Source organism: Pyrgilauda ruficollis, unplaced genomic scaffold (assembly GCF_017590135.1).
Source record: "Pyrgilauda ruficollis isolate IOZ18807 unplaced genomic scaffold, ASM1759013v1 scaffold68, whole genome shotgun sequence".
Classification (NCBI taxonomy): Eukaryota; Metazoa; Chordata; class Aves; order Passeriformes; family Passeridae; genus Pyrgilauda; species Pyrgilauda ruficollis.
This window is the reverse complement of record NW_024528599.1, coordinates 2109190-2181278: the sequence shown is the minus strand read 5'-3', so window position 1 is coordinate 2181278 and position 72089 is coordinate 2109190. Positions and strand designations below refer to the sequence as shown.

Sequence of the window (72089 nt, the reverse complement as noted above, 5' to 3'; positions counted from 1 at the left end):
AGAAGCGACTCATAGCTGTTGTTTGAAGTGTGCCTGTTGTTTGAAGCCCAGGGAAAATCCATCACTGCAAAGGGGAGCATATTTAACCAACAGCAGCAGAAATTGAAGGGTATCTGTCAGGCCAGAGAGAAAGTGCTGAAGTGTAATTTTCACTTCGCCTGTCCTACATTGATGATTAATTTTGTGACAACTGCAGTAATTGCTGCTCAGCTCCTCATATCTTCATTACAGCTGGAGTAGAAAAAATTCAGAATTAAACATTCACATTAAACAATCAAAACCTCAGATTTCTATTGCGTACACAACAGTTACTAATTCAACTGCACTTTAGTTAGAACATATACCTTGAACTAAACTTTAGGCTTGCAGCCATTCCATACATACATTTTCAAAATATGACAACCCCACACTTTTTAAAATATTTATCATAATAAAAAAAATCCCCTTTGCTTCATTTTTAGAAGTTCAACTTTCAAATATCTAAAGTTTCCAAAACTGGAAATTAAAAGCCAACCTTGCACTTTAGGACACATACCTGTGTTTCACAAAGCCTTCATCAGAAAACAAAAAAAAGCCTCTAGTCTAAAACATTATAGTTTCTTAAGACATCATGCTCCCTTAAAGCATAAAAACAAGGTAACTGGAATAATATTCATTTAAAGTTCTTTATTATATGACCATTTTGTGGCATTTTGAAACACACAAGGGTAATTTTTACAGCTATAACTCAGTACAGAAACACTTGAGACTCAAACAAGGACAGGCATAGTATCTCACCTCTAATAAACACTTAAATAAAAATATTTAAGTACTTCTTTGATGCAGCAGCCTTCCCATAGTCCAAAGAAAAGCAGAATTCCTGCAGTAATGTACCATGATTTGTCCCCTGGTCTCTCACTGAAGTACTAGCAGCTTAATAGCCTTTGGGAAAGTCAAACACACTGATTGAGGGCAAGTCTCTCCCTCCAAATACAGCTTTTTTTTAGCATTTAGAGAACTTCCATAAAAGCACTGGTACAAGGGCCAGCAGAAGTGTGGTATCTCACACTTTCTCCAAGAGGGCCTTTGAACTCAATAGCGAATAACTTGGAACTATTTTTACAGAATCTGAAATTTATTGCAAGAAATGAAGAAGGGGACAGCTTAAAAAAAAAAAGGAAAAAAAAGGAAAAAAGAACATTCATCTTCTGTTTCTGATCCTCTTAAGTGACATGAAAAGTATTACAAGCTCACTGTTCCCTGAACCTTCAGTGCCAATTGCAGGCACTCATGTGGGGGGCTGCTCCTTCAGCTTCCTGCTTAAAAACCAAGTACAAGCAAAATCCCATGGGAGCAGTCAGACAAATGTAGAACAATGCTAGTTTAATATAGCATATCCACTCTTCCTTCTGCATGAATTTATTATTCAACAGTACAGATCAGAAGCAAAGCTGCTGCACATCCCACTGCAGAGGGAGTCCCTGAACCCACCCAGACACAAACAACCTGCAGGCACTAAGGCTCATGCTCTGTCTCCTTACATATCCAAAAACATTGTGCTTTACTAGATAAGGGCCATGAGGACCAAGTGCTCCAGCAGTACACAGCTGACCAGAAGAGTGGCCTGTTTCTCAGAAGGAAATTCTGAAGTTTATAAAGTATTCAAAACTTGATCTGCCCGGTGAAACTTCCAACACCAACTGCACTGCCCCTGGCACGCAGCTGCGTGGCAAGAACCAGGCCAACAAGTGTGTCAGGGTTAGAAGCTGAGAGGCAGCAACAGAAATATGTTTTCAGTCTTTTCCAGCTAAGGATCTTGTTTCCATTGGAAAGAAAAACCAAATTGTTCAGTGGTGAACAACAGAGCTGATTAGCAGGCATATAATTCTGCAATGCACTGTGTTACTTGCCAATAACATATTGGATCAATAGCTGAATGACTTAGTCATAAATCAATACAACTAACCCAGTTGTTTTTACTGATACATAAACATTCCAGATGATTCAAAATATGGCACAAGATTTACTTTATCAGGGCAGTGTTTTGGGAACAGCTGAAGTCAGGGCAGCACTCAAGCTCTGAGCAATACCTGCAAATGTGGAAAGGAGAACATTATGTAACCTACACCAAAACCATCAGGGTACCCCTAGAGGAAATACAGCAGCATTTTTCCATCCAAAGCTGGTTATCTAGAGGTCTTTGTAAGCTTCAGTACAAGAGATTTAGATTTCCCTCACCTTATTTATCAAGAAAACTGCTATCATCTTCGAAATTGAAGGTCATCATTGCCCTGTCCAAATGTGCAGGTTAAAAAGAAAAAGTTCATCAAGGACCAGAAGTTGCTCCACATTTTTCCACAATTACAGAAGTTATTCAAGGACATGCTTAACATGTCAGCAGTCCTAAGAAAGTGAAGAAACTCATATGCCTGCCAAATTCAGCAAGGTACATATTCATGTTTATGTTTCGACCAAAAATATCTTCAGACAACTAATTAAAACATCAAGGTAGCTGAGCAATCAGTGTGATAGCAAACTCCTGCAAAATATTGATTTTAGATATTGAGTCTAACATTTAAACTACAGTCTCATCAGGCTTTAGCTAAGGGGAAAAATATATATTATGCAAGACTCTTTGCACATTCAAATCAGAATAGTGTTCACATTTAAACCATGAAGCCAAAATGCACTCATAGATTTCCAAATTCCTTTTGGGGATTAAGTCTGTAAAGCACCTTGATTACACAAAGGTCGGGTTCATTTTTCATTGACTTTTTAATAGTCTCATTATATTATCGACTCTTTGTCCTCAAAAGCCTTTATGTTACACTTACCAAATACAAGTCTCAAATATTAAAGCTAAAATTATTGAATATGTGACTAAACTCTTTCATTTTCAGGGCAGTCTACACAGAGCAGAAGAAAGAGGCCCAGACAGATCTTCAGCATTTTGCCAACAGTGTTTGGATCTTCAGCTCTTCAGTTTCATGGTTGCTCCAGTTTTGAATTCTTTAGCAATATGTTGTAGCTTAATGAAGACACTAACTCAATGGTAAATCAACCTTACTGCATGTGACATTTTTCAAGTTCCAGTACATAAAAACCAGAGTATCATAATCTGGTCACTGGAGTCCTTTTCCCCAAACTAAGCACAGGATATATGTGACTGCCTATGTGAGGGTGCACAGATTTCTTACCATGACTAAAAACACAAACTCACTCTAAAACCCAACTAGATTTATAAAAGAAATGATGTGTGAACTGCCCTGTGAATCCCTTTGGAAACAATACTCACCTCTGTACATTAGACAGAGTACGAGAACACTTACCACTTAAAAAACACAATTTAGAGACTGCCACAAGGAGTGGAAAAACTCCGAAAAAATTCTTTTGACAAAACAGAAAGATGTGGTGCAAGTTATATGAAAAAAGCCATATTTCATAAGTCTGCTTCAGATTTTTCACGAGTATCAAATAACTAACTCTATTGTCAAACAAGCAATTAGCAACTAAACCTCTGCAAGATGAGATCCAAGAACACATCCCAAGGCCAAGTCAAACTACTGAGGATGTCAAGAAACAGGTCTGCAAAAACTGATGCTGTACTGTAGAGAAATAGATTTGAATATATAGAAAATTATTCACCAGTGAAATGAGGTACCATCTTTTGGAGATAACTGAATCAGCATTCTATTACACTAACTTTGCTGTGAGGAAACACATGAACTTTTATTACATCCCCTGGCTCACTGGCTGGTGTAACCCAAAAAATCCAAGGTGAATTCATCAGTATGTGCGGAGCAGCAGCAAATTTTATTTGTAATGTATAAGGTAAACATACGTTCTTTCTGAAATCTCTATTACTCTGAAATAAATTTGAATTTATACTTGAGAAGAGCTGTGGGAGGACTGGATATGATTGAAGGAACCTGATATGCCCATCCTATAATCTCTTACTTTGAATGCCCTACATAGCTTCTACAAATTGAGCTGAAACATCACAAGCTCTAAAATTAGAGCTTTAGGCAGAGGCCTAAAGCCAGACTGGCAGAATCTGTCTGTACTGAAGTTTTATTTTGGATAGAACTGTCACATCTCTAATATTTAAATGGAATTGTCTAAATAATTTATGACATGCTAAACGTGTGAAGTGTGTGATCAAGGCACTGTTCCCAGAACAAGGAATATAGGTTTCACTTACTGAAAAATCAAAATCTTGTATTTGGGATGGTGAAATCCCTGCATCCGCAGATTCAGATATTATTTGATCAAAATTAATTTGTATGTTCTACAATTATGGTTAAAAAATGTGAAAGACCAATTAGTAACCAAATGATAACTGCAGAGAGCTGTATGCTGAACTAGCTTCCCCAGACTTCTACAAGCATAGTCCTCCTATAATCCTTCTTCTAAAACAGAAAAGTGGAACACTTCTAAGGTATGAAAAGAGACCAGCATATCCACTGAGTTTGTGAATTTGTGAACAGAAAAGACATGGCATCAGAAAGACCAACATTACTTTCCCTGACAATTTTGCATAGGACTGAGAATGTAACAACAAGCATAGAGCAGTTGGTGGCATTATTCCCCAGAGTCCATGAGATGACACGGCACATTTGATCCACACACAAAGATAAGATCAGCCAAGTACATGTCAACCACTCCTGACTCTCTTGAGATTACCAAGGCAGAGCTGTGATAAATTGCAGCTACTCCAATTTCTAAGCAGAATGCACCAAAGCGGTGCAGCCTGCTTCCCTGCTGGGCTGTCCTCAGGGAGAAGCCTTTGTTCCTCACACGCAGTCTGGAGCCTCTATTTCAGCTTCTGCAAGTTGCCTTTCACATCCTGCCCATGCATGGCTGATCCTTTCCCCCAGTAACCTCTCCACCAGCATGCAGGGCTGCTGCTGTGAACCCCAAAGTACATCCCTGCTCCAAGCCCTGGTCCCTTAACCTCTGCCTACAGGACAAGGGGTCCCACCCTGATGGCCTCTGTTCAATGTCTGTCTTGCACTGGGAAGGGGCTTGTCCAAAGCTGCATGCATAGCCTAGATATGGCCTAACAAGTGACAAGAGAGTTAATCAATTGCCGTTTTTGTAAGTGATTCAGCTTGACTGTAGATTTTGCAAGCACAACCAGAGTGATTGTTCCTCCCATTTGTTTTCCACGCCCCATGCATTCATATACATACATTTTATAGAGGTGTATTTTGCTCTGTTTTATTGTTTCTGAGCCTTGTCTTGTCAGTTGACAGTTTGCATCTTCACGTATGATGTCCTTACTTCCCAAGTTGTCCCTTCCCTCTCCCCATCAGGCCTGCCAGCTTTTTGGCAAAGGTGCTGTTGCCCCGTTTAGTCAGATAGATTCTCCTCTCCACAACAATCCTCCATTTTTAAAAAGGGTGTTGTAGCTGTAAAAGCCAGTTTTCCACCTTAAACACCAGCTGTAGCCAGGTCTCTACAAAGAAATATCAATCTCTTTTCCATCTATCCTGATTCTACACAGATTACTCCCCTCCTACAGGCAGGTCACTGCATCCTCCTCCCCTGCCCCAGCCCAAGCTCCAACATTCTGCTGAAGGTCTGTGATGTACCAGGGAAGCTCCTGGAGGAGACACCCTGCCCTGCAGAGCAGTACCCACCAATGATAGACACCTCTTGTATCCTCAGCTGAATATGGCCAATTTCTAGTTGCTTCAAGATTAACACTATTTCCTTAACACAGATTCCTCCTCCAAACATGACTGATATCTATCCCCTCATTAAAAAGCCCTAGGAAGAAATGGGACAGATCCTGATCCAACAGAGCAACCCCCAAGTGGCATTTTGCTTATAGGAGGACTAATAAATAAATCAGGAAGGTCCCTTCCCTTTATACACTTGTCTCTTCAAGAAATTCTCACTCACCAGTTTCTTCTCTACACTTAGCTGTAACACAGGCCCCACAATTTCTGAATTTTTCAGTCCAATAGTAACAAATGGAAAGGGAAGGCCAAACAGCTTGCAGGAGGTTAAGAAGAGCACTGTGAGTGGAGGGACACATACAGGCCATGGGCATAGAACAGGTACATTTGTCATAGCCACTGAGAGTAACTATTGCACAAAATTAGACAAGAGTATCAAGCAAAAAGTAGACTTCTCATGAAGAGAGGTTTTTCACTCCCTGTGGTGACAGTCAGTGCTGTTTTGAGTTGTAACAGCCCTCAAGAGATGGCAAATGTATAGATGCACATTTAATCACTTCAAAATGCTGACAGCTGGTTCTTTCCCAAATCCTACTGGAAGGCATTTTTCATATATTGACTCTAACAGTCACTCTCTCAATTATCTTAGACACAAACTGTTATTATATATCAATGTTAATATAATTATGTTAGCTATCAAAAGGGCTTTTTTCAGAAACAGCTTCCTGCAAAATATTTCCAATTGAACTTGAATAAGCACTTCTCAGCAGAAACGTGCTCTATTGGGACTCTAAAAGCAACTCTGAATTTAATTCCTCTCATAACAAACTGGTGTTCTCTACTACCTGACTTGGCTCAACTCACTTGCAGACGTGGTTATTGTCACTCCTGCACCGTTCTCAAGCCCTACCAAAGACCATTCAAAATATCAAAGTATTGGGCAGAACTTGTAACAGAAAAATTGCCAGCATTTTGCAGTTGTCAATGCAATAGAAAAGAGGCTGCAACTTTACTTCAAAGGAGTTTATTTTCTAGGTAAATCCTTTGGTTGATAAATGTTGCTGAAGAGTCTCCCCATGATGCAAAGTAGAGGCTCTCTCTGAGCTGCCCTCGGGATTTCCTGGGAAGTTGGAAAGCCAGGCTAGGGGCCAATAAACGTGCTCAATGGGACTTAAGTACATTAATTATTCCTTGAGTTTTTCTGCTCAAAAATTCCAAGGTAAAACCAAGCTTATATGGCTTTGGTATGAAAACAGACCCTAGAAGTCTTCAAAGACAAAACTGAATTAATCAAAATTATTTGTGATGATGTGGAGAACTTTGCTTTATGTGGCTTAAGATAACATACTATGAGAGAAGGGGGGCTTCTGCTGTGAGTGAGCAGAACAATAAAAGGCATTTGAAGAGCCCTGCCAGGATACTGAGGGAATAGATCCTTCCCCTTTATTCAGCACTGACTTTTACCTCTCCAGCAAGAGCTGATCTCTCCTGTGCCGCACAGTAACACGAGTTACTGACTGCCACAGTATTTATTACACTTCCCCAAACTCATGCATATGTGCTAAACATTCCTACTTTTTTTTCATATATAAAGCACTTCTCAAAGATTATTGATTATTAATCTCAAAGATTAATGAATACATGAGACTCTTGCATCTCAGGTATTCATTATGGCAATAACATTTTGAAAAGTGTAAAAAGGTAGTCAGAATGTAGGCAGTCTCCCTTAAATTGTAAGTATTATTTAATTTTTTCCTTAAACATTGAATTCCTGCTGCTCTCTCAACACAGAAAACAAGCTGGCAGTTTGCAAGGGCAGGAACCAATCTGAATAAAAATGGGTGGGTGGCAAACAAATCTATTTACCAACTAATAACTGATTCTTTCTAGACAGTGAAAATTTGGTACTTCCAAATCACATTAGATTTTTTCCCTAGTATTAAATTCATATTTACACCTGACACCACCACTAAACACTTGTATAATAAAAAATAGTCAATCCAATGAGATATGGAAAGCATTTCATTTATGCTGGATGAAAAGGCAAATGTAAAGATTTTGAAACAGTGAGTGTTTAAATTTTTACTCTGAAACAAAGAATAGTAGACAGAAGCTGTGAATACATAATTAAAGAAACAGTATGCTATCCTACTAGTCTGGAAATTAACTTCCCGCCCATCAAATATTATCACTTGTTTAAAAAGAATGAAAAAAACCCCACAGGAGTTAATTTATTTCAAAAAACATCAAACAAAGAAAGCCAATAACATACTAGTTTTTAAATTTATACACTCAGCTCAGCTTTGTAGCTGCAGAGTAGTATATGAATAAAAATCAGTTTTGCCCATTCCACACAGGCATTAGTGGCAAGGCTGTCAAAATACGTGAGAAAATCATACACATATCTGATGATACAGACCACAGATAAGAGTCAGGAAAACCTGATCTTCTAAAGACCTGAATTCCTAAAGCATTTTCCCAATTTAATAGAAAATGAAGCAAAAATGCAAGTTGATGTCAATCAGTTTTAGAACCACATAAGATAAGGACGCTAATTCAAAGTTGACATGCTACAGTCAAAGAAAATTAAAGCAATAAAAGAGTCAGTTATAAGCTAGAGATTAAACTCATTTGAGCTGAGACTCTCAGTCATATATACTTGTGCAACCACTGCATGCAGGTGTTGCTTTACTGCCACAGTGCTATGCAAGAGTAATAAACGCATCTGCTGGGAACTCTTAATTATAGATGACAAACTATAAATCACCAGCTTGCTGCAACATCAGAAGGCTCAAGATGTGATCCATCATGTCTGCATCCCAAGAAATAAATTAACCCCTCTGCTTTGTTTAGTAGACAAAATAGATTTATTATATTTATTTATGAGCATGATAGTACTGCAAGAAACAATTAGGGCCATGCTTGTCTTGAGTTCTGCTTTTGTCCGCTCTTCTACCATTACCTGGACTGGTTTGCACTGATACTATTTGATAGCCCCTCCTATGTAAGCATAAAACACTGTAAGGTTCAAGGCAGTGGAGAAGCAAGTACTGTATCTCAAGACACGTGGAACCCTCTAGGATATTCACCCTCATTAAGAACAGTCCTAGTCATTAACTTCCATGAACTAAAAAAAAAAAACCAAAACAATATAATCCAGGCAAATAAATAAATTTTCCTTTAGAAAGCACCAAGTACCTATATGTGTGTGCAAGTATCTGTATATATTCACAAACACATTTTATCCAAGTGACTCCTATTGTAATTTAGGCAAGTGGCTTTTCAGATGTTCACTCTTAGATACTACTAACAAGCCTGAAACATACTTGGAACTTTATCTGCTTTAAATGAACAGTGACAATCTCTCCTCTATAACAGTAAGAAGAAAATCAATTTGACAGGTGGAGGGGGGAAATATTGACAGCTGAAATCAGTTTAAATCCTGGGGTACTCTATAAGGACTTCTCTCAATTATTGTATTTCACTACTCTCTAAGTGCACCCATGTTGTTTTACATTATAATGGTAATAAAAGTCAGGCATATAGGCAGGAACTTTTTAACAAAAGGAAAAACCTGGATGTGCTACAGGAACACCCTGTCAGGAGGAACAGCAGGTGAACATATAAGTCTTTTTTGTGTCATAGGGTACTATAACCACAGCAGGACTAAATTACTGTGATCACCAACATGAAGGTACATACTATTTAATGATACAAACACAGACCTTCATAGTCCATCTGAGCAGAAAAAGTCAAAATTCTAGAATAAATCTATGCAAATTAAATAGGCAACCAAAAAATGCTTTGTTTTTTCTCATAAGAAACACATTTATTATTGTTGGGACAGTCTTTAATTGTAACAAATTGTGTTTAAGTATTAGGAATGCCTTCAGCTTAAGGTAACAGTGCTTAGTCCTGTATTAATATGTGCAAATGGTTATCTTAGCCTTTAAGACTGCGGGCCTGAGAAACACTTCCAAGGTATTTATAGGCCAGACCACATCCCTGGGATGGAAACTAAGAGAAGAAACTTTTTTTGGAAGCCTACAACCAAAAAAGAGTAATTTGAGGAATGGCATGTTTCCCAACCAACCACCAAAAACCCACAAAAGACCCCTACTCTGATGTAAATAAGCTTTAAGAAGTGCTTAAAATATGAAAAACAAAAAAAAAAAAACCAGCAATGTTTAGCATATATGCATGAGTTTGGGGCAATGTAATGAATATGTATAAGTTATAAAGATTTATGTCTAAGTTATATAGATTTCTATGTAACTTATATAGATTATAACTATCTGTTAGGCAGCTTCTCCATGTGGGTTAGGGGCAGATACTCCCCTCACACCCAGTGCTGAAAATAAAAGTGATGCTGCTCTCCAATACTGAGATTACAGTGTTAGAGAGTCTCATTCCCAACTCTCAGTGACAGTATGAAGAGTATGTTTTATCTCTCCTTTTTAAGAGGATTTTAATTGCCAGTTATATGTAGTGTCAGCCTAAATAGCACAGAGCTGTGGGTTCATGATAAACCAAAAGCCCTACAAACACAAGTATACATAGATATATTCTGGTGTTCTAGCATTTTGACCAAAAAACTCCTCCTGCTGGACATAACCACACAGTTATTACATATGAGAACAAAGCTGCCACAGCATGAGACTACTGTGAAAAGCAAACAGCAATAACCCAACAGCTGCTTAAAAACAACCAAAAAAACCAACCAAACAAAAATGCTCTCTCTCAAGAAACCTGATACTGCTCTAGGTAGCAGAGAATTCTCATTGAAAAGGATCAGGAGGAACATGCAATTTAGGAAATTAATCCTTCATAAGGATCCATGTAGGGGTTTTGGTTTCTCATACGTCTTGTGAAGAAATAAGCTCCTGATTACATGAGTTTATAATCACACACAAATTAAATTATAACATACAAATTAACCTTTACTGCTTAATAGACTAGGTATTTCTAATACAAGGCCCAAGTCACTGCTGTCTTAAATCCAAGGCCAACAAAGAAAAAAAAAAACCAAAATCAATTACAACAGCAGGAACACTTACCTTTTCTCCCAGCCTCTCAGAGAACCAGTCTCCTGGCTAACTCACAGAATAAATACCCCCAGTGCTACATCCCATTGCACCTGCTCTGCATTCCCAATTAAGGTTTGCCCCAGCCTGTGGAGGCAGCAGTTGATCACTGATCCCCTGTGTTCATTGCACACACCCTGCCACAGTTTTGAGATGAGGGCTACGGAAGAGGCAAACACCATTTTAGTCCTTGCACTAAGGCCAAGGAGATTGGAATGGATACAGGGCCTAATGCAATTGTAAAAGGCATCAACAGCTTATCCACTGCATTAAGCTCATGCAAACAGCCAGAGTACTAAAAGCTGTTTTAACTTTCCTCAAATTGTTTGCACTATTGATCCACAATCATCTGAGTGCTCACTGAAGCTTAGCATCCTACTTTTTTTCCATTGATTGCAAATGGCCTGTTTGGTTCTCTAACATGAGGTACAGTGAACATTGTGCTGAGTAGAGATGGCAGCTTGTTGGCAGTGTCTAGCTGTCCTAGAAACTGTAATAAAATCACACAGAACATGCTGGTTCTGTGTTTTCTTCCAAACCCTGGGGGAATATATAAATGAAGAGTTTAAACTGAGCCCATGCCAGGCATCTATGAGATAGCAGGAGAACTTGAAACAAGATATGAAACAATAATGATGAACTTCCTACAATTAAATCTCAAACTTGGAAACAATTGTCAAATCAGCTAGAAAACCTGATAAAGAAGCCATGAATGTAAAGGCCAAAGAGACAAGTTCTCCTCCAAACAGTGGCAAGGCCAGGGGCAGAGAATAGTCATTATGGAGAAATATATGTCTGCCATCACCACAAATGCCTCTGCTTCATTTACCAGTTTCAAATAGTTTTCCAATACTTTAGCAAAATCCTTTTTCTTTAGAATGCAAGAAAAATATTAGGTGCAAGTTAGTAATTCACCTCCTGATGAGGAGCATATCCAGGTAGATAAAAGCCAAAAAGTCCTTTGAATTTGTATTTAATTGCAATTAATTTGCAAGGAAAAAACAGGTCTGTATGATTCTGTTAGTGGTGATCAGGGGAAGAAACAAAGTAAATATCAAATCTGTCTGAACTGAAATATTTTTTAAAACCTTTAAACTATGTCCAAAACAGAAATATAGATTTTAAAAAAAACTCTGTAAACTGCAGCCAGAGTTTCAACACCTATTTTAATACCCCTTCCAATGACATTACCTCCCCAAAATCATTAAGCAAGTAAGCTGCTGTGTAGTGTTTGTGGTAAGGTTTTTATTTGTTTTAAACAAAAAAGATTCAGTAACCATTAATTCCTCTGAAATAAGTTTTTTTTTTTATAGATAAGCCTAAGCAACAAGTAGCTAGAATTCACTGCAATCAATGCTCTTGGAAATATTTGAACTCAAACTAATTCAGGTAAAATTCACATATTACTTCAAATAAATAGACATAGCACCCTAGTTATGACACTAATAATGAAAATTTTTAAAAAGCATGGTATAAATTATTGATTCAGAGGGGTTTGGGTTAGTTGGAAAGTGCATTGTTACTTTGCCTATTCACTACCAACTGCAGTGATCTGCAGGATAATGAATCCAAGTGAAAAATATTTCATTTATTTCTTGACTAGCAAATGCAGTTTTCTTGAGCTCATGCAAAAACTTTTTCAAAGAAAATCCCAATAAAGTGGAACATATGTTAGTCATTCTTATTTCTAGCAGAACAACCTGAAATTCTGAGTTTAAGTAAGCTTAAAAACACAATGCTTTAAAACAATCTACCTGTACTTCTCATTCTTCCTTCCTCCATCTCTCACAGATTGTTTTGTAAGGCTGAGAAAACCCTACACTCAGAGCAGACAGAAAACTTGTAAATTATTGCTAACATTTAAGTGAGGCTATCTACAACTGCTTTCAAAAGATGCTAAATCAAGTGTCTTCCTTTTGCAAGGAAGATTTCCATTTCATTGTTTATTCCTAATGATACATAGGGCCTACATCTGGCACTATAAAGATGCCAGACTGCATCCACAACACCTTCCTGGAACCACTGAGCACAAAGATTTAGGTTCCAGCCTAATATTTAGCCAGCCCTTGAGTGAAGAACATGCATGTAACTTCAGAAAATGAGCAGTGCATTAACACTTTAACAAATAGCTTGGGTGCTTAGACATGGTGGGTACATGTTGTAAAATCAGATCACCAGTTTACTACTATCATTTATAAGTAGTAAACTCTTTATATATATGCGTATAAGCATCCTTGCAGGGCAAAGACAAAAAAAAAATCACCGCCGTTGTGATATATTTATGGTACTTACTATTTAGAGTAGGCAACTTTGGAAGACTTCAATTCCAAAGAAATTCAAGTTCCTGTTCACTTTCCTAAATTAAAGTATTTTTGCAATTCTTTTTTTCCTCCAGAAACAGAATTAAATTCACTAACTCAACACAGTGTTCATTCTTCTTGAAACTGGGTTTCAGGACACTGGGTACGCTTGTATTTCAACCTTGCTCTACTTGCATATGGCACACAATTATCTACTGCAATGAGAATGACAGAACACAAGCACAATATTCCACTGTGTGCAAACACTGAATAATACATTGTTTCACTGTTCATCCACTGTAATGATGCTTTTGAGGATGTTTATTCTTGTCTCTTTTCATCCATTCAGTGGTGTATGTATTGGTATCAGAGGACTTACAGGGGAGGCTTCAAATATCAGAGGAAATCAGGTCAGTGTCTTTCTCCTCAGAGCAGCCCTGAAATCAGAGGAGTTGAGAAATGTTGCTTGAGAGACTCAAAAAGAAATCTGCAACAGAAGGCACAATGACAGTAGATCCTCCACAGACAGCTCCCTGACAACAAAACGAGCTATTAAATGAATAGAAACCAAATTCAGCTTTAGAAGTCCTACAGTGAAAATGGTTAGCGGGAGGGAGAATATTCTGTCAAATAATCATTACAGGCTTGCTCTAGCCTTCTGCTCTCCCTAAAGCTCACTCTTTTAGCCAATGTCAAGGGAGAAAAGTAGAAGAAAAAAAGACTTCTCAAAGACAGCCTGCTGAAAAAGACTTGGACTGTAGTCAAACAATTAATTCCATGACCACGACCCTAATGTCTGAACGCACATCATCTCATTTTCATTTTCTTATTACCAGAAATTATTACTTTTGGAATAAATGTTGTACAGGAATACAAATTCTGCGTTTGGCTGATGCATTCTAAGGCATAGACTTGTGCCTTAAATATCATAACACAGCTTTATTAAAATGGTAACTTAGCTCAAAGAGTTCATTACAATTTAATAGGTATTATAGCAAAAGCTGAATAAACAAGCAACATTAGTACAGGCTACATTAGTACTGCATGATAAAATACTGTATTGTATGAACAAGATACTACTAATAAGATCAAGAAGTCTAGATATGGGATAAAGGGGTTTTGCCTTAAGCTGTTTAATGAAATATAAAACCCATGCTATACTCTTTAGCTCAAGTCTACATAAGCTGATGGAAAAAAACTCAAACAAGCCAAACAGGAAAGGAATAAAATCAGGCAGCAGCAATGCAGTTTATGAAGGTCTGAGAGAAATGAGGAGAAAGTAAGTATTTACAGGCTCCAAGTACTATAGGCTCTAAAATAAAAATTTGTGGGCTCTATGATCAGACTTTGACTAAAATCCAGCCCAAACAAGGTCTTGCAGGCAAGTCCTGCACTTCAGCTTTTATTGGTGAGAACAGCTGAGTCTCACTTAAAACTTTAAAAGTCAATTCTGCAGTCCTTTTCCACCTCAGAAGGCAGTTCTGCCATTCTGTCAAAGAAACCTCAGAGCTACCTGTGTGTCTGCTTACATATCCCTTTCACTCCAATGGTTCTCCTGCATTTGAGCAGCACTGGAGGACTCCAAACTCAGTAGAAGTGCTGCCACCACAGTGACTACTTTGCAAGGGCTGCAGGAGGTAACAATTTAGGATAAGCAAGGCCATCAATTGATCGTTTTACATTTAGCTCCAGTAGGCCATTGTAGCTACATGCTGAGTCACAGCAGTTACTTTCCAAGCAAGTACTTTCTTAACATTGCTACACTTCCAAAAGTAATAATCTCCTTTTTTAATAATCTCATAAAAGAAAAAGTGGTTTCTTCTTCCAAAAACTACTTCCAACTGTGAGGACGTGTCATGAATTATAAATTCACTAGGGTACTGTAGCAGACAAACCAGCCCATGCATATTCTTTCCATTCTTGTTTGAAAATGTATTACCAGCTTCTCTGTAGGTACCTTCCAACTTACTACCTGCTCTCCTGTTTCCCATAACTAAACTAAATTCACAAGACAGATATTTTGTGCTATGGAAAAAACTTCACCTTGTATGTAAGTCGAAGTAGAGCCTTCTCTTTGCAGCTCTGTAAGGGCTCATTGCAGTGGGCCAGGATTTTTCTAATTCCTTTTAACTTATCTAAAGTGTAATATTCCATTCCAATTATAAAAATCTTAGTAGATCAATATAGACCAAGCATTTGTAAAAAAAAATCCCACATCCTGGAAGCTATTATTTTGACTTTAATTTTTTTAATACAATCTTAATAATTTTAGAAATATCTCCCCAAAGCATTCCACAAATGACCTCTCATGAAGGCCTGTGAGAAATTTGCATGTTGTGACTTTGGAATTAACAATGGATATAAATAGTACATTTCCATCACCTCTACATCTGCAGCATCTTGGCGTGCCCAACTTGTCACTCACAATGCCTTCACTTCTAATTAATTTTACTCTGACACAAAGCAAGCCAAGCCAACAGAAACTCAACTGGTCAAGTTCATAGAAGAAAAATACATGCATTTCTAGACAGCCACCATATTGATGGGCATGTAGAATATTTCTGAGTTTTAGAAATTTCAAATGAACTCCTATAACATGGGCTTCCACCTAATACAGAAAATAACAGAATACAGATGTTTAATGGAATTAAACCAGGGAATTTTGTCAGAGAGAGATTCTGAAAGTTCTGTCATGTCCTAATGATGAAAAATGGGGATCTTCTCCTCTCATTAGCCATTCAGGTGCTGGGGGGAGCTTCCTCCAGCCATCCAAGGTGGGATTAAAAGAAGGCTCTAGGGAACAGGCAAACAGGAGCAGGCAAACAGGGGCATGGCATTGTAGTTTTCACAGGCAGGGCAAGCACTCATCCTCCTGCTACTGGGATATTTATTTTGTGTTGGGGTTTCATTTGTTTGTTTCTTTTTTGGTTTCTTTTTTTTAACAGCAATGGTCCCCAAACAATCAAAAGCAATACCTGATAAAAGTACCAACCCAAACTGTATGTCCCATGACGGATGTACCTGTCCAGACCCCTTCCTGTAGGAGTGTTTGAGCCTGTCCGTACTACCACGGGATGGTGCAAAGGACGCCTGCCTGTGGTGCAAACAGCTGAATGATCTCCTCTGTCTGGTGGCTGAGCTTAAGGAGGAAGTAGAAAGACTAAGAGGTATTAGGGAAAGTGAAAGGGAAGTAGACTGAAGTTTTACCCTTCCATACCTGAGAGAAGCCCATCAGGCAGAAGGAGGAGACCTAGTAGATGAAGGGGAGGGGAAATGGGTCCCTACTGAGGGAGGTAATGAAAATTCCTCCTGACCCCCATCACCTACCTAGGTGCCACTTCAGAATAGGTATGAGGCCCTGGATCCAGAGGGTCAGCCAGATGACATAGAAGAAAATCATTTACGCAGAGAGCCTCCCAATTAGACTTGGTCTGTCAGATGTATCACTGCCTCTAGCATTAAAAAGAAGGGTAGTCAGCAGGTGACTACCTTCTGATGGAAACAGAGGGCCCCATATGTCAACCCGTCCCACAGGCATCCCACAGGGAGGTCTGCTGCCTTCCTGGGTCACAGGTATGGGATATCACCAGGAGACTCCCTGAGCTGATTCAGCTCTCTGATTATTACCCACTGCTGATACTTCAGGTTGGCAGTGATGAGATTGAAAAGAAGAGCACCAGGGCAATTAAAATGGACTTTAGGGCTCTGAGTCGAGTGGTTGATGGGGCAGGAGCACAGGTGGTGTTCTGCTCAGTCCCTTCAGTGGCAGGGACAAATGACAAAAGGAACAAGAGAACCTGCATTATCAACAAACAAGTGGCTCAAGGATTGGTGTCATCAGCAGAATTTTGGGTTATTTGATCATTTTATGACACTTGGCCTGGTGAAGCCAGATGGGCTCCATCCATCTATCAAGGGCAAAAGGATTCTAGCCCATTAATTGATGGGACTGATTGAGAAGGCTTTAAGCTAGGTTTGAAGAGGGAGGGGGATGCAACTAGGCTCTCCATAAACAAACCCAAGGGTGGTAAGCCAGTGTCAGGGGTGAAATCAGCAGCCCAGTTGAAGTGCATGTACCAGTGTACCCATGCACGCAGCATGGGTAACAAAGAAGAGGAGCTGGAAGCCGTGATACAGCAAGAAACTATGATATAGTCACCATCATGAAAACATTGTGGGATGACTTGCATAACTGGAATGCTGCAATGGATGGCTACAAGCTCTTCTGAAGAGACAGGAAAGGAAAAAAAGGTGGAGGGATTGCTCTTTATATTAGGGAAGCTCTCAATGCCATGGAAATTGAGATTAATGATGATAAAGTCAAGTGCCTATGGATAAGAATCAGGTGGAAAGCCAACAAGGCTGACATCCTGGTTGGAGTCTCTTATAGACCACCCAGCCAGGAAAAAGAGGTGGATAACTTATTCTACAAACAGCTGGAGGTTGTTTCAGGATCACCAGCCCTTGTTCTTGTAGGTGACTTTAACTTGCCAAATATCTGCTCTTCTAGAAAGAGTAAATATCTGCTCTTTCTAGAAAAGACAGTCTAGAAGCTTGTTAGAGTATATGGAGGAGAGCTTCTTGTCACAGCTGGTGAGCCAGTCCACCAGGGGAGGGACTACCCCAGACGTGCTGTTTGCGAACAGAGTTGGGCTGATGAAATGGTTGGAGCCATCAAGAGAACCTGCATTATCAACAAACAAGTGGCTCAAGGATTGGTGTCATCAGCAGAATTTTGGGTTATTTGATCATTTTATGACACTTGGCCTGGTGAAGCCAGATGGGCTCCATCCATCTATCAAGGGCAAAAGGATTCTAGCCCATTAATTGATGGGACTGATTGAGAAGGCTTTAAGCTAGGTTTGAAGAGGGAGGGGGATGCAACTAGGCTCTCCATAAACAAACCCAAGGGTGGTAAGCCAGTGTCAGGGGTGAAATCAGCAGCCCAGTTGAAGTGCATGTACCAGTGTACCCATGCACGCAGCATGGGTAACAAAGAAGAGGAGCTGGAAGCCGTGGTACAGCAAGAAACTATGATATAGTCACCATCATGAAAACATTGTGGGATGACTTGCATAACTGGAATGCTGCAATGGATGGCTACAAGCTCTTCTGAAGAGACAGGAAAGGGAAAAAAGGTGGAGGGATTGCTCTTTATATTAGGGAAGCTCTCAATGCCATGGAAATTGAGATTAATGATGATAAAGTCAAGTGCCTATGGATAAGAATCAGGTGGAAAGCCAACAAGGCTGACATCCTGGTTGGAGTCTCTTATAGACCACCCAGCCAGGAAAAAGAGGTGGATAACTTATTCTACAAACAGCTGGAGGTTGTTTCAGGATCACCAGCCCTTGTTCTTGTAGGTGACTTTAACTTGCCAAATATCTGCTCTTCTAGAAAGAGTAAATATCTGCTCTTTCTAGAAAAGACAGTCTAGAAGCTTGTTAGAGTATATGGAGGAGAGCTTCTTGTCACAGCTGGTGAGCCAGTCCACCAGGGGAGGGACTACACCAGACGTGCTGTTTGCAAACAGAGTTGGGCTGATGAAATGGTTGGAGCCATCTGGTCTTCTGGAGAACAGAATTTGGCCTATTCAAGAGACTTATTTGGAGAGTACCTTGGGAAGTAGCCCTCAAAAACAAAAAGTGCAGGAAGGATGGGCATGCTTCAAAACAGAAATCTTAAAGGCAAAGCAAGAGACTGTCCCTATGTGCTGAAAGATGAGGTGATGAGGAAAATGACTGGCCTGGATGGGCAAGGAGCTTCTGAAGGAGCTAAGGAAGAGGGTGCATCACCTTTGGAAAGAGGGTCAGGTATATCAAGAAATGCTTAAGGGAGTTGCTAGAGCATGTAGGGGAAAAAATTAGAGAGGCAAAAGCCCAGTTAGAACTCAATCTGGCCACTTCTGTGAAGGACAATAAAAAGATATTTTTGTAAATACATTAATGGCAAAAGGGCAAGGACAACTTCCATTCTCTATCAGATGCAGGAGGGAATTTAGTAACTAAAGATGAGGAAAAGGCAGAAGTACTTAACACCTTCTTTGCCTCAATTTTCATCACAAAGACAGGTTGTCCTCAGAACAAATGTCCTCCTGGGCCAGTAGATAGTGTCAGGGAGCAGAATAGCCCCCGTTATCCAGGAGGAAGCAGTCAGAGATCTGCTGAGCCACTTAGATGCTTACAAATCTATGGGACAAGATGGGATCCATCCTAGTGGGATGAGGGAGCTGGCAGCTGAGCTTGTGAAGCCTCTCTCCATCATTTACCAGCAGTCCTGGCTCAGCAGGGAGGTCCCAGATGACAGGAAGCTGGCCAGTGTCACACCCATCTATAAAAAGGGCTAGAAGGAGGACCCAGGAAACTACAGGCCTGTCAGCCTGACGTCAGTGCCCATCAAGATTATGGAACACATAATCTTGAGTGCCATCACACGGCACCTACAGGATGGCTGGCTGTCATGATCTAATTATTAGAAATGCCTCTGCCTGAATTAAGGTGCAAATAAAACCATATGCCAGTGACAACAGTATGAGTTTTTATTTGATAGTAAATATGAGAGAAAGAGAGAAGAGAGAAAAAGCAAGAGGAAGAAATAGAAAAGAGGCTGGGTAGGCAGAAAGAGGGTGACAAAGAGCAAGGAAAATATCACCACTCCATGGATCCCAACAATGTTCTGTTGACTCTCTCCAGTTGGTCTTCTTGGTGGTGAAGGCCCCTCCAGAAATCACGGAATCTGATGGGTTAATGTAAGCACAGAATCTGATGGGTTAATGTACGCTCAGGCTAGATAGAAAAATCCAGGCACATCCCTGGGAAGAGAGAGTTTACCCTTGTCTCTTACAACAGACTGGGTTTGCTGCATCACGTGCAGTCCTGTGGTGCAAGGCTTCAGGAATGACTGGGGGGGAGGGGGCATTCTGGGGGTCTTTGATGGATCATGACACCCCCTCTGCTGCCTCTCAAGTGAATGGATGTGACCTTCCTGGGGTTTCACAGCTGGGCCAGTTTGTGTATGGGAGGATGGGTCACTGCCTCTAACCAGAGGTTACACCTGAAAGCTCCTGCCCACATCCCTGTTTCAGGGGGAGGCTGTGTAAACCTGCATTCTATGGGATGTGGTCTCCCCCACCCTAAACGCAGACAGGAGAGAGTTTCTGTAGTGTTTGGCTCTCTTGTGGATGCATTATTTTCCCTCAGCCTTGTTGGTTTCTCCCCAGACCTGAGATCATTGATGAATGGGTTTCTCTTTATCTAACCTCAGCAGTTTGACTTACAGCCCAAAGCCCTTCAGGGAGGTTTCTGTGGTTGTAGCATGTTTATACAGTTTTTGCTATAATGAGCCAAATTTTTATCAATGTTTAAGGCATGAACTATTTCAGTCTCACACCAGGGGATCAGACCTAGCCAGCATGTGTTTAGGAGGGGCAGGTTGTGCTTGAACCAACCTGATCTCCTTTTATGATCGGGTGATCCTTCTGGTGGATGTGGGAAATGCTGTGGATGTTGTCTACCTGGACTTCAGCAAAGCCTTTGACACTGTCTCCCACAGCATACTCCTGGAAAAGCTGGCAGCCCACAGCTTGGACAGGTTCACTGGGTTAAGAACTGGCTGGATGGCCAGGCCCAGAGAGGGGTGGCGAACAGTGCTGTATCCAGTTGGAAGCCAGTCACCAGTGGTGTCCCTCAGGGGTCTGTGCCAGGGCCAGTTCTGTTTAATATCTTCATTGATGATCTGGATGAGAGGATTGAGTCCACCATCAGTAAATGTGCAGATGACACCAATCTGGGAGCATCTGTTTATCTGCTGGAAGGTAGGAGGGGCTCTGGAAAGGGACCTGGAATGGCTGGATGGATGGGCAGACTCCAACAACACGAAGTTTAACAACTCCAAGTGCCGATTCCTCCACTTTGGCCACAACAACTCCCTGCAGTGCTACAGTGGATGGTGTGGCTGGACAGTGCCCAGGCAGAAAGGGACCTGGGGGTGTTGGTCAACAGCCGAATGAACATGAGTCAGCAGCGAGCCCAGATGGCCAAGAAGGCCAGTGCCATCCTGGCCTGTATCAGGAATAGCGTGGCCAGCAGGAGCAGGGAGATCATTCTCCCCCTGTACTTGGCACTGGTGAGGCAGCACCTTGAGTGCTGTGTCCAGGTCTGGGCCCCCCAGTTTAGGAAGCACATTGAGATGCTTGAGCGCATCCAGAGGAGAGCAACAAGGCTGGTGAGGGGCTTGGAACACAAGGCCTATGAAGAATGGCTGAGGAGGCTAAGGTTGATTAGCCTGGAGAAAAGGAGACTCAGAGGTGACCTCATCACTCTCCACAACTGCCTGAAAGGTGGATGTAGTCAGGTGGGGTTTGGTCTTTTCTCCTAGGCAACCACTGACAGAATAAGAAGACACAGTCTTAAGATGCATCAGGGAAAGTTTTAATTAGACATCAGGAAAAAAAATCCTCACTGAAAGAGTGATTTGGCACAGGAATCATCAACCCAGGGAGGTAGTGGAGTCACCATCCCTGGACATGTTTAGAACAAGACTGGACATGGCACTCAGTGCCATGGTTTAGTTCATGAGGAGGTGCTAGGTCATAGGTTGGATTTGATGATCTCAAAGGTCTCTTGCAACCTAGTTCATTCTTTGATTCTGTGATCTCCAAGGAAAAGACAAAGCTTGTCATGCACTCATTATAAAGTATGAGAAATTACAATCAAAGTAATAATTAGTTAAATAGCAGCTATAGTATATTGTTTTGAGCAAAACTTTATATAAAACAGGAAGTCTGTAAGAAAGCCTAGCTCTGCTAATGTTCTCATTTACAAATCAAAGTTCTTTCCACTTTCCTCAGAGTGAAGTTTAATATTTTCCTGAGGATACCTGGTGTTTATTTCCCACCCCAACTTTGTTAATGAACCATATCTAACAAGGGCAAAGTAAGCAACTGCAGCTTCTATATTATCAGCTGTGACTGATAGAACCTGTTATATAAGCTGTTGTTTGTAGAACCTGATGCAGTAGGAATGTTGCAAATACCATGGCACTGCAGAGCCTGGTTGCAGTACAGATTTTTTTGTTAAATCCCGGGTAAGTCTTATTTGTGAGATTTCACATCAGCTCTTCTGTAAACTGCAAAATCATCCTTCAACTGAGATCAAATACGTTGTATAGCAACCAAGTGAAAAAGCAGGAATGTGGAAGCAGCAGCTCTCCCCACAGGAGACACTTTGAAATGTGCTATAACCACAGATTAGAAGAAGTAATAAACACCAAATTAGAAAGGGCAGCAATCTTCTTTTCTATTGCAGTGTTTTAATTGGGAAGGAGAGGAGGGAAGGAGGGATATTGGGAAACAGGAGTGGTTGCAACACTCAAAGTTGTAATTTAATATATCAGTGCCACCTTAAAATACTAATACACTAATTACTGTATTTTTAGTATAAACTAAGAATTATTGAAGGAAAAGGTCGTGATGCCTAAATGATGAACCTGCTCAGAAATCAAAACTTCTAGAATTAGCACAGCATTTTTTGAGACTAAAATCCTGGTTTACACTGAAGATTTTGAGTCCTAAACTACAACAATTTTATTTTGCTTGTCTTGTTCAAGACAAACTTATTTAAGCAGACCTTCACTTCTTGCTCATACTTAGCAAGAACTTTTGTTTGTTAAACATCAAAGCTGCTGTCAGTCTTCGTGGTGTGAGCAAGGGAATACTATCAGAAATTGAAAGAACTAAAAAAAAAAACAAAAAAAAAAAAACTAGTTCCTACTAAAAAACACTACAGAAACTCCATTTGCATATAAATAAGATGATGCAGGAACACATATCAATATTGAGATCAAAATTCTAATTCTGCAGAAATATTCTGTTGAAGCAATAAGATCTGACAGGAAAGGTCAGAGAGTTAATGAAATAATAGGACCTCAGGATGGAAATAATAAATAATACACAGTTTTATACATTATTATGCAGTTATGTACAATAAGGCACTTTGTAGCAGAATTGATCATGACACTACATGAGAAAGTCATAAGCCATCAATCTGGCATCAAAATGAGAGATCATGATTTATTTGGAGAACATTCAGATGTGAGCCACGTAAGTGTTCTGGGAAATGTAGTATAAAATATCCCCCAGCTAAAGTATTAATGCTGAGGTGAAAGTCATGGAAGTCATTCTGAAAATGCGAGTAATTGCCATAAAGAGGAAGACTGGCACAACCACCTTTAATTATTGCAACTACTTTTAATATATTTGCATTCTAAAAGGCTGCGCGCAAAATACTGGACTAAAATATGTACTTCTTATCATTGAGCATTTCCACAAGTTCACTCTTTTTCCTCAACTATTATAACACAGGAATGACAAACAGAAGAGTAGATCTGTCACCTGCCTGTCAACACACCACTCCTGCAATTAGGTTCTAAAACCACAAGGTATTAAGCATTATGAGAATCTACCTCAATACAAAGATTTTATTCCCTGCCTGTGCTAAAATACTCATTTTAATTGGAGAGAACTGTTGGCAATGCACATAGAGGGTCACAAATACAAGCACTAAGAAAAGATCAGGTGCACTGATGTCATGTACATTGTACTAGACATCAATATCTCTTTTTATCTCCTCCAAGTCAGACTCCTTAGAATCTATTTATCTTAACAAGGCAGATTTTAGCACTGGCATTGTGCCAGAGTCAATCCATGACATAGCTGAAAGGTTTAATTAAGTTGATCTACTTACATCAAAGTATTTTTTCATCCTGACTACCCATATTTTTAAAATGTCAAGAAGAACCTGCATGACAATGGCTTTTTATTTTTGGATGGGCAAAGGAGCAATTGTGTTGGTCATTTTATTATAAAGCAGTACCTTGCAAAAACAAAAAGGCAAGGTTGAAAAATGTTAAATGAAATCAGTAATATAAAACTCTGTCTTGATATTTCAGAAATATTTTAAGAAGTGACAACCATCACCCCCAAGTACTCCTTACACAGCTACCTATTTGAAAGACTTAGTATAACTCAAGTATTTCCTGTGAGGACACCATAACATCTTGAAGGCATTAGCATCAGTACAGTGACACAGGAAAAGTTAGCTTACAGTAGAGCCTGGCCACTTGATAGATGGAGTAGATGTAAGCACTGCAGTTATCAAAGCCTTGAATCCGTTGCCTTCTACAACCATGGGTAACAACTTTCTTAGGAGTTAACTGCAGATCAGCTTTTATAAATTTCAATAAATTCAAACAATTCAAATTGTTTGAACAAATTCAAACAATTTCCAGTCACCTGCAGCTTCATCGTTCCTCTTAAAGAGGTGATTTCCTCCTGTGGATCCCACAACAGAGATATACCTCAGGAAGTGGCAAAATAACTATCTGTACTCGATGTGTGAGATAACAGCACATTCACTATGCTTTTAGAGGTAAACAGTACTAAACACAGCTACCTAGGCAAATAAAGCTTTCCAGAAAGTGGCAATGGGATATTATTAGTGTAAAATGAGAAGGCAGTTCCTCTTCCCCTCTCTATATTTTTCCAGGTAGGAAAAAGACTACAAAGTACACTGAGAAAGATGCACTATGCAGTCACATTCTGAAACATGATGACTGCATAAGAGACTTACATGATTAGATTATCTCCTTTAGAACAGTAATTTTTGGCTGACAGATGACTGTATTTTCATTGAGTCATCCCCCTAACTCTGATGCAGCTTTTTATTCTCTGCAAATACACCTCTTCCCCAGTGGCCAAAGGCAGTCTGTTTTGTGCTGCAGTTTTATCTTTATTCCCTGCAGTGCCTGACAATGGGGTTTTGAGACAATATTGTTTAAAACATTTCATGTAGTGCAGATAATTATGAGTTTGCACGAGTCTGTTGCCCATATCTATCCATTTATTCCAACACATACCAAAACCAGTAGGGTGCACTAACAAGATCCAACTGAGTGTGTAAGAATGTTATTATACCTCCCCTAGAATAAACATCTACTGCTGTGAACAATTCAAAGTCTTTAATGCCATCAGCATGCAAGAAAATAGAAAATTATAAATCAATGAATACCACAGATTTAAGTGTATTTTCCAGCTGCCAAAATAAATTACTCTCATATGCACAGCAGAGAACATCTGAAACAAATCAAGCCATGCAAATGCCTGATTGAGAGAAGTATACAGCATGCAATGACTCCCTAACACTAAAACACTGAGTGTGTCATTTTTTGGAAGCAGTGCAGCCAAACAACTGTGGTAATTTAGTATTATTACTACCACTAATATTTACAATAATATTTATAATCTATTCTTCAGAGCATTTTCTCTAACGCCATAATGATTTATCATGTTTCCATCTTATCAGAAATTTGCTGCTGAAATGCACATCTTGCTTTTTATTTCAGAAAATAATTGATTTCTTACTATGTGTAAGACTCATCTTTAAGCTATCACTGGCGTTGCATACTACTTAAGGTTAATCTACTTACTGCAAGTTACATCCATTATACCACATTATTGGGCTTCAACATAAACTGGACTATCCTCGTCCATCACATATAAGAAATGTTGTATAATTCTGTCATTTTACATTTGTGCCCCATTTAACCTCATCACATACATAATAGACTGTCCCTTGGCTACCTTCAAATGCTGCATATCAATTTCACAATCAGTGCAGCCTGTAGATTGAATTCCTTTTTTTTTTAATTCTGAAGGAGGACTTTCTAATAACTGAGAATGCTTACAATTTTTCAGCCTTGGGGCTGTTTTCTTAATCAAATTATTTAACATTTCATTGTGTGCTGCGCAGAACAGTTAGAAGCATACCCAAGCTAACACTTTACTTCCCGTTCCCGAATTGTATCAACACAGTCCTATACAAACATATTAGCTCTGTATTGTCACAGCTATACTTTTCCTTGAGCCTACACACAGTTCTACAAACCTACACTAAGGAACCATTTTGCCACAGGCTGCACTGCCAAAAGCTTAATACAAATTATGGGATTTTCTAAACCCTATAATAAAAATAATACTTGGAATTACTCCCCCAAAACTTTGCCTTTTTGAGGTTTTTAAGTGAAGCAGAACATTTTCTGAATCTATCCAGCTTCATGTGGTACAGAAAAGGGAGCAGTTCCAAGGGAGAACTAGACAAAAACATTGTTATATCAAAGACAAATATCTAAGTCATTTGCAGAGCAAAATCTATACAAATTGTTGGTTCACTGATGAAGATCTGCTGGCAAAAGAAAGACTTCAAAGCAATCTCTTGCTTCAGATTAGCTGAGCAATTGTTCCAACCATAGTAAGGAACCAATAGGAAGTAAAATACAAACCACTTCACTTTCTATGCAATCCTTAAAGGCAAAGTCCAACTCTGACCCCACTTAATGTGGTTCCACTTAAGTGGTTTACCACTTAATGTGGTAAAATGTGGTTCCACATTTTACAGTGGAACCACCCTGACTCTTCCACCCAAAGAAAGTTTCTTTATATATCCTGTAAAAAATAATGCAGCAGGATATAGAAACACTGGGATTGACACAGGTATAATGAAAATAAGGAGCCTGGAATAGAATTCCCTGAGGAGATAGGAGCTGCTAGAGGGTAGATGGATTGCTGTTGAAAAAGCAGTTTATAGCATGGTGCTAAGTAACACCAAGTTCACAGGTTCAATCCCTGTACAGGCCATTCACTTAGAAGTTGACTTGATGATCCATGTGAGTCCTTCTAACTCAGAACATTCTGTGAAATCTGTGAAAACATTATTCAAGACAAAAATGCAGAATCCCCAGGGTCAACAACGACTGTGAACGAGAACTGCACACTCAGTAACTGGCTCTTCAATGAGTGACTCTAGGGCAGTGATAACCAAGCACATATCACCAAATAATCCTGACCTACAAACTAAAGTGCAACCCTATGGGGAGAGCAGTTATGTAACCACATGGGGAGAGCAGATACCCAGAAATTACATTTGCCTGACTAACCCTGGGTTTACTGCTGCAGTTTCAGGATACATTGACTGGAAAAAGGAAAATGGAAAAGGACATGAACACTTCGCTTTGCTCAGCTAACCCAGCAAAACTGGAGCAGCAGTTCAGCTACTTTTATATAATTCCTCTCAGCATCCATTTCCAATCATTAAACTTCACTTCTCAGAAAAAAAAGTGGTTTGTTTTCTCACAAAATAACCCTCTCACAATATCTGATTGTGAACCACTGCAAGGAGATGAATTTTACTATTCATTATATTACATGACTGCAGTGCTTCCTATGTAATGCTACAAAGATAAAGACATTTTCCAATGAACACAAGGATACACCTTCTCAAAAAGTCAATGAGGGAAATGTGAACACAGAACGTAAATTATGCATTGACTGAACTTCAGACATTTCAAATGTATGCTCACATGTTTAGCTATGCTTATCACTTAAGTCCTGCTGGGATCAAACCCTTTTCCACAGATATTCTTCTGTCAATATTCTCACTGAAAAAAACCCTGGGACCTGGGGAAAAGCACATGGTGAATTCATTCACAAAAATCTAAATGAGGCATATGCATAGCTACTCAAAGATATTTTGTATAAAGCACCTTCTTTCAAGTTACTGGTTAAAATTCAGTCAAAGAAATTCAACACACATTTCTTTCATTATCAGATAAGATATGCTACCTTATAAACTTCAAGGCAGCAGAATAAAACAGGCCATGCAACTGAAGAGCAGGCAACACAAGCATGAACTGCTTGCATGTGAAAACCTATTTCTCCCCACAGTTACCTGAAGAAATATGAAAGTAATGAAACTGCAGGTTTCTACTACTGTGGGGTGGAATTTCTGGATGATGATGCTAACTTGCTGCATCATCCTTACTAACTCTAGAAGAAGCAAAGCTGAAAGGACATTACTGGGGAGCTACTTGCCCGTGTCTGTAGGTGACATTCCCAGGGTGAAGTTGCTGATGCACTCTGCACCATTCTTGACCCACTTAGAATATCTCTGCCTAAAGGAAGTACTTTCCACAGCCTTCCACTCTCTCAAAATGCAAACTAGGAAAAGCATCACCTATAACATCAACAGGAGTTTTCGAAATCTAATGCATAAAATTAACCAATTTCAGTGTCAATTACAAAATTCCTTTTAAGCTAACTCATTAAACTCATTTACGTGCTCTCATTAAATTCCCCGTCATGCTAATGTTCTTTAGTGACAGGAACACACACACACACAGACACACTGAGGCTCAGAGAAGTTTTTTGACTGTTACCATGCATAAGCACAAGCCCCAACCTGACCAGGTTATACACACCAGAACGTGTGTAAAACACATACATGCCAGAAACCCTCCTACAGTGGGGTTTTCCTGGGAGTAGTGGGTCTCTTCCCTTGGCACTGGGATGCCAGGTAAGGACACTTCCTGGGACTGAGTGCCTTCAACAATTCTCTTGTAGGAGCGAATTTTCTACTGGATACTCCCCTGGTAGCCCTTTAGGCAAAGTAAACCCAGGCACCCCCAAGTGAGAGGAGCTTGGTGAAGGGGGGATGTTGTTGCTTTTGTGTACCTCCATGGCAATCAGTGCCACAGAAGTTAAATGGAACTTTTTCACAAAAGCACCCCATCTTTTCTTCGCTCCCCATTTTATATCCTCTTCTTCTAGATGAGATATATCTCACATGCCTGTGGGACTTCTCTTGCTGCCTCTCAAAGTTAGGGAGTACAATGTCAAAATGAACATTAGTGAAAGTTTCAGGGGGGAAGTGCTGATTTATGATTTATGTCCTTTAGAGAATAGATGACTAGAAAGTTCACTATGTCCCTGTTGCCAGATTGCAGCTACATATTAAATTAATGCTTCAGTTCACATATTCCTTACAAATGGCTGAAATCTGTTCTATAACCTGTCCAATTCTGCCAGTAGTAAAAATATGCTACCCAAGTGACATACTCTGTATAAACTTTACTGTTTTATAAGTTTATATTACACTGCAATCTTCTGTCTCTCAGTTGCTGAAATCCACTGGGCAGCTACCATTATTTTCATCAAGGACATCAGGATTTGCCCCCATGACTGCTTAAGATAGTTCCATGCTTGTGGGAAGAGATCAAACAAGATTTATGGTAGTCACTATGTGGCAAGACAATTTGCCTGACACTGATGAGGCGAAAAAAGATAAGGCAGCTCCTGACAGCAAACCAGCCAAATAATTCAGCAGATAAATGAATCCCTCTATGATCCCCTCCATGAATATCACTAGGATTATGCTATGACCAAGGCAGAAATTGACATAAGTGTGGGAAGAAACAGATAAAGAAGTAAAAGCAGTAGAACCAAGAAAAGGTAAAGACTGAAGTGCAAAACTTCTTTCCACTTTCAGCTGCAGCCCTTATCCATGTTGTTACCCAAAGTGACCTGTATCTTGCATATTCCTGCTGCAGTTTCCAAACTGCAAAGAGTAGCATATGTTGGCTACATTTCTTGTACCAGTCCTACACCACATTCCCTGAATCATTAACGGCCCACAGCAAAGGAGAGAGGTCAGTAGTAACACAATTAAATCACAGAAAGGCTTGTCAAAAAACTCCAGCAAATTACTGCTCAGTGAACTGCTCATGGCCAATCTTTGCATTCTGAGAGATATGCTGGAAATAAAAGAAATTCACCACTCCATAAGGATTACAACAGACCAATGGGTTCCAGTTCCATGGGCTATCCAAAATTACTTTCTGCTTCTACTGGAACTCCATCACTCTTTTGGGACTTATCCCATGACAAGCTCTCTACTCTACCTTGGTCCAAGAAAGTTCATGTCTAAGGCTCAAAGGCCTTAGATTCATCTCACCTGTTTCCATGAACCTTAGTGAATTCCCTGTTACTACAGTCGTTTGCTATCTTCATGGGAAAGAAAGAGGTACCTGAAGGAAGCCAAGGAGGGGGAAGCATTCATTTTCCTCCAGGAGAGGAGAACTTTGGAACTTGAGCTCTTCAGATGAATTCTTAGCATGCCACATGGGAAACACTGGTAGCGACCTGTACCTAAAAGTAATTACGTTTTGCCTACACTATAACCCCTTACTAATAACAAAGGGCTTTGCTTTCTCATACCAACATCTATACAGGAAATAGCAGGAAATGAAAGTAGCAGGCGAGCATCTGCAAGACAAAGTTATTCAATGGAAAGAGATTACAAAGATCCATCTTATCCTAGACCATTTATTTGGGAGTCTTATAAAGCACCCTAACAGGAGAAAAAATGAATGCTTTAAACTGCAGGTGACCTTGCACAGGTGCCAGCTGCTGCCTGTGACAGAAACAGAGTGAATGTCATGGGCCATTCTCTATAAGCAAGGCCTGGTGTGCACATTAGTGTATGTTATACATCACATTGAAACAAGAAAAAGAGAAATAAAAGATTAGACTGCTCTACACGAGACATGCTGGGAATGTCTAATGCTTGGTGCTTCCACAGGACTAGAAGAAAAAAACCATTAAGGGAATAAAACAAGAATTATTTGCTACAATGATGTGACATAGGCCTCTAGAGACAGAACAAAACAAAACCAAAAAAAAACCAAACAAGCAAACAAACAAAAAAAAGAGAGAAAAAAAATTTGGGGGCGTGGGGGGGAGGTAGGTAGGAGACACAGACATCTCGTCATTTAAAATCACACTGGGGTCTTGGAAAAAACAACTTCCAAAAACTCAGTCCTTGAAAAAAGATTTGAATTGCAGATTTAAAGGAGGCAGCAAATTATTTACAGATAGAAAATGTTATAATTACCTGTTTGTCAGTTTTCACAGATACACACATATGCTCTACCTAGGTAAGAATGTCTACACTGTAAGAATACAAGTTTGACAAGAGTTTGATAAAAAAATGTTTTATAATTACTAATTTGGGGTACATCAACTTCTGTTATTCTTTTCTTTAAAACAGAATAAATTACTCTTTTGAAGAGGAATCTCAAAGAAAGCCATAGTAGCTGCTACCACATTTGGACGGTATGCAATGCTTTCATTTGACTAAGTCATAAATTTGAGGTAGTCTGTTAAGTTTCTATAGAGATTTTGGCCAAAAAAAGCGAGAATCAAGACTGTTTTTATGTGACTATCCAAGTATTAGTTGGAAACAAGCCATTTGCTTAAATAGAATTTTCAACAGTCAAGATAAAGCTATCAACACAAAACAAAAATTTAAGGCTTCTTCTTTTTACTGAATGTAATTCTGTCCAGTTTCACTGCAAGACAATTTATTTGAGCTCTCACAGAGATAGGCCATTACAAAGGACATCTACACTGGAAATCCTTACTGCTAGATTAGTAGGAATAAACATAAAGAGCTGAGCTAAAGCTCCAACCAAAACTCCAGTCTTAATAAATCCTGGAATAAATGTCCCATGTAACACAAATATGGATGTGCAGTCTGATTTGCAGATGGGGGCTCTCTTTGGATTTCAAAATTTGCAGACATTTTCCTCTTTGCACTGTAATATTACAGTACACAATTTCCACAAAATTACTGCAGGTGCAAAATGAGGGACCAAGGCACAGCAGAAGAAATAAAGGAGAGCTCTGTGACAGTATATTTAAATTCCATATATAAGTGCACCGAGCAGATTAAATGGAAGGCCCCATGTACATTAGCTGTACTTGCAAACAGTGATTGTGGGGATATGCCAGAAAAAAGCCTCTGTCTCTCAAAAGTAATAAACTTTGTGGCAGATTTTTTCCAGTTCTGCTTGCTAGCTAATGAGAATTAGGCAGTGTATTTTATCAGTAATGGACACATTTGGAATTCATGTTTTTTAGAAAGAATTCACTGCAGGTTGGCTCTTAACAGAGCAGAGCTGCATAAAACAATGCAAACTTTTTCATATACTGTTCAACAACCAACAGTTTAACTACCACTTCAATCCAAAAGAATACCCTAAACCCACAGACAGAGGTCTCTAGCTGCATGAAACTGGAGTCCCAATCCTTATGATTGGGACTCCAGTTATGATCCTTCAGAAATACTGAAGAATATGGGCAAGAATCCTTGTGCTCCACAAATTCCTACACAGTTACAAAAAATAGTGAAAATTGAAGGCCAAAATAACTGCCTTCTGCTTGCACTTTGAATATATAAGTTGTAAACATGAAATGCTGAGTTTCTAAAAAAGAGCATGCTATCCATTATTTCTACTACTTCCTAAAGACAGTGTAATTTCCAGTTCAATCTTTACAATGTGTCCTACAATATGTGAGAGCAGGTGCAAAACTTGAAATTAAAGAATTACTAAGTAATTCTATTACACCATTACTTGTTCACTAAATGTCTCTTCAGGATGGTGAACACTAATCTTACAAAGTTCTGTCTTTGCTCACACACAAATATTCCATTCACTACTCTACAATAGAATTAAAACTGAATTTTTAAGGTCATTATATACATGTGTTATTAGAACAAAACATGGTGGACTTGTGGTATAGTTACTATGATGAGGTTTTTTCCTCAAAAATATTGTTTTATTTACCATCTCATCCAGGCAGCAGACCCAAAATAAAATTATTTAGTTACAGAGTACTTTTCTTCTCTTTCAAGATTTTTGTTAAATGTTTTCACTAGGTACACAAGTGTACCTGTCATTGCACATTTCTATCAGAAAAGGGGAAGTTGCAAATCAAGGTGTTAAAAACAAATGAGAAAACAATGAACTAAGAGCCACCAATAATCACAAGTCAGAATAACTATTCATTATTTCCATATTTTTCCAAACCCTGAGAGTTTTCAGTATACTTTCTAAGGTTTTAGGGTTTTGTTAGGGTTTTTTTAAATCTATAATCTTTATTTTCAGATTCTTCTAAACAAGGGTTTTTCTGCCCTATTTTGAAGTATATTGTTTGTTTGGTACAGAAGAGATATTGATGATTCTGAGCTCTGATATGTTAAGCATTTGCATTAGCTTGAGAAGTTTGATAGTGGTATTTTTTGTTCAATGGTTAAATACTTTCTAACCCCTGCAGATTGAACTGCTTTATAGTATTTCAGTGAATAAACAGGGCATAACAGAGCTATTACACATTTTTCTCTACCTTGCATTTTTTGGGTAACATATCAAGACAGCTGAATTTAACTTCATGACTGATTCAGGACACAAATAACTGTTAACACATATTCTAAGTGGCCTATATGCAGAACAGAAGTAATTCTACCTACCAACAGATGATCAGTGTTTGACTCAGAAGTGCATTTCCCTTCAAAAGGTTCATTGCTCTTCAAAAGGAGATGAGTAACTTAAACACAGAAAGAATAACTCACATTTTAGCTTTTTTCAATAAATTTAAAAGACTTAGTTTTCAACTTCATTATAAACCTTCTACAACTGAAGTGCATTAACACATTACTCCTTTTTCACCTACATTTTTAGAGGCACAGCATGAGAAAAAAGTTTAAGCCATTTAAGAGTCAGAAAGAATAGAATAAGCACTGCTTTGACATTCAGAATGATAAATTCCTCACCACACAACTCCCTAGTTATCCCTATTTCCACCATTTCCCCCTCTGACTTATGATGCTTGCAAGAGACAAGCTTTAACTTTTCATACTAATTTCCTTCCAACTCACTACACACAAACAGAGATTAAAACCCATCACTCGTTCTCATTTGAGCTTCTTGAAATACCTTTTTTTCTGTACAGTTCCTAATGCAATTATGTTTGAGCTCAAGTTCAGTTATCACAACTTACTTAGGCACAGCAGATTAACTGAACCACAGTAGTACGCAACAAAAGCAGAAGAGCAAATGCTTTTACCTAAATCTCCTTCTAATTGTTTGAATACATTGAACAGTCTGGGAAATACAATGTAGGCTACTGCGTAACTGTTACTAGGCAGTAAATCATTCACATATACCTAACCTATAAAACCTGATCACTTGCCTAGATTCTTTATCTGAAACAGAATTAATCCATTTCATCTGACAGTATCCTATTTATATACTTCTGCTAAGCACTCAATTCCTAGTATCAGGTAGCCACGTACCTGGGGTGGTGGAAACATGGAAGATAGTCCTTGTTTCTAAAAGCAAGCACATGACAATGAGAACAGTTTCAACAAAATCAAAACCATACCAAAACACCTAGTGGATGAATACAAATCAAAACATACTTGCTAAACAGGGAGAGAGGCCAGACAGAGAAGAGCAAAGTCAATGAGTCATTCAAATACATATGGAAAGCATACAATTACATTCCATATTAAATCAGAGATGTCAAAAAGCACATTGGAACTGAAATATATTATAAAAGCAATTGCAAAAAGAAGGGAAGAAAAACCAAAGCAACTGACAGGCCAGTTGGAAGAAAAATACTGTGATTACTTGCCTATGCTACAAAGACTTCAGAATCTATAGCTGCTATTAGCTTCCCACTATAGTAAGCCAACTGCAGTAAAGAGCAATGATTCCACAGTGGCACTATTAAAATTAAAGACAATTGTTCAGATGATATAAACCAACAGTTCCAGCTTGTATCAATGGAAGATCATATTAAATGCCCAAAAATATTAACAAATTGCTCACTGAAGGGTATTTTCCTTTTAGAAATACCTCCTAAAAATAATTTTTAAAAAATAACAAACACAGAATACAGAAAGTTAGGTACACAGCAGATATCTAGCAAAACAAGGATAAATGGCAGGATTAACATTTAGATGTAGTTCTATTAGATGACAACTCCTCTACTGTTACAATAATCTCATGAAAGCCCTTTCACTAAATCACTCCTTCACACTGATTCCTTTTCAATGCAATTTAAACTCATTATGTTAAATGAGCACTATTATATCTGCACTAAAATAAACATAAGTACTGTTTTTATGCTTGCTTACCATGTAAATTGCCCTCTAAAAATATCACCATTCTATCTGTTGCAGAGTACTTAAACATATACATTTGTAAGTTGGTAGGGGCTCTCTATTTTTAATTGGACGTGTTGGTACCTGAAGTGCACAAATACAAGTAAAATCTTTAACTTACAAGTGTTTATACTTCCTCTCACAGAAATTGTCTTACTACTTGTATAAAGCATAAAATTACAAGAAACACATTGTTCTGTCTTCAGTATGCAACAATTATTAAAAACAGCTGCAAGAAAAATCTTGAGTCATTAAAGGAAAAATGTGCTGTAAGGCTTATTGTCGAAATCAGTTGTGACATGACGAGATTTCAACTGGTGCCTCAATCTTTCCTGTTTGTTCTAATAATTGTCTTTTATACAAGAATCTTATATTGTAGAATGGTACATGCAACTCGCTCTACCACCTTCTGCACCAGGTATATAAAAGGGGACTCAGAAGACGATTTTATCAAAGCATCAGTTTTTGGAACACATGTGTTCTTCCACGAAATGGACCAGTGCAGTTTACCTAATGTAAACCCTTTCCTTCTTGGAAGTTCAGTCTGTGTCCTTATTTATATAAAGAAAAGAAGATGAGAGCTGAAGAAATGGAAGCTTGAGTTAAGGATATGTAACTTGCCAGGTTTGATCATACAGGTGGTAGCTACTGAATTTACTTCTGTTGTGCACGTTAAAACTATCAGCTGAAATCAAAGGAGTGGCATAAATATGAAATCAAGTTTAAGTCCATCTGTTTCAGGACATATCCTTCACATCTTCAGAAAGGACACAATTATAGCCAGTGAAGATACAGGAGAAGAGCTCTGCAACAGCAACATTTTTTAATCTGCAACATTTTTTAAGATCTTGGAACAGTTTGCTTGGGTTTGCTGAACACACATTTATGCACAGCAGAAGTAAGCCAGAAATAACCTGACAAAACTGCTCTGCCTTGTATCACCTTTTAGGTTGACAGTGCTGCTAAAGACTTACTCTCATCCTAATCAATACAGTTAGTAAACTTTCAGGCTGCTAGATTAGCTTGTCAGGGGTAGGGACAGCATACTCTCCTATTCAACTTCCAACAGTGATGCCAGCATTTTCTATAAAACATTCAATTGTATAAAATAATAAAATTAATCAAATAAATGTATAAAATAATCAAATTAATTAGAAGTTGAAATTGCTTATTAAAGAAAGTACTTCACTTTTATTAAAAAAACCCTAAACCCAGAAACTCTGGAAATACAAGAAAAATTCAGCTAGAATGAACAGTGACAGACCTTTCACCATTTGATGCTGCTGGGTGCCCATTATCTTTGGTCGCTTCACAGCAGGGAAGAGAATATACTTGCACATTTCAAAGGAACAATGTATCCAGAATAATTCTACATTTTTCTTTACAAGCTTAGCAGTAAGGCCAATGATTAAGAAAATTTTGGGACTGAGCTACTATTTTCTTGCTAAAGCTGGTATCTCAACAACTAGGGCAAAAATTTTGGGCAAAACCAAAAATCTAGACTGCGTACTTGTCTGCAGAGATCACACTTTCAGTGTCTGTCATTCTGGCATTCATCACACCCAGTCCACATGTTAAAACATTTAAATCACTTCAAGGGATCCCTGTCCCCATCAACAGTCAGTAAGAAAGAAGACAAAATGCAGCTGGATCACTCTTGTTAGTCTGGCTAACAAAAAAATGCAGAAACATTTCCGCTGCTTCTTTAGGTAAGATTAACAAGCTGAACAAGGACTGTATCAGCCTCAGGTTATTGTCTTTGAAAGTTAAATTAAGAAAAACATTAATAGCTGTAATATCTATCTACCTCTGTAGACAATGCATATGAGCATTGTTTGCACAAACCAATTAATGTATATAAACAAATACAGAGATAATTTATTTTTAAGGAAATCACTACCATAATAAAGTCAGAACAGGCAACAATATAATTGTCCTCGCTAGGTAATGACACTGCACTCACAATATCAAGTAATTTTTTAATTTTTTTTAATACAATAAGTAGAAAATTTGATCCTAAAGTTACTCCATGGAACTGGAAAATCAGGCACATATATTCAATTTTTACATGGATTCATATTTTTTGATAAACAATATCAGATATGCACTGTTTCCAAAACAACTGAATGCTACATACATTCACTAGGCCAATATGTGAGGCAAATATCTAGTGTCAATCATACAATGTTAGAACATGGGAAAACAGAACAAACAGGAATATAAAGAAATGTCATAACCAGATTTTACATTACTTTCTTAACAAATGCCTTGACTGACACATTTTTCAGATCTGACTTCCCATCTAGCCTTTCAATCTTTTCTAAAATATATTTCAGTGAAGTTTTTCTGGAAGAAGGGTTAACAAAACGTGTTTAACAAAACTTCTCATTTACCAATTAGACTCAAACAAACCTGGAGGGAACAGCACACATGCTGTTTTTTACTAAGCATAAAAGTCAATGCTCTCAAAACCAGTGTAGCTTATGTAAGGTAAGGCATCTTCACAGCTTGGCTCTCAAAAGAAGCAATTCTTTAACCATAGTAACAAGTGTCTATAAAGACAAATCTTCCTAAAAATAATTTCAATATAGCCAGTGAGAAACAGACTAACCATGTAATGTTCAACAGAGAAGAAAACCTCTCACTTATATCAATATGTCTCTGCAATTCCTCAACTGCCTATTAAATAAATTTAGGCAATTGCACTTGTTGCTGGAAAACTTGCAGGAACAGTCTTGCTTGTTGGTGTCAATCTTAAGCATCAACGTTTTATTGTGTTTTTTGTTGTAGCAGAGTTGTTTGTTTGGTTCTTAAAGCAAGGAAATTAGTGACCCAATTAATTCAGTAGTTTGTTCCACACCAGCTATTTACCTTTTTGGTGCTTACATAAAGCACCAAACTGACTATAATATATTCCTTGGTTTCTTCCAACCATACAAACTCAACACAGACTCTACCCTCTGAATCTGCATAGTCTGCAGTATAGATATGACCCATGTAGTCATAAAGGCCAGATGACTTGGTAGACAATTCCATGTGGACTGGAGCACTAAAACACCAGAAGGGCTTTCCAGTTTCATCCAAGAGAGTCAGATCCATCACAAAGCAGTCCTACAAACACAAGCAGAAGAGATTTCCCTATGTCATGGCACAGTAAGTAGATCTGTCCCTGATTTTAGAAGACATATCAAGGGTTCAGAGAGTTTTGTACAAAGGCTAAAACCTCAAAATAAAATTGATAGTGCTTCATTGACCTACTGCAACAAAAACTTACTTAGAGGTTTCCCACAGAAATCGAAATTGCAACCTACACACATCAAACACTGTGCTACAGAAGGTACCACTGCCAAACCAAATCAGACATTACTTCTTTTTAACATTTTTAAGGCCTTAACATCTGTTTTTCTCAACTATTAGTTATTTTACCATTCAAATAATGATAGTCCCTTCAATATGAGAAAGCAACTTAAGTTTAAAGTCGGCTACTATACTTGTGTGAATGCAGCAATGTTGGCAAAGATACTCAGGGACCACCCAAGGCAGTACACACACAATTACCCTTCCAAGCCAGCTGTATACAGTACTCTTTGAAAGGCTCACAGCTTCAGTTCCCAAAAAAGGTAATATTAATAACCTTGATGTAATTCCTCCTTTTACAAATTCTTGAAAATGTTTCTTTACAAGATTACACAACTAGATAATTTAGAAATGTTAATGCCAATTCCTTGGTCTTTGCAAACTGATAGTTTCACATATCCCTTGGAAGCATAGCAGTAATGTGTCATTGTTAGTATCAGCTGTTCCTTATTCTCATGAGTTCTGAATCATTAAATGAATCAAATTATCTTAATTATGTTGTATCTGTGCTCCAAAAGCATAAACAAACCAACACCACATACTTCATGCCAAAAAAATTCATTTGGAATGCTTTATTTCTCTGTACTACATAGTTGTGCTTCTGTTGCTCTAACATTGCTTTCACTATTACTTTACTTCAATCAAACACAAGGGCAGATGGCACAAACATGAGGCAATATGATACACACAGTTTCCCGAAGCTTTTTACTGTAGTCTATGCTGGAAATAGAAAATTCAAACCAAACCTAATGATGGCGTAATAAACTTATATGAGCTGCAGAATCACTGGTAACAAGAAATAATCACTATTTTCTGGTCTGACAACTTGCATATAAAAGGTCAATTATGAAAAGTAAAGTGGGGTGGTGTTGTGTGGTGGGATGGTGGAGTCTTCCCATGCATTTCTGTCCTGGTTCTGGTCAGGATCAGGTTAATTTTTGCAGTAGCCAGGAGGGAGCATGGCTAAGACAGGGAGGTTGTTCTGTATCACCTCACCTCATTTCCAGGGGCAAGGAAAGGGCTTTCTTCTCCCTTTGCTCCACATTGAGCATTTGCATGCAAATCACTCCCCTGTCTTGTACATTCTTGTTATTAATATTATTGCTGCTACTCTCCACTTTCTTATCTCATTGCTGCTTCCAGTAAACTGCTCTTATCTCAACCTTGATCTTAACCTTTTGTGCCTCCAGTTCTCCTCTCCAGCCCAACACAGGGGAGAGGAAGTGGAAAGTAAGCCAGTGGAGTGTGATTTGGAGTGGTTACAGTGAGAATACTAAATTGGAGAATACCATTCCTAAGCCATGACAATTTCCAACTACCTGTACTTCAGCAATTAATTTTTTATTAAAAAACCCAGAAGTGCCAAGAAAGTTTTCAGGTTTTTTAGTTTTCTTTAGAGTATTAAACAAAATTAAAATAAATTCAAAGTAATGGAATGTCCTGCTTCTGTGGCTGATATTATTCTTCACATGCTTTAAGAATTTTAGACTTAGGGTAAAAACCACACTGAATTAAACCCACAGCTATATGCTGACATTTTCCATCTGTCATCACAAAATGAGGGTTTAAAAAAACCAATGTATTCTTTATTTTGCCCTAGAAACAAATATTCAATATAATTTATGCTATAAGCACATAGGAGAAAGACTAAAACTGAAACAACTAAAGACTACAGCCATAGCTCTGTGTTTCCTCTGACAGGTAACTTCCTAAATTCTTATGTACTACTCAGAATTTTTTTCATTAGAAAAAAATAGATTCTGCCAAGCAGCTGTTAATCCTATAGAATCACAGAATTATTTGGGTTAGAAGGGACCTTTATAAGTCATCTAATTCCAACTTCCCTGCCTCACCAAGCTCAGCATGGAGAAAGAATATTTTAGCTTTTTTTTTCCCAATGTCCAATTTAAATCTACCCTCTTTTAAAAAAGTTTAAAAACATTGTCCCTTGTTTCGTCACTACAAGCCTTGGTAAAAAAACTCTCATTTTATCAAACAGTATTCCATTCCACATTTAAACAGGATTGGCAGAAGCAACAGTTTTATTCATTCTGAGGCTTTTTTTTTTTTTCAAAAGAAGCACTGAAATTGAATCAAATGTTGAACTAGATGATTTTTCAGTAGGGTTTAAATTATATTCATCAGAATTTTCACAACTTCTGAAACATTCATGCTGATACAGTACATTTAAAAATATGTGCCTTCATCACTACTACGAAAGCTACAAAACTTCTCTGAATCTTTGTTTGGAATTCTTTTAGGAATTTTACCCAATAGAACGTGTGAGCATTCCTCTAAAAATAAAGAGTTAATCTAGCTGACTGATGTACCTGACTGGAGCTAGGTGCTGACTGTGTGGATGTGGACTGTAGTTTCCTCTGTCCACTGGCATTTTAACATTCCCCAGCAGTTCCTAACTTTCACTGCATATACAGCACAAAACTGCAGAGTATTTCCCCAGAGGTTCAAGGCTTATTGCTCACAAAAAAAAACCGATCACCCAACCAAAAAACCAAACCAAAAGAAACAAAAAACACAAAACAAAAAAAGTAACACTCTCACAACAAATTAAAAAAAAAAAAAATCTTCACAAAAAGTACATCTGCAGTACATTTTTTTGTCTGGCATTTCCAACTGGGCTGGCCAGTCACAGCATCTTCGCTGAGAGGAAAGCACTGGAGTAATTACACAGAGATAATGGGTCTGTTATGCAATCCAGACTCCATGAGAGAAAGAGAAAATTCTTTTCCTCAAAATTTACTTTTTTTTCAATATTGGAATAGAGGTTTTGTCCAGTTACATACAGCTTCTACAAATCAAAAGACTGTTTAAAAATTAGCCTATTTAGGATGCACAAACATAATTCTGTTTTGAGGTAAGCATATCCAGAAACAAAAATATTTCTGACCTTTACATTGCCTTTAAACACATCTGTTTCCCAGCATATGCCAAGTGTCCCAACAATAGGCAAGTGCTTCCTATTATCCTTTAAGTTCACAACTCTGAGCCTCAGGTATCCATTTTCAATGTCACCTGAAAATATAAACAATATACAACATTACAGCAGTATAAATCAAATTCAGCCCAAGTACACTGTCAATGTTCTCTTGTCTTCTTTCCATGTCTTTTTCTTCCCACTCACCAATAAAGACCCTGGCATACACCAACAGCTAAATATCAAGCACTTTAAAGAAAAATTAAGTTGCAGTTTGGAGCTTTGGTTCTGTGATCCACAGTAGAAACTGCAGATAAAAATTATTTTGTATTTTTTAGTATAAAAATAGGAATGCCACCTAAAGAACTTACACAAGGATGCAAGGAGTAAATTTCACATCCAGCCTTTGAATTTCATGCCACCAGTTCCTCCATCACTTTCCATTCCCCAGAAGTAAAGCTCAACACTAACACACAATAAAACAATGAGATACCTCCCCAACCTTTTTTTTTTTTTCAAGTTATTTAAATCTCTCAGCTCTGACTGGAAACTCAAATAACCCAATACAAAGGATATACAGATAACTATTCCTCCTTAGAAAAGATAATGCATCATTTAAATTGACACGCAGTATGATTTGATTTGAATCAAGTTTTGAAATTATGGATTTTTTTCATTTTTTTAAACAGCTTTCCAAGGCCCCTGGGGGTTTTTTTTGGCAGAATTACTATGATTTGTGATTTTTTTTATTACTACATATAACCATATTTCTTTGGAATCTCTTCCTCTCCTCTTGAAAGAGATTGGCATTTTTAATTTTTTTTTCCTTTGCTACGAGAGAAGGAAAGTAAACCAGGGAATCCAACAGTCTAATTATAACTAGGGATACATCATAGTGAACATGATCTGATTACACAGGAAAGTGAAAATAAAAGCATCACATCATGACACAAGCAGATTTCTTGGTAGGACATCCCTTAAACAAGTTTCCTTGAACAACAGATACCCTCTCAAAAAAGCATAACAAAAGCACTAGAAGAAAGTACCTAGCCCTTGCAGGAGATAGATACAAAGGGAGAGAAGGATTCCCAGGAACATAATGCTTGTCAAGATCCAGTAGCAGGTCCTGGATGGTAAGGTAATAAGTGAAGGGGCTTGCAGAGATTTAAGATGCAAGTGACGGAAGTGAAAAAAGGCAGAAGTGTTTTGCCTGTGATTCTCCTTCAGTCAAGCCCAAAATAGCAGAATGAGGCTACAGACAGAAGCAACATCAGAAAGGCTGGCTGTGAGTTCAATGGCTGCATCCAGCATAAAGTGGCAGCAAAACCTCTGCTCGGTGGCTACTTGAAGCAGATAGTTGGAGGCAGTGATGGAGAAAGAAAGCCCACACTTTAACACAGAGGCCAAAAACTTCTCAGAATTGGTACTGTAGAGCTAAGCAACTCTCAAGATACAGCTGGCCACAAACCAATACTGGAAAGGCATCACTCACCAGTGGGGAGTCCAAAGAACACTTATTCTGGAAAGGAAGCAGCCCAACCCATGACAGAGAACAACAGCTGCAGGTTTTTCAGTACAGATACTGTTTGGAATAGGAGTGTGAATACAGTGAACCCAACATGACTATGTCCAGGAAATATTTTATAGGAAATACTTTGTATAGTTGAAGGAAGACGCAGTCCTTCAAACGGTGATACTCACTGTCCTTGCAGTGAAGTGCAAAAGAAATCAGTGAGGAAATTGTAAGCAGAATTAATTTCCAGGATCCAGCTCAAAGTAGAAAAAGGCCATAAGTTGACACCTGTCCAAGTGGTTCAGTTCCAAAACCTCAGTAAATCAAAATCAATGACAAAATTTCATTCAAGGTAAAAATATCTTAGTGAAATAGTTTACTGACTAACCACTGAAAGTCTACATTTAAAGTTGAGCTTTTATACAAGAAGCTTGAAAACATCAGTCAACAAGTATTTTTTCCAAAAGGACTACCTGGTTATGCACAATTCCAATCTGAATGGAAGTGGCTATTTGTCTTACTCATTCAGATCAAATGAAGTTTTAATGGAATAAAAATGGATTGAAAAAAGCTTTCTTCTGCTAATAAATTAATGAAGCCCAGGATATCACTACTATTGCATGGCATTAATACACCACTGCTAGATACATCATCTGGCTATGATGTGTTGCAGTTACTCCTTAACTCTAGCCAGAATGGAAATAGGCAATAGATCAGGAATCTGAAGGCTAATTATTCATGGGTTGGTTAATCCAGACTTTGTTTTTTTTAATATAAAAGCTCCATTGCAGTCCTCTCATTCAGGAGGAAAGAAAAGCCTGCCTAGAAACAAGCAAGAAATTGAAGGCTAAGTACTGAAATCTCCCTTTCCCCAAGCCAGTCAGGAGAGAAAATGAAATTAAAGGGCAGGTTAAGCTATGTTAAACATATGAACAGAAACATAGAGGAAGCAAATTGAACATGGCTTTCTTCAGCCTGAGTCAGACTTTGTTTCATTGTCCCCTTATAATATCTCTAGTCCTTCATTTATGCAAGACACGCAGAGCAGCAAAGCAGCAGAGTAAGTTATAGTGAACAAAGATTTCCAAATGAAGGTAATACCAACAAAGAGAACATATACCATGTAGACAAACCTCAGGGGAAAGAAACAAATAGACCAATAGTTTCAAAGCACTTATTCTAGCTAAAAGCCAAGGAAGTTTGTTTTGCTAACCAAGCCTTGGTTGCAAGTTGTCATTTGATTTGTATTTTCAGAGGAAAAGCTGTGCTTAACACTAATTCAAGGGCCAACAACCAACCTTACCACAGTGAAATGGTTATTTAAACTTGCAAATCAATCTTCAAGGTCAAGCAAAACATTTAAAATGCCTGATATGAAATTTTACAAACAAATCTTAAAAGTTCTCTAAATACACAAAAATCAAACCTTGCATTTTGCAAGCACAACACATCAGTTTACATCAACAAGAAATTACATTGAAAAGTGAAAGCTTAAACTACCATGTGGCTACAAAGCTGTGCTTAGAAAGTTGAAAACCTAGGTAAATACATTTTAAAAACATTTATTAAGAAGTTGGATTCATGGCTTCTGGGAGTCATATGAAAAGCCTGTCATAACTTCCTGAAAACATGGAAAGTTTTCTAAATATTTTCAATTCAGTTACACAGCATTTAACATATTCAACCTATAGTACCTGTCGATGACATCATATTACTAATTCTGTTTACATGAAAGGGAGTGTAAAATAAAATGCTAAACCCCAACCAAAACAGTGGCAAAACAGCTAGTTAATGCAATGCAAGCATAATAAGAGAAAAAAAAAAATCTGTAGCCATATACATTCCATCTACTTGGTCCAATGAAGTGTGACATAACCTTTTCTAATTTAAAATTAAGAATTCTGCAAAATGAGTTGAAAATGGGGCAGCAAAATTAAGCACAATATTAATAGATACTAGCAAAAAGCCCACAAAAATTGATCTTGGACAAATAAATCAGTTATTCTGCAAAATACAAATGGGCATTCTCTGGTAACCTAGGAATGCCTAAAGCTTCCTAGTGAAAACCAATCAATAAGTAAAACAACAGTACTAGCTGACAACTGGTATGTGCCTCAAGTTATGGAAACTGCCATGGGCATGTCACATCTGTGATTTAAAATAAAACTGGACTGCGTAGAGAATTTTCAGAAATAGCAAGACTTCCCAGTATGCTGCAGGACTTCCGTGCTTCAGAATCCTCTCAGAGGATGGGACAAAGCATACTATTAGAATGGAACCTAAAAACAAAACACAAACCATCAAACGTAACCAGTTTGGATAAACCTGGCCACATTCAGCAACACCATGTTCACCAGAATGAGAAAAATGAATAAAAAATCACAAGGAAAAATGTGACAGCAGACAGCCATATGCTGCCTCACTACACCTTTTTGGAGGCAGTCAAGCATTTTCCAAAAGGAATTATTGTGCAAGCACATGGAAGGGACTAGATAACAAATGAGCTTATTGTCGGCAGAACCATGGCTTCAGCTGTCTGGTGTCCTTTGTCTGGTGTCCCTGGTGGCTACCACACTGCTGAAGGTCACAAAACCAAAGCAACTCAGAAAACACTTGTGAACGTAACACAGCTTCTGTAACTTGCAAAGTGAGATGGCATCACAACTGTAGCTCATGGACATTTGCTTCTATTTGCATAATCATAAGGTTAATCTTTGTGGAAGTAGCTTCTAAGCAGCAAGAAAGTGATACCAAGAAAGGAAGTATGCCACATAATACTTTTTCTTGTGCAACTGTATTGCTAGGAGCGTAACATTTTCATTTTAGAAAACAAAACGTGATATTCAGCTAAACAAGAAAAACCAACACAATCCCAAAAACCCAATCCTCTGGCCAATTTTGAGAAGATTTTTTTTGAGAACATAAAGAGGACTCTTGTACTACACAACACCTCATGTAAGATTTCTTGCTATATGCATAGACTTTCACTGAAGTTTTATCCTTAGAAGTATTCTTTTAATTCAAGCTTGGTGCTTTTCTAGAATCTCAAAACATGTATATTTCAGGTTCAAGGATTACAACGCTCCACGCTGCACAAGGCTGCAGTCTAAATGACAGTTCTTGGAATCACCAAATACAAATGAGAAAAACCAAACCGAATCACGGCGAAATTCTGCAGCCCTGCAAAAGAACTCACGCCTGACAACAGCGCCCTCTACTGACAGAAAACAATATGTTCTGAAACCCACACTGCTCAGGAGTGCCGGTATCAAAAAGAAATACCGAGGAGCAATAATTAATTCACAGTACTTAATTCTAAATAAAACTAATGACAATGCTTAATTCTAATATTTATTCCGTCTCTGCTTACACAAAGACAGCTGGGTAGCTTAGGAAGTTATGATGAACCTAACTTCAAAAGAGAGATCACCCATGTATTTTTCAAAACCCCAGTAAAATTATGAATTTGGGTTGCATGAGAACAACAGGAATGGTCAATCACGTCTCATGGAAAGAACTGCTGAGAACAGAATGAAGAAGCAGAAGAAGACTGAAATTGTTTTCCACACAATGAAAGGATGTCAAAACAGGCAACCTTTAAGCTCACCAAAAAAAGCCCAAAAATCTTAAAGTTCACAGAAACTTCTACAAATATATCTATCTATTTAATCTGTCTGTGCACCCAAAGTATACTAGAGTAGAATTTTACAGAAACAAGATTCCAAAATGTATGAGGACAAACCATCTCTCCTTTATAAAATACAAGTGAAAGAAACATCAAAGTGCACCAAGAACTGTGCCAGTGCGTTATTAATGTAGCTAAAAGAAAAGACCCTGAAAATCTGCAGAATTTGTGTCCCAGGCTGACATGGTGTCAAAGTAACAGCGGGCAGACTTCTGACAGAGCCGGCTTAGGACACCACACAAAGCACCATGCAGATATAAAGAAACCACGCCACAAACAGAAGATAGCTTACTCTTAAAATTCCATTGAAGTTTCACCCCTTAAAACAGAGAAAATGGATATAAGAAGGAAAGATGTAACAGCAGGGATAATTTTTAAAACAGACATTGCTCCATCAACTTTACGTTTTCTGCAGAAGAGGCACTTGAAGGATCCACACAGGTACATGCAGTTCCTGCCATGAAGATCAAGATGCAGGCTGTAGTCATGCAGTCCATATTCTGAGTCAATATCATCCAGTAAAGGTTTATTAGGTGGAGGAGCATATTGACTTGAAAAAAAAATATATAGAATTTAGCAAGTGGGGGATGACTTAGTAAAGATATAACACATAGGCATACATTGAGACTGTCATCTTAAGACAATTTTCAAATCAAACATCTCTAGTTCATCATGCTTCTTTTAAGGTAATACAGTGTCTAATACTGCTTATCAGCTATTCAGCCTTGCCAAAGGCAGAAAATACAGCAGTCAACTTTAACAGGTACATCTGTTAAACTTCAGAACACGGACTTGTCTACGAAAAAGAAAAAAACATCAGCCTAACTACAAATCTCTAAGTACACTAGCTCTAGAAACTTCTTTGAAATAGCAAATATTGAAATAATTTTGCCTGTGCCTGACTAAATAACCACTACACACAAGTGACCTAAAGAGACCACATGACAGAGGCCACTGAGCAACTTCTACATAGGATTCAACTTGGTATTAAGGGAGATGGTGTTACATCTTACATTCTGTGTGAGAAGAGCTACACTAAGTTATAGTGGGCATTTAAGACTCGTGTATCTACTGTTGTAGATACAACAGTATCTGACCAGAAAGCTGAGTGGGAAATAAGTTTCCCAAATACTATTCTGAAGCTTAAAAAGTTCATATTTTTAAACAGTTTACAATGGATAAACACGTATTATACTATACAGTGCAATACACACATATACAAACACTTCATAGGAACCCAGCTACTTTCTCAATAGGACTAAAAGATTACTGCAGGCACCTCACCAGTTTACCAGAGCTTTCTTTCCCACTCCTACACAGCCAAAGATTACTTCCCTACTTCCTGAAATGTCTCTCTCTTTTCTTTCTGTTTCAGATAGAAACAGATAGAAAGAAGACTGCTTGTGAAAAAGCAGAAAGTATGTGCAGTGTATTTCTAACATTCTCAATACAGAAAGTACCAGAACACTTGTAGAACTAAATTATCTCCTTAACAGCATAACAATGGCAATATTTTAGTATGAAAATGCTTCTACAATTTTGTATTCAGTTACTATAACTGTTGCTTATATTAAACAAGAATGGTTAATTACTGCCTAAATATAAACCTCTTACAAGCAGCCAATTTTAACTGTAAAACTCAAAGCTTTATTCAAAAGGTTATCTTTATTACACACAAAGGAAAACCAAACTTACACAGTAGCAGAACCCAAAATGCTTCTCTCAAGAAGTTGATTATAATGAAGATTCGCCATAACAAAAGCAATTTCATTTTTCTCCTGAAAAGTTAATTAAAGTAGATGTATTTTCATCTGGAAATTCTTTTTCTCACAAGGTCTTTCTGAGCATTAAAATTCATAGATAAAAGCTGCTGCCTATTACTCTGCCAATTACTACAATAATGTTAGTAATGGCTTGCTTTAACATTTTAACTCCTAAAACCTTTATTGTCTTTTCAGAAGAGTACAGAATATATATAAAAGATAGCAGCATTTTTGTATTATGGGGGAAGAGAGGGAAGCTAGCTATGCCAAGGCAAAAATTATGAGAGCAATCCAAGAATTGTACTTCCCTAGCTTCTACTTACCACTTTAAAAAAGATACCTGAACAGAATCAAACAGCACTTACTCCCAACTACTGAAGCATCGAGTATATTTTCATGTGTAAGGAACTATTTCCAAAGAGGGCTAATATCAGTGAGGAATACAGAATTATTCAATAGAATTTGTGAATTTCAAAGTAAAAATTGTGTCTTCACCAGATTATTTACTCCTGGGAAAACATTAAAAACATAACCTTCTATAGTCAAAGAAAACATCTATGTGAAAACTAAAGAGAGACAGAGGCAAGTATTTACTTCAAGAACACAGAATGCTAGGATTACAGGTTTTTTTCTTTAAATGCATTTTTTAAATCCTACATTTACAAACACCTAAGTCAATAGGAAAATTAGTCACTGACACAAGTCTATTACTGTCCTGAAATATGGGCAACCATTTTCATCTCTCTGGGTTGCCACAAAATTACATCCTCTATTCAAACTTTTGGCTTTTTAACTACTCCTGTATTTTCACAGTGCAAAATTACTGCTATAAAGGACTTAACTAGGGAGATCTATCAATCACATAATTTCTCACATAGTCTTTCTCTATCCAAATACCAGGAGGCCCACGTAACCTGCCCTTGGTTTCTGTTACGCAGCTATGTGCAAAAAAACAAGATGTGTGGCATTTACAATTATTACACCCACTGACACTTAACTACCTCGAATTACTCTGCCTACACAGAGAATAGGAACTGCTGTTCAGAAAAGCAAGCAGGGACAATATACTAGAGTGAGGCACTTGATTCTTAACAACTGTGTGGAACTTGGTTATGTTTGAACCATTTCCAGGTGCTGAAAGAGCTCTCTTTCCAAGCATGGATGGGGCCAATGCACAAGCAAGACCACAGAGCCAACAATACAGGGACACCAGTCTACAAAACTTCTGAAGATAGAAGAGAAATGGCTGTTCATTTAGCAGAGCTTTTCACAGACTGAAACAACCTGTAACAGGTTTGTTCCGGTCAGGCAGTCTCAAGTTTTCTATGAAATGGACTTTCACTCTTATCTGTGAGTAAGAGTGAAAGAAATAGTCCTTCTGCAGTTTCAAACGTTGCCTCTGGTGATTGTGCACATTTGAGGCACCATGTTTGCAGCTGGAAATTAGACACAACTTTGAGGAACTCCTTGAGGAAGCCTCCTTGAGGAAGCTCCTTGCCAGTGCCAAATAACCTAAGTCAACGTCAATAGCATCAGAGGTCCCAGTGCATTCCATGCAAAGATGTAGATTCCTTTTGCGTAGTTTACTTCAGATGTTCTGCCCTGCCCTCTAAAGACATTCATCTCTCCACCCACCCTAGAGAGGCTAACTGCTTAACTTAGACTCTTAATACCAAGAATTTAATATCCCCAAAAGGGCAGGATTTACAGTATTTCTACTGCTGGAGCAGGATACAGCTACCTGGTGATGTAGATTAAAGCTAAGCTGCCATGTAGGAACTCATCACTTGGAGTGATATGGACAGGTAATGGCATGAATCACAGGAAGAAGCACTTCTCAAACCATTATATTAAAAATTATCCTAGGATATCAAACTTGGGCATGTGAAGACTGCAAAATCAGTAAAATTGAACACAGTATCTAACACAGAATGATACATGACTGATCTTTTAATTAGAAGTGGTTTTTTTTAATGCACATACACTCCAGCAACAGCTATTTAGAATACAATAAGTCATCCATTTACTGTCCCTACATGTGTTTTGTGGTTACTAGTTTAAACAAGATGTTTCAAAATCCAAAGGGGAAAAAAATTATTAAAAAAACCCCTCCCCAAACCCAAACTACAAGCCAAAAAAAAATTTTTTTTTCTTCAGATAATAGTAAAATACTGAAGCAAAATGTTATCTTACCTTCCAAGTTCCTACTAACAGTCCTGGACTCAGACTGAAGAGCTGGACAAGGTCATCAGCACCAACCACTACACTATTTTCAGTCAGGTTAGCAAGATGGTACTCAGCAATCAAGGAAAATCGACGAGGTCTTTGAAAAGAACACACAGAATGTAGCAACAAGGTTATGTCTCCTTATTCATGTAAAAGTTCAGCCTAGTTACATGTTTAACTCTGAAGTCTGACCAGCAGCAGATGAGGAAAATGGTTTGAAAGCATTTAGCATGCAGAGTCATAAACTATTCATTTGAACAACTACAGTGTACTAGCAAGATCTCAACCCTTAACTAGGTAAGAAACAAAAAACACTACATGATCTTCTAAAATACACTTTAAAAAAGAAGAACTTATGTGCTTGCCCAATTTTTCAAAACACAGATTTACTCTACAGTTTGTTTTTGATACTTTATTGATACTAGATGGAATCACTGAACACTTATCACCGTGAAGCAAAATTCAAAGGAAAGGATCAAATTGTACATATAATGAATTAAAAGTTTGTGTTATGGGAAGCTTTCCTTTTTCAGAATTTTTTTTCTATATTTTACCTATAATTAAAGCCATTTAGCTCCAAAAGACTCTTGTATTTATGTTCGTGGACATTCTTATTAACTAATGACACATTAAAAAAAAGAGCAAAAAGCAGAGTTTCCATTACCTATTCAGAATGAAGAAAGAAGTTTTTCTAAAATCCTTTTCAGACTTAGGTTCTTACTATATTCAAAACAGTTCCTAGGTTTCCATATGATATTACTGTAGTATCACCTACAACTACACACTGAACACTGCCTGGGATGGGGCATCCACAACCTTCCCAGACAACCTGTCCCAGTATCCCCCCACCCTCACAGTAAAAAATTTCATCCTAATCAACATCAACCCTTTCCATCTTTAAGTCAATCAGGCCTGTCCCTGCACTTACAGTCTTAACAATGACATACTGAAACTGGTGAATCCACTGCCTTCATCTATAGTCACAATTTGTAAAAACCTGTAACTCTGTGAAATAAGTACATCAATTGCCTGCAAGCTTTCTTTTTTATTTTCTACATATGAATCATCGTCTTGGTAAAACAACTACATTTCCTACATAATTTGACTGCAAGACTTGTTCAGCTAACTTTAAACAAAAGCTTCCCTTGATTTATTTCTTTTTTAAGTAAATACTTTTCTTCTGGTTGAGGAACCCAGTGTTTTGTAGGTGAACAATTCTCTCTTTTCAAAGCTCTATGGCTTGGGGCTTTGTGTAAGAAGCATGTAGCTGACACTGCACCTACTGTACACAAAGGCCCAGATGTGTGCTAAACTCCTGGACAGCAAACAAATACCTCAAATAGACACTTTTCATTTAAATATATTTTTAGAATATAATGACAAAAACCATTGTACATATTTAAGTTAAAAAACAAGGGACATGCTGTGGACTGTGTGACTTTATATGCATATACTGAAGATTGCATGCATAGTTAAACACCTAAATTCACACACACACCTACCAGACAGAAAATAAATTTTAACAACATAGATTACCTGACTGTAGCCACATAAATAGTGATGAACTTTTCCAAGCTAAATTTCTCACAATAAATTCTCCTGGATTTACATTTTTCTTTCATGCTCATTTGTGTCTATACCTTAGATTCAGCTTTTCAAGTCAGGACCTATCAGTCTGCATATCATATGCCAATAGCTACATTAACCTGTGAATTAATGCCATAAGCTTGCTGGATGATACTATTTCTTGCTGAAAAACTCTACCAAAGAAGAGAAGAACGTAGAAAGAAATACTGCAGGGAGGCTTTCTAATGAAGAGTTAACTTATTGAGTCAAACAAATGTCAGATAGGTTGTATAGACACATTATCAACCAGTTGCACCCAAAAAATCCTCAAAAATCCTATGTTAAAACTCACCCATTCTTGTTGGGAGGTATGCTTTGGTCAGGAAGCAATGGTGTAACTCCAAACAGTTTTAGGGTTGACAGCATGTCTAAGCATGGCCAGTCTATACCATGCCAAAGTACGGTAACAGATGTGTCCTTAAATGACAGATTTGGCTTCTCTACTACATGTTCTTTTCCATTTTTGTCCTTTAGAACAATTATCCAACTCAACCCAGAGACTCTGTTATTTAGGAATTGAGAAGAGAGAGGGGTGTTTAAAAACAAATTCCCAAAGTGATAAAACTTGAACTGTGCTTTCAACAGAATTTTTAAATTTCTACTAGCTGCTACTTATGTTCCTCAGTTTCAGTCATTTATAGATTATCATTGTATCTTCCCATTATGATATACATTTTTAAGCTCTAATTCTATACCCCCCCACATCATTAGTATTTTGTACACTGCTCTCAAGTAAATCTTTGTGACAAGGCATTGCTTACTTCATAGCTTCTTTGTTTTTACATGGAAGACCTGTATAAGGATCTAGAAATTTAACAAGCCGCATTACTCTAGCTTTGAAGGCAGATGTTTGTTTGAAGATGTATTCTTTCTTCCAGTACCCAGGCTTTTTATCATTTACAGCAGCACAGGCCAAAGAGACATTTTCTGTTTGTTTAGGCTTCATTTTCCAAATTGTCCATTTTGGGTGCAAAGACCTGGAATACAGTTTCAGCCAAATTCCGCTGAAAATAAAAACAGAATAAAGCAGAGTAAATTTCAAGAATAGTCACTTCATTTTTTTATATGCACATCTCAGCTACCACTGAGCATAGTGTTAGCACAAAAACATTCTTGTCTGTCTTCCCGAAGATACAGGAGCCAGGATGAAGTTCTGTGATAGCACAGTCATAGTCAGCAAAGTAAGTGAAAACTGATAAAGGTTAAGCAAAAAATTTTGAAAATTCCACCCCAAAATAATGATGCATCATCCTCATAGAAAATCAGTGGAAAAAGCGGTTTAATACCTCCTATTCAACAAAGATAATCTGTACACTTCAAGTTTCTCAGATCCAGCTGAAAGCGGTGTGTAAGAGGACAATTTAGAATCACCTTTGCTTGGTGGTACCAAAGTCATGTCAATCCCTTCTTCACTCTCTTTGGAAAAGCCCAGAGAAGACATGACTTTCTGAAGTCAAATAAATATGTGACTGTAATGATGGGTTCATCTCTTTCATGCCAGGAAAACTATGAGGTCACAATTCAGCCCCTCATACTCCAGTATCTCTAGGACAATTCACAGAATACTGAGTACAGGAACCTAAAAGAATTCAAACAGTAATCTGTGAATACAGGTTGCCAATAAGTTTTCTCATTCTAAAGTGCTAGACATATAGTGTACATAACTGCACTAAAGAAAATGAATAGCAAGGGCAACAAATTCTTAAGAGACATTTTCCACCATTTATCAGCAAGATTACCTTTACCAGTTCTCACTTATCCTCAGGCAAACTTACACTACTGAGCATTTTATGGCATCTTCCCCTCTCCTCAAAGCATTCAAGGACTAGATCCATCCCACACTGCCTCCTACCCATCAAAACCATTCTCAATTCATCAGCCACTGAGAATAAGCCCCCACATGCTGAGAGCCAGGCTCTGGTTATTGATGCAAACCTATTCAGGGATTTTGCAAAAACCTTCCAGCCCACTGCTCTGCAGATATATACAGAATTCCCCACTGCCATTTTTTGAGACAAAAGTGTCTAAAACACACAGACCAATAAATAAGCTACTGTGACTGGTAAAGGTGGGTTCACAGTCAAGAGTTTTCAACCTTCCTGTCACCAAAAGCAGGGTGAGAAGGGTAACATAAAGAACAATCCCATAACTGAAAGTTTTAAGATCCTTCTATTTTAACACTATACAAGGCAGCCAAGTTACCAGATAGTATAAAACATTTCTGATGGAGAAGGGAAATACTTTTTAACTCCAAAGCAGTTTAGAATTGTCCAGTGATCAAAAAAGGACAGATGCCCTTAATACAACATCACCAGAGAAATTTGAGCTTTATATCATCCAATTGGTCTTCACCAGCCTAAAAAGTCCAGTAAAATAATCTCCTATAAAACTCTGCTGTTAACTAGAAACCCCTTCCCAAGAGAGACACCCTTTGATGGAGGGAGATACTCTGCATCTTACTGTATGATGCTGAAAAGAGAGGGCTTAGTAGCAGTAGGCATTTCCTGCATTTTGAAGTTGCAGACTCAAGCAATTTAGTTGACTGAAAACAGACTAATGACAAATACCTATCATTCTCATCCTCACTCCCAGTAACATATTGCTTCTTGGTTTCCCAAAACAGTGTTGTGCAAGCAAAGAAATTAGTTCAAGAAACTCAAAAATTCAGCTAGGTCAGGAAGACAGAGAAGAAGATGAAGGAGGACTTGGAATCACAAGTGTTTAGGAAGGTATCACTGCCCCCTCATCCTCACCTTCTGAAGAATTCAGGACATATAAATCAAAAAGGCATCCAACAGGGAAGCACAAGTTTGCCTCTTTCACAGCAGAATGTATGCCCTTCTTGCCTCAAATTGTTAATACTCATCTCAAGGCCTCTTACTGGATATTACTATAACAAGCCAAACAAACGTTTTACTGCTAAGTCAAATGCCAGAATCAGACACATCATCATCAGCCATCACTTGACCACAATGGCAAAAGACTTTCCCCTGTGCTCTCACATCCTCTCACACAAGCACATTCTGCTGGTGATCAGAATCTTCAAGTTTTCGCAGGCAGACCATATCTGTGAACTTCCCACACTGCATGACAGGAAGGCTGGAATACTCCATGCTGGGGCACGGAGGGTGCAGAAAGGGAGGGGTCATAAACATTTCCTTGTCTTCAACCGTTATATTGGAGACATCAGTGCAAAAACTGCTCAAGCACACACATTATACAAACAGCCAAAAGACAAATCACTGCATTAGGCAACACAGACATACCACAATGAAAGACTGATGGTCCTGTTGCATCAAGAACATCACCCCGTACATCAAGGACAGCAGAAATATCCTAAAAAAGATACTCAGCCTAAAAACCAAGGTCAGATTTGTCACAGAAATATGCAGGGACTTCAATTAAAACTTCTGTTTATGCAGTTTCTCATTCTCATTCTCTTGCACCGCAAGACGCAGGGTCTTGAGAAGGTCCATTAAATCCATCAGAAAGAAATGACCTGGTCCCACTGAACCAATCAGGCTCCTAGATAAGGGAAACTAACTCTTCCCCAAGTCCCATTTGTGCACATACACTAATCTCTGTTGGTTAGAAAATGGAAACAGAGATCGTCGAGATGGAGACAGATGAATTATCTTCTCCTGAACAGCCACAGTGATTTTATCCTGCCTTACCACCCTGAAGTGGAAAACACATGCCAAGATTGGTAATTTGTGTCAGCTATGTAATTTTTATCTACCCTTATCCGCTGACAGCCTCAAAACCTAAATCTGGATTACAGATCTTCCCTTTAAATTCATCAGTTCTAAAGGTATCAATGCCGAGGTAAACGAATTAATCCACCGTACAAGTTTCAGTAAAAAAGGGAGAAATAGAGTCATACCAGGTACAGCAACTTCCTATAGAGGAAGACATTCTCTTATTCAAACACTAATGCAGTAGAATCTTGGAAAGAAAAGGATGCCCAGATCCTGGTTATCACATACCAACCTGGGTCTCTCCTCTTTACACTTTGACAAAATTATCATCATATTGGTAGGAGCAATTTATTAACTCTGTATACGCAATCCTTAGAAAAAATTGTGTTGGTATTTACCTTCATCTCTTTTGTTCTCATTTAGAAATCACTAAAACTTCACAAACTGAGCAAGAGATAAAAACCACTAGTGGATCATTTGATTGAATCAATCCCTCTGCAAAAACCTGATGAAAGAATTAAGGAAGACTTCAAAACTGTGAAAGCTATGACAATTCCATACAGCTACTGGAGACACACCATTAAGGATCACGTGAACTGAAAAGTTTGTGCAGGTCCATGTGAATACAAAGAAATAGTCGTAAATTTTAAAACAAAAAAAAGTGCTGACAGCAACATTTCAAAGCACTGGATTTAATTTTTGCCTTGTAACTCCCATTAAATAACAGGCTCTGCACAGCTAGAATTCCATGCAACACATGCTGTGGGCTATGCAGGGCAATTTCAGCAGAGTAACTGCCCATAGGTGCATGCATCAGAGCTCTGGCATCAGAGAAACTAAATTAGAAGGACTCATAATTCAGGCAAACACATCTACAGAACAACTGAGACCTTTCTTCTTCCTTACTTGTCATTGGCCAGCTCATAGAAGCGCTTATTCACACAACCAACAGCCAATAGGGACACAGCATCCAAATAGGAAAATATCTTCAGCAGCATTTCTGATGGCATGCTGGAAAAGAAAAATGAATACTGTTAGACTTGCCTGCAAACTCAGAAATGACAATGGCAGAGAATTTTAATTTCAAACCAGACAAAAACAGAAGAGGTGGAAGCCAGCAGGTTGTAAACAGATTAATCAAAAATCACTTGAAGAGTTAAACTGTGGAGTTTGGGTTCTAATTTCACTCTCTGGCATGCGGCATTTGCCTAAAATAATTCATCATAACTTATTCAAGTGGCACAGCACAGTTACATGAAAAGTTATGGGTTGGCATTTTCATTAAACTTTGTTAACTTTAACTATGTTTTACATGAAACTACCTCATTTTGCTTCAGTTCCTTACTGCTTTTACCATGATTTTAACATTTATTCCATAAACACCAGCATTTGCAAAACTGCAGATATATTCACTCTCCCTTTTGACTGCGGTGTCAGGTCTCAGGATGCACCGGAATAGAAATGTCCTACCCTAACAGCAAGATCATGCTCTACCTCATCATAATCTTCAAACTGTACATGCTCAGGGGTCTTGTGCAGTTTTCATTTATGTCAACAGAAAGATGTGAACTTCAAAGTAAGAGCCAAATGTTATCTTGAAAATGTCAATGTCTCTGTGCATCTGGAAGGCTGCCTGAAATGCAAGTGCCAGTCTAAGCATGGCAAGCAGAACATACCCTGGAGATGAGCCAATGTGATTTTTGCATTAAGAGACAGGAACCTCATACCATTTGAGCAGTAACTCATAACTGCACAGAGTTTAAGACATGTGAATTTTATACTCTAATTTTCTTGAGCATTGAGTATGGTCACATCAAAATCAGTGCTGCAAATAAAAGGTGCTCTGAAAGTCAACAAGCCAGCTGTGCCTCTTGTCCTTTTATTACTGCAAGTGTTATTTGCAACACTTGTTGATTTCTAACATTATTTCAGAAGCAGAGGGTACCCTTTAAAGAGTAGCGTGATAATGCCAATACCTCAATGTTTGTATTAAACTCAGAATCTTAGTTGCATTGACACAGAAGCAACGTGCCAAAACTGGCACTGTTATTATGTGAAATAACTCATACACTGTAAGCCTAAAGCAGTTAATGCACTCATTCCAGAAATAATTTAGAAGTGATATCTTAGCTGCAGATTAGCTAAAATAATACACTTGATCCACAATTTTCAACCGTATTCTTCTTCCTTTGAAGGAAGCTGAAAGGATTTTTTTCTTTTTTCTCTCACCATTACACCAGTCTGACAGCATTGAGGTACTAAACTGGCCATCCAATGCAAAACAGTGAAATCACTACAAGCTATCAAATGTATAAAACAAGGAAAACTAATTACTTTTTCAGATAACATATTCTTAGATTTTTTTGAGTGCCCATGACTTGCAAAGGAGCGGCTGAAGGCTTCACACAGCTTGGAAAACATATATATTCCTTATGAACTTAGAAAAGAACACAAAGGAGAACCATGCCAGAAAACATTAGAAGGCAAACACAGGATCCTAAAGTAGGCCAGGAAAGCAAACCTTTTCAACTCGGAGTATCTGACAAAGAAATCTCCAAGATATGAATATAATTACTGCAAGCAGTCAAAAGACAGCTTACAGGGGGACTTCCACTCTTACTCCTAACATAAAAGACATACTCACCTCTCAATGCGCACATTTGGTTTCAGTTTTATGGGAGGTGTCAAGTACAGATTTTTAATTCCAGCATTTACCATTTCAGAACAATCCCTAGGCCTGGCAGCAAAGGTCCTTAACCTACTTGTAAGAAGGAAAAGCTGTTAAGAGTCACACATTCGCAAAATGTAGGAATACACATACTGTGCACACCTAGAAACAACATTTCAACCAATGCAGGATGCAGGGAATACATCACATGGCAACCATTATTACTTGAACAATTACACCCATGTTAAAATACCTGGCATCAAGAAGATTCAGATTTAAACTCACAGCTGTCAATCCTGTGATCGATCTCTCACAGCAGGCAAAGGGAATAATAGTGTTCCCCCAAATCAGTTTGAATCCAGTAGAGATCTATTACCCTTATACAGCAGCACCACTGCTTGGCCACCACAACCAAGCTCCACTGAGGCCCCTGCGGCAAGTCACACTCACTGATTAATCTTCTGTTTCACATTACTCCAGAGACATTTTTGAGCCACCTAACTTTGCTAAGCCATTAAAAGATACCAGATAAAAACAATACCTTGAAATTTCCTCAGAAACTGTTGCAGGTCAAAAAGAATTTGTATACTTTCATACTATACTATGCTGTTTACTTGCATAAAGAGCAAGAAAGGAGATTTAATCCATGAAACAGAGGGCAGCTAACAACCTCTAAGGGATGTCCAGATGTTAGACAAATTACTTGTTGGCAGAATCGCTTTGTTAAGGTTTAGGGCTTGACATGCTTCACTGATTTCAAACCTAGGGGGATGTTAACAAAGCTTGGGAAGAAGGATGGCCACTACTAGTGGACACAAAGAATGCAGAATTTACAGGCCACAAGGATACATGGAACAACTCCCAAGATAAGGAAGAAATTATTAAAGCTAACTCAGCAATTGTGCTGAAATCAGCTCCAGCTTCCAGAAATGTGAGATTGCGATCACTGACCCAAGAAACTCACTGACTCAAAAAAGATAAAGACTGAACATGCAAAGTAATTAGTGTGAGAAGCAAGAGAATCATTACCCAATAGAAGATAGAAAAGGAATTAATAAGAGAATTATGCAACTTGTAGCCAAAGAAAACTAATTCCTCCCTTAGCTAAAATGCATCAATTCGTAAAACATTTTAATAGTTGGTGTGTCAGCTTTGTGAATTTGCCACTCAGCACTCCCTTCTGTGCAGAACTGTAAATACATCAAATACCTCAACCCTGTGTCTGGATTGGCCTCTTGCACACCACAGCGAAAGAACGTATTTTGGCAACACTTCCACATCACAATTTGGATAGAAAAGAAAGGAACTTTACATATTTCTAACACAAATTCTTACAATCCAACCACTCACACATTTTTCCAAGTTTTCTGATAGGAAGGACTTCATAAGCTGTAATTGCAAACAAATACTATCATTAAGTAGTGAAATATGGAGACAGAGCTTCAATCTTAAACCAAATCCTTACACTTCATACCCACTGATGCCACCAAGCAGTCAGAGCTCCCCATTCACTGCATTATTGATGTTTTAAATTGCCAGCAGATTTCCAACACCTAGCCAAACCAGCTCTGGGTTTCTAGGCAACCAATCCATATGGGGGGGAAATAGCCAATTTTAAACTATATGGGTACCACATACATTTAATGCCTACTGGTTTTGATTTAAGATTGATTTATGCTCAAAGAAAAATAAAACCAAAAGAAATTGACAACTCTGGTCTACATTGTCAACTGTGCTATGTAAAAAAAAAAACCCAATCCAAGACATTTTATTGAGAATTGTTATAAGCTTAACAAAAAAAGACAAGCACATTTCAGCTTGGGTGCCAATCCTGATAGACCAGCTAAATTAACAACTAAAAAAAGTAGTTTTATAATAAATACAACCTGGAGATCAAACAAGGGTTTGACTCATGTATCATTATCAAGAACTGTTAGATGATGAGGCACTAACAAAGTGCCATTAAAGAGATTTAGAGACACAAGTTATGTTCAACAGCAGCAGAGCTATCACTTCTGTATGCTCCAGGGCAGCACATCCCAGGCTATTCTGCCCTGAATCCATGCTGAAAGCAGAGTTTGGGCATACTCTATGGGGACACAACTTCACAGACTCCAGCCACAGGACTAATTCAAGTAAGAAGCTGGACTCTGGATTTTAAAGCTCGCTACCATGGACAAGCATAACCTGCATAGCCTGTATTCAGTCCTTCTTGCTCATTTAAATCACCCACCCTTTCTTCACCCCAGGGAGATATATCCGAAGAAAGAAACATTCTGCCCACACATTCCTTGAAAGCTTTAATGTAACAGCTATTGTTTTTGTAAGTTTCAATTTTAAAAAAAACTGCGGAAGTTTTGCATCTTCCAAAACAAAAATATTCTCAAGGTGTGAAGAAACAAACAGCAAACCCAATCCATAAATTACTTTTCAAGTACTGTGTGTGCTAAGATTTTAAATTAGCATTAACAGAATGCTTTTACATTGCATTGACACAGCTTGGGCAGATAAGCCTAAGATTAAAAAACCAATGACAGCTGTTACACCCCCTCTTTAGAAATTTCTAGAACCACTGAGACAATTTTACGTAAGAAGCACAACAACTTCAATTGCTTTTCATTAGCTTTCAACCTGTGGGGCTCAGTTTTGTACCAGTATTTTCACTTTCACACCCTGCAACTTGCAATGTGCCCTGTTTTTTTCATGGTCAGCAAATAATGGTCTTTCATGTATTTTACGTTATTATTTCAAATAACATAAACAAAGTTTTAAGTAGTGATAAAACCTGTCTCCTCCACCTGTTAAAGCATAGCTGGGGACAAACAAAAATAAAATTTTAAAAAAATTTTAAAAAATTTAAAAAAAAAATGTTTTGACATGGGTTGGTTGGGTTTTGTTCCCTCAGCTAACAATTTCAGTCTTTTTAAAAGGTGGGTATTACCCCAATCCATTTGCAGGTTAAAAAAAAAAAAAAAAAAAAAAACAAAAAACAAACAACAACAAGAAAACCAGCAGGGGGAATGAAACTGCTCTGAAGCCAAGGCTGAAGAAATGGATCAGTAGAAAAATCAACTTTGCCTCTCAGACTGATGCTTTAAAATTTTGAAAGCTGAACCTGTACTGTAAGAATTAAGGTAATCACACCTTGCACAGTGAAACCCTCCTATTTATTACAAAGGCCTAACCACCCCGAACACACACAAAGTAGCCATCAAACTAACTCTGTGTATTGTCACTACAGCACCTCCTCCAAGCTGACGGACATACCGAAGTTTAAGCTCCCCTTCCCAGGCAGACAAAAAAAGTGTTAAACCCAGGCCTCCATGCACCTGGCAACACCAGCGTTCTCCCTCTGCAAGGCGCTCACAGGGCCAGGGGTAGGGAGGGAAGAGCACCATGGCCACAGCCCTCGCCGTGAAGAGTAAAGAACTAGAAACCAGAGCCGTGGAGCAGGTGAAATAAGTTTCCCAGAGGAGCAATGGGAGCTGAGAGAAAACAGCAAACCACCCTCCCCGGGAAAGGTGAAGAAGGCCGAGCAGGCAGCCCCGGGCCGGCAGAGCCCCGCTCGGCGCGCCCGCGGTTACCTGCCACGGCCCGTCGCCATGGCCGCTGCGCCGCGGACAGCGGCGGCGTCGCACCACCGGCGGGGAGGGGAGGGGAGGGGAGGAACAAGCGCTGCCACCGCCCGAGATACGCCCTGGGGCGGGGTGGGACGGCCGCAGCCCGAGGGAGGCGGTGCCCGGGAGCGCGGCCCGGGGAAGGCGGCGCCCGGGAGCGCGGCCGTGCGCGGCGCTCGGGAAGCGTTAACGTCCCGGCGAACGACAGTGCTGCGCCATGAGCGCCCTGGCGCCTGCCCCGGCCCGCAGTGAGCTCCGAGCTCTCGGGCACTGTGTTCTCGGGTCTCAGATTCGCAGAATTAATTAGGACCTCTGAGATTACTTAGTCCAATCTATGGCCAAACACCACCGTGTCAATTAGACCACAGCACTAAGTGCCAATTCCAGTCTTTCCTTAAAAATCTCCGGGGTCGGTGGCTCCACCACCTCCCTTAGCAGCTCTTTCCAATGTCTAACCGTCTTTTGTGTGAAGAAATTCTTCCTAATGTCCAACCTAAACCTCCCCTGGTACAACTTGAGGTCACTTCCTCTTGTCGGAGAAGACGCTGTCTCCCACCTGGCCACAGCCTCCTTCCATGGATTTGTACAGAGTGATAAAGTCTCCCTGAGCCTCATTTTCTCCAAGCTAAACATCCCCAGCTCCCTCAGCTGCTCCTCCTAAGACTTGTGCTCCAGCTTCACCAGTTCCATTGTACTTCTCCGGACCCGCTCCAGCAGCTCAATGTCCTCCTTAAATCGAGGGCTTCAAAACTGAGCACAGAACTCAAGGTACGCAGCCTCAACAGTGCCAAGTACAGTGGGACAATCACCTCCCTAGTCCTGCTCACAGCACTGGTTTTGACACAGGCCAGGAAGCCATTGGCTTTGGCCACCTGGGCACACAGTGGCTCACGTTCAGCAGCTGTCGATCAGCACCCCCAGCTCCTTTTCCATCAGCACCTCTCCAGCCACTCTGTCCCCAGCGCTGCCTGCGGTTCGAGCAGCACCTGACACTTGACCTTGTTTGAACCTCGTGCCGTCGATCTCAGCACATCGATTTAGCCTGTCCACATCCCGCTAGCCGTCTCCATCCGTGGAAACGTCAACTGCATCGCTCTAACACACATATATGTGCAAGGCCAAGAAAACCATGTATGAAAACACAGCTTTAAAAGGGTGAACAGCACCACAGGCGCTGCGAGCAGACCCCCCCCCACCCTCTGAAACGAGCCGGGGGTCCCGCCCGCGGAGGGCGGGCTGTGGCGGTGGCAGCGGCGGCGCTGGGCATGGCGGGCGCTGTAGTGACCTCGCTGGGAGCCGCTCCCGGCGGCGGGCGGGAGAGGGAGCCCGCTCAAACTACGGCTCCCAGGACCCGCCGCCGCCGCTCGCTGCTCCGCCGTCCCAAACATTTCCGCCGGGGCAGCGGCCAGCGGCGACCGGCGGCGGTAAAGGTTCAGGTGGGCTCCTGAGCTGGAGCAGCGGCCGCTCGGGGCGGGAGGCTGCCCGGGCACTTCCCCGAGGGTTCCCCGGGAGAGCGGTGGCGAGCGGCACAAAGTCTCCGTTCGGCTCGCCTGCCCCGGCCGTGGCCGTGCGCGGGCGGCGGGAGCCATGCCCGGCGTGCTGCCCCGGCCGCTGCCCGCCTCCCTCGGGCGGGGCTGCCTGGGCCGCTGGCTGCTCGCCGCTCGCGGGTGGGCGCTCCTGGGGGCCGGCTCCGCGTCCTGCTCCTGCCTGAGGTGGCGGCACCAGCCCCCGCTGCCGCTCAGGGCCGCCCGTCAGAGCTTCGGCACGCAGGCTGGAAGGCTGAAAGCTGCAAAACCTGGCGGTAATAGCAAAGATGTGTCCGTGCAAAGGGCGCTGAACGAGGAAACGCTGGTGTCGGCGGCTCAGAAAGGTAAGGCGGAGGATGCTGTGTGCTGCTCCGAAGGGCTGGAGTCGTTTCCTTCTGCTGCTAAAAGTTTTGTAGTTCCAAACATCAAGTATCTAGAAAAAAACAACCTCAGCACACCAAGCCGGTTTCTTTTCCCATCGTATTGTTTGGAGCAGATGTTACATTTCTGTGTATACATTGCACAATCAGAACAAGTTATATGACTTCGAAACAGCCTGTTGATGTAAGTAATTATCAGACACAAGATGTAAGAGCCTCTCATTTTCCATTTCAGAAGGAAAACCTATCACATGCAGCCTGTCTGTACGGCTGTTGAAATAAGTTCACTTCCAACAACATTGTCAAAGCTCTGCATGTGATGGTAGTTTCTTTATGGATTGCCTTCACTTTAGTTGGTCTCATTCACTTCAGGGAAAAGTGGTTACTACATAATTAGCCTCAAAAAATTTGAGTACTTTGAAATTACTTACGGAAAACACCTTTAACTGATTAGAAGACTCCAGGAGAAACAGTTAATGTTTCCTCCATAACTTGTACTCCACTGAAATGCACACTTTTTCACTAAAAGATAGTAGTCTCTTTCCAAGTACTCAAATATTTTGAAACATAGAATCTCATATGACTTATTTTGCAGTATATACTGACACTTGTACTTCAGATCAAAATTGGAAGATAAAAACTAATCAGACAAACAGCAGTTAATTATGTTTTTAAAAAATTATTTTGTTCTGATATGCCCCGTTTTACTGTTCTGTTGATTGCTAATTCATAAAATCAATTATTTTCAGTGTGTGCAAATTATAAACTTTTACTTTTTTATTTTTACTTCTTTTCTTTGCATAAGGATTTCAATGATTGTGGGTTTAGGTGGTAGCATGAATGCTGCAGTGCTAAATACCTCATTAGTTCCTGAAAAATCTGGCTCTCATGCACCCAAAAAGTAGCAGTAATTGCTACTTTGGATCTTGAAAACATCTGGCAAAGTAATAAGGCTTAACACAGAGACACAAACATGCCCTGTACAATATAAGAGATGTTCCATGGTCTCTTTCACATCAATGATGCATTATGGAAACTGCTACTGGAATTTTTTCTTCTGCTAAGATGTTATTTGAGCTACAGACTAGCAGAAGAGCATTCATGTAAGAAGATGATACAAGTGTTATTATCCAAGGTTGTAATTTATGTGTTTTGTGTTTCATTTCAGTGAAAGAAGCTGGAAGAGACTTTACCTATTTTATTGTGGTGCTTGTTGGACTTGGTGTTACAGGTTATTTTTTAAAATTACATTCTTTATCAGGAGACACTTTTCATTAATTCCATCTGGTTTGGTAACTTTTCATTGCATCTGATGTTGTTTCTGTTACAGGTGGTTTGTTCTATGTGATTTTTAAAGAGCTATTCTCTTCTTCTAGTCCAAATAAGATCTATGGAGATGCCTTGGAGAAATGCAGATCTCACCCCGAGGTTGGTTTTTGAACTTTAGTCATAAATTTGTGTTTCTCGATAGTTACTGCCTCTCTTCAAGTCAAAACTTTGTGCAAGGAGTCTCACGAGCTACATGAAGACCCACGTGGTGCTTTAGCAGTTCTGCCAGCACTTTTAGCTGGCATGGGTTGGCTCAGCTCCAGAGCAGAGCCTCCATTAGGACAAGTCAGTGCAAGCATTGACCTTGTGTGAACTAGCCTGCTAGAAGCCACAGCATAAAAAGTGATGGAAATACAGTCTGCCCTTCAGAGCATGTGGTTGTGTCACCATACAGAAAGTATTGGGGACTTTTCTGAGTGCCTGCTAAATGCAGCACTTGAGTTCTGCTGGTCAGAGGGGCAACTGGTCCCACTAAGCTCTGTAGATCTTACCTGCTGCCTTTTCTCAGCACACTTACTCTATTGTGACACTTCACTATGGTTCTGTCACTCTGTGCACTGATTCCCCAGGAATTTAAATTTTCTTATGTGGAGCACAATTAGCATCCTTTTGGCTATCTGGAGTACAGGTGTAGAAGAGTCATGGGATCACACAGTTGTCATAGCTAGGTGTAAACAAAAATCAATATGAAACTAGATTTAAAAAAAAAAAACTACTTCAGACGAAACATCTTTCAAACAAGGTTGCCACAGATGCCTTTGAGGATAACCTAGAAATTAAGTGACATGTTGTTGCTCAAATAAAAATGAAGACTGCTTTGGAACAAGTTTGTAGAATTAAAACTTCTTTCCAGTACTTGCACAGTAAAACTTAACCCCCCCTTCTAACCAGATTTAAAGTTAGTTTAAGACTAAGTTGATCTACTCTGACTATAGATCTGAAAAAAGATAACCAAATTTCTTATTCAGTAATGTTTTTTAGATAATATGAATCTAAGATTCATATTATAGGTAATATGAATATATTGATGTTATATAGATAGATATATCTATCTAGATAATATGAAGGGGAGTGCATTTGCATTTTAAACTTTGAAACGTACTCTCTTGGAGGAGACGTGAGCAAATATTTTGTGCTTTTTTTTTTCATTTTTACACAAAATGTCAGTTTACATGTCTTCATCTCAGAGAACAGTACAAATGGAGGATATCAATAGGATTTGTTTTAGACATTTAATGTGGGACTGTAAAGAATAAAAAGGACTGGAATACAGAGGAGTTTTCCTTAAACTGTTTTGTTTCATAAACACTTCTATTCTTGACATGTTAAATTCTCCAGGAGCATTTTCCTAAAAGAAGATTCATTCAGAGCAGAGGTGTGAACTGATACTGGAGTACCTGTTTGTATGTGATCCTTTCTGACAGCTCAAACCTCTTTTCTCTTGTAGATAATTGGTGTTTTTGGTGACTCTATCAAAGGTTATGGAGAGGCAACAAGAAGAGGACGACGACAGCATGTCAGGTACCCCTTGGCGTTTGCCCCATAAAGACATCAGTTTTTGCACAGCAAAGATATTTTTGGATCACAAGTTAGTTCTAGAGTGATAAATTGTTTGTGACATATCCTGTCACTTTTGATTGAACATGGAAGTTTTTTGCAGTACCTCTTGTGTCCCGTATACCACTAAGTACACTGTACATAGAATATAAAATGCCGATTCTGAGTGCCTCAAAACAAGCAGTGGTCATCATGGTAGACACAGAGCTCTCCAAAAAATAGGATGAGTCTGAAAAGAGTAGTACAGAGGCCTAGGCTTGCCTGGGGGAGCAGTCGTCTGACCGAAGTTTACAGTCTGAAACTATACTGGGCTGATAGGCCAAAATCTTTTTGGTACTTGAGGCAACATCTCTACTGTGTACTTAACAGAGCATCTATCACCTAAACCTTTCATGGGTGTGTCTATTACTTTCCTTTTGAAAGAAACAACAAAATTATTTCTTACAAAAAATAAGTCCTTTGCCTTTATTGGGTTATTTGGCAGGAATATATTCAATGAGGTTTCATATAAGATGAGATACATAAGCCCAGACACAGCTTGAACCATGAAATTGAGATTTTTTATTTTGTCTGAGGAAAGTGACTTTTACAGGTTGAAGCTTTATCTCTTCACCAGACTCCATGAAATAATGTTTAAAGTAAAGCTGCTAAATGAAATTGATGCACACAAACATTCTGAGCATGTGTCTGTAAATAAGTAAATTTACTATGAATCAGCTTTCCTAGTATTTAATTTCCATAATTTTGAATGCCTTGTATTTATAATAAATTTTTGAGCTGAGAACTGTGTAAGAGTGTAGAGTTTGCATCTGCAGTATAAGAATGATCTTAAATATTTGTCTCAAAAATCTACAGGTTTTTTTTGTGTATGAACACTTGAATGTAAATTTGCTGCAGTAAGGGTCTTCATTCCTATTTGTTCTCTCTACCCCATCATGTCACTTTAAACTGTATTGGAAGTTTATTTCACAGTATATACCTGGGCATGACTGATGGTAATCAGAGATTGGTGCTAAACAGCAGTTAATAATTTCAGTAGGAAACATAAACTGGCACCAGAACTGTCATTAGATTATTAGTTTCCCAAAGTGGTCACTTTGAAAGTGATGTGTTATTTATTTAATAATTGAGCATAACCAACTCCAGTCTAAATACCAGCATTTAGGTTGGTGATCTCATATCAGTGCCAAAGTTAGACAATTTCAGCAGAACAAAATCATTGTAAGTAAAGCACATAATAAACTGTTTGTTTTGATGTGGTTTAACCAACCTGATAATTAATTAGGAAAAACATGCTGTGTGTGTTTCGGCTTGATGACGTAGTTTGAGTGCCTAAAAAACTCTGGAAGTCTTGGTGATGTGGGGTCCCTTTCTAGATGTCAGGCTCCAAATCTCCAAGTCACGGTTTTTTTAGAATAAATACAAGGAATTTCCGTAGTCTTCAGCAGTGGATTGCTTTTCAGTTTTGAGGGGAGGACTGGGGTGAGGACATTTAAGCATTTAATCTCTTAATCCTCAGCAGCTAATTAGCTCTTCTAACTCCACTAGTCCTTAGGCACTCACAGTAAAGCTTGAGAGAAGCGGTAGAGAAGGAACCCAAGGTAGCATAAGGACACCACCGGAATACACTTTCTTACAAAATAAGTAAGCAACTCCTCTAAGTAAGTTTAAATTTGAAGTCTTAACTAGCATATAATCTGTATTCTTGCTGGGTGGTTGGGTTTTTGTTTTGTGTTGTTGTTTTTAGTCACATTGAATACGTAAAGGACGGACTGAAACATATGCGTTTGAAGTTCTATATTGAGGGCACTGAATCAGGGAAACGGGGAACAGTCCATGTGGAAGTCAAAGAGGTATGTACAATTGCTTGATACACCTGACAAGCTTAGTCTTGAATTTAAACTACCAAAGAGAAAAAAACACTCTGAAATTCTTTTCTTTCCAGAATCTTGAAACAGGAAGATTCGACGTTCGCTACATATTTGTGGATGTTGAGACCTATCCGAGAAGAACCATTGTCATAGAGGACAACAGATAGCCAATGATCAAAGCTGCTGCCTTATCTCACATTGGAAAATGTTGTTGTAGCCCGTCTGCACATGGATTGTGTGGTGTTGCCAATTGTGTCATGCAGCTTCAGGGCTGTGTTAAGGGAAGTAGCCTCTCAGGGCCTCATGTAAGGACTTTTGATAATAACAGATATGTGATTTAAAGTGAAACCAATGAAATATAGCCAAACTATCATGGTAGATATTCTTGACATAGGAAAATAATGCCTCCTAATAAACAGTTTAATGCTGGATAATACTTCTGAACACCCAAAACCTGAGTTTTGCAAGGTTTGGTAAGTTTTTTGTCTTCCTTGGCTTGGATTTTCCACTACCACTGCAATAAAGAAAGGGGTAGTTTAACTGTAGACAGAACTCTACTGTTTTCATTTTGGATACCTTTGTAGGTAAGAAGGTAGAATGTTAGTGATGCAAAAGAGATCTGGGAATATAAGGGTAGGAATGGTGGTGGCATACACCTGTGACAAACATCTGAAGATAAAGACTTCAATATTGGTGTCTTCTAAATAAATTACCAGGAAGCAGAAAATCACTACCACCTGCTCTTTCCAGTGTTTGCCATTGTGCTCCACATGATTGTAGCAAGATGGGGTTTGGCCATTTCTCCCAGGCAGCTAGTGACAGGACAAGAGGACATGGCCTCAGGCTGTGTCACGGGGGATTTGGATTGGACATGACCTTCAAAATATTTTGAAAACCACGATAATTGCATTTAAACTTCTCTCTTTCCCACCTTGTCTGCATCTACATGTGATAAACACACATGTGGTGTTTATCCAGGCACGTCTTTAGTCTGTAAAGTGTTCCACATTGTTTTGTTTTACTGCCTGCATCACCTTTCTAGCTAAGCAGATTTACCACGATGTTTCTGTATATTTCATGAAAGGGGGACAGAGCTGCAAAGGACATCACTTGTCCTGTGTTGTGAAAAAGCTGAGAATATGCTTGATAAAATGAAGACAAAAAGTAGCAGAAGAAATCCACCTATATCTGACCTTAGATGTATTAGTATTCTTAATTTGAACAAATGATAAATGCAAGGCTCAAATGTTTTCCAGTCTCAGTGGAGGAAAGCTTTTTGGAATTTTTTTTCTAGGAACATCTCATCAGTGAAGAAAAAAGAACTTCATAGTTTGATTTATCAACTTTGTACTAGCTAGATACCTATCACCAGCAAGGTTATTTAAGCCCCTTGAAACTTCAGAAGTACTAAAGCTTTGGGAATTGATAACTTCTTTCCATATTCCTCCTGAGGCTGAAGTTCTCTTGGTCTTTATAGACTAGCCTGGCATCCATGCTTACAAAATTTTCTTAAATTCTGTATTATGCAAACACATATGGAGATACCTTAATCAAAATTAGGTGAAGATTAGTTGAACAAGACATCTGGAATAAAGAACATTGATCTCTTGTGCAGTATCACCTTTCCTGGTGGTACTTTGCACTGGAGGGGAATAGCTGCATTCACTGAGTTTAAACATGTTTTAGAACACTTTTTGTAATTCTGAAGTGTGTTAGCCTCAATTTTGCTTATGAAGCTCCCCCTGTTTCACTGGATCATTGCACTACCAGTAAGTCATGCAGAGATCCTTTTCCATGGCAGGGAGCTCAGTGTTCCATCCTCTCACTGGAGGGTGTTAGGTTGGGGAGACTGCAAAATAACTGAAAGGTTCACCTTCAGTTGTCGGTAAACACAAGCGGTAACCATTTCACTGTTTCCTTTTTAAAGCTCTTTCTTCATTTTCTCTTGGGAGAACACAAAATTTATAGCATGTGCCAGCTACTTTCTCAAGTAAAAGTGTCATGTTAATAAAACATTGGGAAAAACATCACTGCTAGCAAGTCAGAGCCAAAGGAGTGACATTTTCATAGAAATTAAATGCATTTTCCAGAGTTCAGTTTTGATTATTGCAGAATTAATAAAAATATATGTTCTCAAAACCCCTCTCTCCTTTAGGAAATTAAAATATGTCACTCAAGAGTGAAAGGTTGTTTTTCCAGAAACAGTGTGTGGCAGACTATTCAAAACATGTTTTAGGTAGGTGGTCAAGTTGGTCTTAACTTTCCCATCTCTACATTAATTTCTGTGGATGCCAAAACCTGTGTGTGCAGCACAGGCAACCAATATCCTTAGGGGTGGTTTGTGGAATAATGTTACTGTGTCATGTCCTGTGTTTGATTCTAGGTCCTGCGTATACTTGCTGTACAGTGACAAAAAGAAATATCCCTCCAGGAAACAAACTCAGTGGAAACTTAAAAATATTTAAAAAAAAAAGAAATTATTACTCTTTCAAGAAGTTGCAATAAACAGAATCTCTTGCAAAGTAAAAGTAGTTGTAGACAAGGAAACAAAGGTGTTGTGCATGACTTGAGTTTAAAAATAACCTTGATACCTAAATATTTTCTGCACGGAATTCAGGTTTCAACAACTGATTTAGGCAATAGAGTCATGGTCTTAGAAATGGTTGCAAAGAAATGCATGTCTGGTACAAGAAACTTCAACAAACTCACTTAACAAGCAGAGAAGACAGGAATGTGAGTAATACAATTACTGTATCACATGCCAGCTGCAGAGATAAAAAGCCAAAGAAACCGTGATGGGAGTTTCCACAAGTAATTTCAATTCACTTTTCTCTCAGTCTCATTCACTAACGCAACAGATGCTATCCACCCTAATACTTGTGGGATTATTCCAATATGTATATGGTCAGCAACCTAAAGTGTTGCAGATAATGCCCGAAAAAACAATGAGGACACATTTTGAGTCCAAGCCTGCTTTTAGGATTCACTGCAGCTTGTAAACCGACAGAAGTACATAAGGCAAGCGCAGAGATTGGGGAGAAAATTCAAGGGGAAAAAAGTTTGAAGGAGCAAGTTTAAAGGTGACAGTAAGGGCTCATAACTGGTCTCTGTATATGGGCTTGTGAAGTCTGCTTGAAGATCTGGAAGTTGGCACGGGAAAAACAAAAATTTGAAAGCAAAAAGAACTTTTCCCCCCTTTTTTTGAGAGGGGAAATTTTCTTAGTCCCTAGAGAGATGCTCACTTGCTCTCAATAGGGAATAACAGAACTCCGGTAGAAATTTTCCTTAGGCATCTGAGAATGTTTATCATGATACACTGTGATTTCAAACAGTACTAGAAATAATTGAACAGCAGAAGTATTTGATAGTTTTTCTTAGTAAATCCTCAGGGTTTT

General features: G+C 38.9%; 2 protein-coding genes across 3 annotated transcripts; one reads left to right on the top strand and one right to left on the bottom strand.

The window, feature by feature from the left end:
- Positions 1–36999: 36999 nt before the first annotated feature.
- Positions 37000–63067, bottom strand: FBXO15 (F-box protein 15). 2 transcript variants are annotated; one of them, XM_041484818.1, is made up of 10 exons: positions 63030–63067; positions 58391–58504; positions 56653–56757; positions 52810–53052; positions 52341–52550; positions 50390–50519; positions 48129–48211; positions 46838–46983; positions 41209–41333; positions 37000–38054 (listed from the first exon to the last, which is right to left on the bottom strand). In XM_041484818.1, the coding sequence occupies exons 2-10, from the start codon at positions 58462–58464 to the stop codon at positions 37785–37787; spliced, it is 1386 nt and encodes a 461-aa protein (XP_041340752.1). In that variant the 5' UTR covers positions 58465–58504; positions 63030–63067; the 3' UTR covers positions 37000–37784. The 2 variants fall into 2 exon arrangements, with proteins under 2 accessions (XP_041340752.1, XP_041340751.1); XM_041484817.1 differs by lacking the exon at positions 63030–63067 and adding an exon at positions 61999–62045.
- Positions 63068–63414: 347 nt separating this feature from the next.
- TIMM21 (translocase of inner mitochondrial membrane 21) lies at positions 63415–69239 on the top strand. Its single transcript, XM_041484819.1, has 6 exons — positions 63415–63901; positions 65106–65168; positions 65268–65365; positions 66714–66787; positions 68571–68676; positions 68769–69239. Exons 1-6 carry the CDS (start codon positions 63619–63621, stop codon positions 68859–68861), a joined length of 717 nt encoding a protein of 238 aa, XP_041340753.1. The 5' UTR covers positions 63415–63618; the 3' UTR covers positions 68862–69239.
- Positions 69240–72089: the final 2850 nt, after the last annotated feature.

Bases quoted from the DNA above. Each gene is read 5' to 3' on its own strand.
- FBXO15 (XM_041484817.1), bottom strand. From the start codon at position 62,018: ATGGCGACGGGCCGTGGCAG. The intron at 58,505-61,998 runs GTAACCGCGGGC...TCTTACAAGTAG, and splicing joins ATGGCGACGGGCCGTGGCAG to GTTAAGGACCTTTGCTGCCA. The intron at 46,984-48,128 runs GTAAGTTTGGTT...TTTTTTTTCAAG, and splicing joins ATTTTGGGTTCTGCTACTGT to TCAATATGCTCCTCCACCTA.
- TIMM21 (XM_041484819.1), top strand. From the start codon at position 63,619: ATGCCCGGCGTGCTGCCCCGGCCGCTGCCCGCCTCCCTCGGGCGGGGC. The intron at 66,788-68,570 runs GTACCCCTTGGC...TGTTGTTTTTAG, and splicing joins GGACGACGACAGCATGTCAG to TCACATTGAATACGTAAAGG. The intron at 68,677-68,768 runs GTATGTACAATT...TTTTCTTTCCAG, and splicing joins TCCATGTGGAAGTCAAAGAG to AATCTTGAAACAGGAAGATT.